Source organism: Mirounga leonina, unplaced genomic scaffold (genome assembly GCF_011800145.1).
Source record: "Mirounga leonina isolate KUSES-001 unplaced genomic scaffold, KU_Mleo_1.0 Mir_127, whole genome shotgun sequence".
In the NCBI taxonomy this organism is placed as follows: domain Eukaryota; kingdom Metazoa; phylum Chordata; class Mammalia; order Carnivora; family Phocidae; genus Mirounga; species Mirounga leonina.
Window position 1 is genome coordinate 35,226,174 of NW_023270316.1, and position 72,089 is coordinate 35,298,262.

Consider the following 72,089-nt stretch of genomic DNA (forward strand, 5'->3'; position numbering starts at 1 on the left):
ATTGGATGCTGCTCAATTCATGAACTGCTACATAAAGCCAATAAGATCTTTAAAATTTACTCAGTTGAATTGTATTCTTTAAAAGGGACACATTTCAGATTCCAATATTTTAATGTTTCATGCCCATGTAACAAATTCTGTATCAATTAGGATTGTGATAGACTGAGAGTAAGAGACCCAGAAAGTAGTTGCTTAAGCATCACATGAATTTACTTCTCTCTATGATATTCTAAGTAGTCCAGGGCTGGTGGGTAAGAACCCACTGCCTTCAGGAAGCTTGGTCTCTATCTCTATTGTGTACCATTCCAATGAATGGTACTTATCCCTAAGTTCCCTTGTGGGCTCAAGGAGTCTGCTGCAGTTCTGATCATCATGTCTACATGACAAACCACGAGAGGGAAACTACTGAATGGAGCTGACAAACGGGGAAGCACCCTTCCCCCATACACACCTTTGTTGTTCCTCTGACTTGAATCATCTTGCTTAATAACTTTACTAGTTATTCCACCCAACACTTATGTACCATTGTTCAGAACATAGTCATCTGATTGACAAAGCTCCAAGAAATTTAGGAATTTTGTCCTTTATTCTAGGTAGCAAGATGTCCAACTGAAAATTGAGTTTCTCCTATTAGGGAAGAAGAAAAGAGTGGTGGTTGTGGTAGGCAACTCATAGAGAAAAATTAGAGGGGGAAGGAGAGATAAGAAAGAAGGAATATATTTATTAGGAATTCTCTAGTACAAAGATATTGCTCTTTTCTTCTCTGGCAAACCATTAGGAAATTATTGCTGGTACTCTTTCTAGGAGATCAATGTACTATGGTGTAATATCCATTACACCATAGCTAGGGCAACCTTCTAGTTTATCCAAACAGGATACTTTAACATTGAAAGAGGATAGTATTTATATCTGGAATAATGGGTATAAACTGGGATCCTCTTGGGTAAATAAAAATACATGAGCACTGATAGCTTAGTTATGAGCAACCCGACTACCTCCTATTATTTACCTTCTCAGTAGCCTGTGACTGGGGCTAGAGTTACTCTAGCAGTCATAATCATCATCATCAATATTAGTAGATCAAAGCATGGTCACAGATATCTTGCTTGCTGTTTTCAAAAAAAAATTAAAAACAAATTCAATAAACAATTTTAGAAATAAGCTTACTTAAGCCAAGAGTTAAACCAATTGCTTAAATTCATGCTAGTGAAGGTAGAGCTATCATTTGAATCTAGGTGCATCTGATGCCAAGTTTTCCTTTTGATTCATCACACCACATTGTTAAGAGCATTCCCTCCTTGGAGAGGGGGGTATCTTTGTGAGTTAGTACCATGCCCCCTCATGAGAATGTATATGTGCATGTATAGTTTCAAATACTTCCAGTTAGTGTGAGAGTGGTAATTCAGTAATCACTGTCCTATTCTGGACTGTAGTTGACCTAGTCATGTAGTATTTATTTGGGTTTGTCCAAAGTTGGTAAGTTTGTGGACTATTTGCTGTTACACTTTTTTTTTCTCTGCTATAACAGACATAACTACTCAATCTTGACATTTCCTCCTGCTTGACTTAGACTCATAATCCTTCTCAATGCAACATTTCAAATGGTCACTTCAAGAATGGGCATAAAGGAAGTGACAGTAAAATTGTGGAAGGCAGCTACTAGTTTTCCTTCTCCCATGGAAATATTGAAAAAACAAACAGAAACTGTCAGAAGCAAATTTGTCAGGACTCTGGAAAATAGTCAAAACATTTATACCAGTCAAGCAAATGCTGAGTCAAGAAAAAGGTAAATTTAAAGAGATAGGAAAGTTTTTTGGTGTTTTCATTTGCCTTTGTTCCGCCCTTTGCCATGGCTGTGGAGATCTTTGCATTTCCAGGGGAAACCCACTTATTTCAGAGGGAACAAAGCAGAACTATTTGCAAATTATTGTGTACATCTGTTCTAACGTGTCTGAGGGCTGCCTGAAGGACTGATGGAAAGCACTTATCTTGTGTCTCTGTCACCATACTGGGAACTCTAGTGGTGGGCATTGCTCAGAAACACTACAAACCAGATTAACAATTTTCATATGCATGAGGAAAAGGGTTACAATAAAAACAAACAATAGAGCACCTGAGGCCCAGGAGCATAAACTGAGGAGTTTCTTTGGGAAATGAGGACACTCAAAAGCAGCATCTATATTGGGGAATTGAGAAAGGCATGCACAGGCCCTGGCCAAGACACGTGCTCAGAGAAAACTTGAGAATACTCCAACCTTTCACTTTGGGCTGATCTATAGGTTCAGTGCAAGCCACTAAGTATGGAATGAGTGACCTAGCACAGAGCCAATATGAAAAGACTGACTCCTTTTTAATTGCTGGTTCTTAATATTCATGGATATCAGTGTCAAAACATTAGCTGAATACAAGCTGGGAAGCAGAGATTTTGCTGGCTGTACATGACAAGGAATGCAGTCTTTGTGGGAATAATTTGAGGTCACTGGACAGGGAGACTACTATTGTCTTAAACACCTGAAAAGTCAGCTGAACCTGGGGAAGGCAGAAAATCTGATTTCCAGAGTTATCGTAGTTTAAGTTTTAAATGTCCAGTTTTCAATAAACATACATCAAGGCATAGAAAGAAACAGGAAATATGTAAGGAACAAAGTAAATTGACAGAAAACAAAGAAGGTCAGACTTACTAGGTGAAAACTTTAAAACAACTCAAAGAGCTAAATAGCTCAAGTAATAGCTCAAATAGTTAAAGGAATTCATAGATAAAGAACTACAAGAAATCAGGAAAATGATGTGTGAATAAAATTAGAGTATCAACCAAGAGATTGAAATTATAAACATGAAACAAACAAATTCTGGGGATAAGAAGTACAGTAACTGAAATGAAGAATTCACTAGAGGCATTTGACAGCAAATTCGAGCAGGTAGAAGAATCAATGAACTCATAGATAGAAGAGTTGAAATTACTGAGTCAGGGGCAGAAAGAAAGAAGGATGAGCAAAAGTGAACAGAACCTGAAAGACATGTGGGATACCATCAAATGAATAAACATATACATTATGGGAGTACCAGAATGAGATGAAGCAAAAAAGAGGTAGAAAGAATATTTGAAGAAATAATTGTCAAACAGTACCCCCCTAAATTGATGAAAGACATGAATCTACACATCCAAATTCAATAAACTATGATAAACTTGGACAGTGCTCAGAAAAAAATTTAAAACTGTGAATGCCTACACTTAAAAGAATTAAATCAATAAGCTAATTTTATACTTTGAGGAAGGAGAAAAAGAAGAGTGAACTAAATCTAAAGCTAGCAGAAGAAAGAAAATTAAAAAAAAAAAAAAGGTTAGAGTGGAGGTGACTAAAATAGAGACCAGAAAACCAATAGAATCAATGAAACCAGAAGTTGATTCCTTAAAAAGATCAACAAAACTAAAAATTTTTTAGGTAGATGAACTAAGAGAGAAATCACAAATAAATAAAATCAGAAGTGAAAGTTGGGACATTACTACTGACCCTACAGAAATAAAAAGGTTGTAAGAGAACACAATGAACATTTATATGCCAATAAATTAGGTAAGTAGATAAAATATACAAATTCCTAAAAACACAAAACTTACCTAAACTGACTCAAGATGAAAGGAACAGGCTAAATAGTCAGAAATAGACCCACATGGAAATGTTTGATTGACACTTTTTAAGTAGACTCCATACCCAACATGGGGCTTGAACTCCCAACCTGAGATTAAGAATCACATGCTTTATGACCGAGCCAGCCAGTTGCCCCAGTTTGATTGATTTTAAACTAAAGTGTCAAGTTGATTCCAAGGGGAAAGGATAGTACTTTAATCCCATGGTGCACTGGAAAAACTGAGTATTAATTTGAAAATTAAGCCGTTAATTCATAGCACTCACAAAAAATTAATTAAAAATTGATTATAGAACTAACATGAGTTAAAACTAAAACAAAGAATAAAAAGAACAACAACAAAAAAACACCTTTAGGAGAAAATACAGGAGAAAATCTACAGAATCTTAGAGTAGAATTTTTAAGAATTTGATTTTTAAAAATGTTAAGAATTAAAATCTTTTTTAATAAAATGATTTTTAAAATATCAGCTAATTTAATTTATGTGGGTACATGACTGTATGCATTTACTGTTTTTGATTGATGTTGAGAAAAATCTATCTAAATAAATCAGTGTTTCAGACTCACTGTACATATTGATAAGGAACTAGTCCATATTTGTAAATCCATGAAATGAGAAAGAAAGGGAAAAGAAAGAAAAAGTGGCAATCATTATAATATTTAGTATGATATATTTTTAAAATAATAACTTGGTGTACATGTGACTGCCAAAATTGTTTTTGAAACAACATTTATTATCTATGAAGTTAACAAAGTATCAGCTTGTCAATACAGATCAGAAAATTATAATTTTAAAAATAGAGATGATGCAAGTTAGAATAACATGTATATAATGTGCTTCAAAATTAGAAGAAAATAGAGGGTGGGAGCTGGGGAAAAAAAAGGAAATCTGGAATAAAAATGTTTGAATCAATCATTTAAGGAAGTGATATGTATAATGTTATATTTAGAGTGAATATAATAAGAGATATATGCAGGTTTAATATTGACCCAAATAGAAGAATTTGGAAGTGACAGCAGCAAATATTTGTTATGAATTTCTCAAAATGGAACAGAAATACGTGCTTGCCTCAAACTTGACTTTTCTTGCAAACTTTGGATAGGAGAATTCTTGGTCAAAAACATGAAACTTTCTAAGAAATAGAAAGGCAAATTTGGTATGAAGTTAGTATGGGTCTCTCACTGACAAAGATGCTTAGCAAGTGGAAATTGTCCTAGCAATGTTTTCATTCGGCCACGTGATTAAAGTGGAACCCCAATACTATTTAAGACTTAGGTTAACAATTTGTTAGAAACAGGTATGGGAAGCCTTAGAAAACATGGGCACTGTAAAGGATTTGCAAATACTTTAGGTTTGTTTTACTTTCTGAAAACACAGTGCCCCTCCGCTGCAATCTCAAAGAAATGCTCGTAAATTGGTTTTGCTTTGTTGCAGAGTGCACATTTTAAAGGCATTCTTTTCATTTTCCCTGTGTCTAGTCCTGAATCCGAACATTCAATGCCTTCCTGATTTTATGGCCTAGTTTTGTCGACTCTTGTCTCTGGGGTCTCACTATGATTCCGAAAATGCCGAGTAACTTGGATGCTTGAGATGGAAAAAGCTTTGTTTAAGCTTTATTTAACCTACTCAGCTCACCAGAGTTGGATAGGCATTTCTCAAACACTCTTTTCAATAAACTCAATAAAAAAAGGGTTATATAGCCCTCAAGCAATTAGTGGTAGCTTTATGCCAGGCTGCATAAGAATCAGAGAGGGAACTCTAATATGGCTCTGTCAGGACTTTTTCACATGCCCCTGCCCACTGCTGTAACAAATATTTGTAAGGCTTGGGTTTATTTCGGTTTAGCTTTCTTTTTGTTTTGTAAGCCTTGGCTGCAAAAATCACTATTCTGCCAATTTCATTCTATTGTCTCTTCTCTAATATTTTTTTTCTTGCCATTTCTAATAGCTAGAGCTCACAATTTTTGTGTAATACAGAAGAAATCTGAGATGTTTCTTACTGTTGCTCAAGACACACTTTCCATCCTGGATGACATTAGTCATCCAGGGATCTGAATTCGGCCACTACATAAGAAATTCAATGGCATAGTTTGATCTTAATAAGCTTGGTTTTAAGAATTAGCTGATATTAAACTGCATGTAGAATCTCTGGGAAGAACAGCAGCATTCCTTGTATGACTATCTCAGTGAAGGATCATAGAATAACCAGAGATTCAGAGGCCTGGATCCCTCACATGTGTAAGCCTCTCGTATTTTCCAAACCACAAGTTTCTGGCCTATGTACTGAAACATGTTCCTAAAAATGTAGATCAGAATCCCCTTGGACAATCTCTTCAGATCATGGGGGAAGGAGGTGGGGGGAGTGGGGGAGGTGGGACTTTAAAGATGAGAGGTTTCCTCATGGTGAGGAGAAAAAGGTTATTTTAAGTGGTATTTACAGAGTTTTTGTCAAGTGAATAACTTTTTTAAAATGAGCACATCCTAATGAATGTGCTTGAGTATTAGTATGATCTTCAATGAACTCAAACTAGGCAAAGAAAACACGTCTGCAGAAAGTTAAAAGGAGTTTCTTAGAGGGAGCAGAGAGTGAAAGAGGAAGAAGAAAAGAGGAAACAGGTGGAAACAGGTGAGGGAAATATACATCAAGGAGAAATTCCTGGAAGTGGTAGAAACTAAAGGACTTGTCAGAAGTTTGCCTAATACTCATCATTTATGTGTTTACTTCATGATAATAGAATTCATTCTCTAAAAATATTCAGTAAAGGTTGGATGAGTGATACTCTTCTTCTCAAATAATTATGGAAAAAAGGTTGTTTTTCATAACTGAATCCTTGTAGAAAGAGGAGAATGTCTTCCAAAGGCAAAATGGAAATCAGATCAAGTTTAGCAAAAGTAGGAAATAGAAAAAGAGATGGACATAAGATTGCATGTGCTTAGACATTCATAAACATCATTGGTACCAGAAAATGGACAGAGAATAATAAAATTTATTTAAAAATTTAAAAAGAGGATTATAAAATTAATCAAAACCTTTGTTTAGTATTACATTAGTCAACATAATGTGTATTAGTTGTTTTAACAAAGAACTTCACATTTTATTTGCTTGATACTATAGAAATCTCTACTTTTACTTTCACCGCAGTTCAATATGGTTTGGAAGGATCTATTGGGTGGCTCTCCTATAGTGACTTGAGGGTCCTTCCACTAGTGTCTGGGCCATCTCAGCATCCTGAGCTTTCAGCCAGGTGAATGGGAGATCGAGAGACTAGAAAATTACATGGGACATTTTATGAATAGGACTGGAAGGGCATAGATCGGGTTCTATTTACTCCATTGGACAGAACCCAGTCATATGGCCCTAAACTAACTGTAAGTGAGGCTGGGAAATCTTGTCTTGTCCACGCCAGTCCTGGTGTGCATCTTGCCTGACTTGGTCACAGGTATGTTCATATCCATTGCCATAATTGGTTGGAGAAAAAAAAGGGGGGGTACCATTTGGAAAGAGACCAAAAAAGCTCCAATTGTTATAATTCCTTTAAAATCACAGTTTAAGTTTTGTGCTTCTAATCTTTAGATTGGGATCAACAGAACTTAAAGTCCAAGTTTTAGTTGATCCCTAGAAAAACCCATTTTCACATCTTAATACAGGTATCAATTTATTTAAAAAAAACAGAGCAGAGGGTAGCTTATTGGCATACATTTTTTCTTAGAGAGTTGTTCATTGAAAATACTATTTCCAACTTGCTGAAATACTATGGGCCTCAGTTACTGAACTCTGCCGTTGTATCCCAGAGTAGCCATAGACAGTTTGAAACAAATGACATGGCTGTGTTCCAACAAGCTTTATTTACAGAACAAGCATCTAGTCTGAAGGTCATAGTTTTCCAATCTCTAGTTTAAATAATTGTTGATTTAAAGAATAACACACAGAAGTAGCTTACTTTGTAACCGTATGTATGTTACCAATGACATGCAACTCAAATTTCTAAAAATCATATCAAAATGTTAGAAGTCCTTTAGAGGTTGCATAATCTCTTTTGTAAGTGATAAATTCTTTATTTAGTAAATAATCACCCTTGGATTTTTTTGATGGGAATGTATATTATCTCATATTGCATATGTTTGCTGTGAGGCACACTATTACTTGAACTTCTATTTAATGGTACCAGTGTTTGAATTCTTTGTTAAAGCCATACATTTTAAAAACTATTTATTTATTTGAGAGAAAGAGAGAGCGAGAGAGCAAACACGAGTAGGGGGGAGGGGCAGAGGGAGAGGGAGAAGCAGACTCCCCGCTGAGCAGGGAGCCTGAGGGGGCTCAATCCTAGGACCCTGGGATCATGACCTGAGCAGATGCTTAACTGACTGAGCCACCCAGACATCCCAAAGCCATATATTTTATAAATGCGATAAATAGTTTGTGGTCTCAGTGTATAACTTAATTTGTATTAAACCCAGGGCATGCTTGTAAAACAAATTCAAGTTTTTTCTCAAAGAAAAAAATATGTAGATAATTTAGGAAGCCCTAAAAGGCAGGGATAAATGGTATCTCTACTACAAGCATTGCTCTGAATATCAGTGGGGCTAGTTGTAAGTCAGAAAATAGTTGGGACACTATTGCCATGTAGAAACTGGCCTAAATGTCAATCCCTCAATAGGCTCAGACTCACTAGCACAGCAGAAGTTAAGGCACGAGATGGGACCCACCACTAGTAGAGGACCGTATTTCCTTCTTTGCTTTCTTCCAGACCAGCTGATTTTGGACTACATTTATCTTTTATATAGGTCCTCACAAAAAGCCACAAGTAATAAATAACAAATACCAATATTCTGAATTTTCCTGCCATTTCCCATAACATTGAAGATTCAAGGGCTATTTAATATTCTGTGGTGTATCAGGAGACTGTTTAATCACGTGTTTACTGCTTCATGATGACCTCCAGCTTTCCAGCCTGTGATGGCTCAGTTCTCCATTCTGTATCCTCTACTCTGCCAATTCCTTATTTTAGGAACTCTTAATTGTACCCACCTACTTCCCATTCTCAAATTACATATCGGTTAATATGCTTTTGGTTGCAATAACAGAAAACTTGTATAAAAATGCTTAAAAACTGGACCGATTTTCTACATATCAAAAATTCCAGAGAGGGGTGATCTCAAGGCTTTCTTAGTTAACTTCTCTAAAATTAATGTCACTGTCTTCTTAAGGTACTTGAATGTCCATAGCAAATCTGTGTAGCACAGCCTCAGATTATAATATCAAAAAAGAATTAAAGATTTCCCCCCCTTTGGACACTTCTTTTTTTTGTCAGATTTCTACCCAGGTGACTTACTGTGAAATTTTAGTGGCAAAAATTGAGTCATTTGTCCATCCCCTAGATCAAAGAGGGGACAAGGGAAATGAGTATTTGACACTTTTAGTTTCTAAATGAAAAGGTAAGATCTAGGAGTAAAGAAGAGGGGTTGGGCTGTGAATTGATTTTGGGTAAATAGATAATAGTGCCTGTCACAACTCTTAAGTGGAGAGCCAGCAAGTGGTATTTTGGTTTCTGGTAGGAATCTATAAACAGGCAAAATTTCACCCAATAGCTGACTCAAATCTCTTATATTGCCTGTAGCTGAGTGCTGAGATGAATGCCCATTACCTGCTGTGTAGAAGGGACTGAACACCATCTTTGGCAGTCACTTAGCTGGTTGTAGATCCCCCTGTCCATGGTACTGGCAAAATATACTCCTGCAGAGCTGTGCTTTATAACATGGCTCTACTGGTTTTGTTGATTTATTGATCATGATTTTAAGAAAAAGTCTAAAAACCTTTACCAAGAATAAGCATGCTTCCGTTGGACCATGGGAGACCATGATTTAAGTCAGTGAAGTGGAATTTGTCATTCTTGGATCCTCTTATTAGCAAAAAAGAGGCTTATGTCAAGTCCCAACACATGCCCGTAAGTTAGGGGTTAGGGGTTTGTATGCAAGCACAGAAATTTACCTCATCCAGCTTAAGCAAGGTCTTAGTAGATCTTAATTTATTGAGAGTGAAATCTGGGGTTCACAAAAATTAACAAAAGACTGAAAAACTAGGTTTAGAAAGTGAGCAGGAAAAAAAGAAGGCTGGAAACAGGAACCATAGCAAACTCCACTTAAATTCTACTGACTTCATCGAAAGAAGAGGCTGCAATAATTATGGCATCTCAACATCATGTTCTCATGTCAATCACTTAAGATTCAAATTTGCAGGAGATAGAGTATGATAGACTGAGCCTAAACTAACTTAGTGAGCTCTGATGGGCCAGGAGAGGGATAGTGAAGATGTAACTCCTCCAGCTTTCAGACTGAGGGTGGCCACTCTTCCTACCAGGATTATACACAATTGAGGATTGCCTAGAGGGGAGAATTTTTTCTGTCTGTTTCAGTCAAAGTTTTATCCTCAATATTAATGAGGCTGTGAGGACTTGTGACTGAAAGGTGGAGCTCTGGAAAGCAAAGTGTTGGGGAGACAGGAGAAATAGTGAATAGATAGGAAACATAAATATATTCATATTATAACATGTGAAATGTACACCAGGACCAGTGTGGATTATGAGAAAAGGACCTACTGCCTTCCAGTCTAATTCCTTTATTCTATGAAAGGAGAAACAGTTTCAGGCACTGTACAAGCACTTGGTTGCATGCATGTTAGTCCACTTAAAGTTAGTATTGTTTAAGGCATTCTATGTGAAAGATTTTTTAAATGTCAATTTAAAATTTACAAGTAGAAAATTGAGACTCAGAGAGGTTTGATGATAGGTCTAATGCTATTAGACCTATTAAGAGGCAGATAGTGAACTAAAGCTCTTAGTTATAGATTCTGGACTATACTTTTGCCAGAATCTATACAATGCACTTCAAAATCATCATCAATGCACTATTTTCAAAGAGAGCGAGAGGATAGTGTATTTTTCTCACACACAAAAGAAAACTATTTGTGGCAAGATGAATGGATCAAATATTTTATTAGATTCATTTAAGGGCCACAATTCAAAGAAAACTAAAAGCACAAATGTTTTATTTTACAAATGAACTCTAAGAACAAAATATTGAATCTAGAACAATTTTGTTCATAAGTAATTCAGGTTTTTTTAACACATAAGATTAATTCTGGGTAATAAAGTTCAATAAATACTATGCAATTAATAGAATTAGTACAGCTGGGACATGGGTACAAAATGTTACAGCAGATGGAGGATATGTATACTTCAAACAGAGCACAATTGGCAAGCAGAATAGTTAGTAAAAGCAACAGAAAAATATATAAACAGTCATATTAAGATGGAAAGCAAACCAAACAGGCTTATTGATGTGATAATGAACACTGGACTGGAACAAAGATAAAGTGTTTGTTCAAAGGAAAGAATACCAAGAAAAGAGTAGAGTTATTATTATTTTTTTTAAACAGAGACTTTAAAGAGAAAAGAAAAACTGAATATTCATAAAGGATACTTGACAAACAACCTCAAATGATAGGCCTGATTTCAATAATAAAGTAGTAGATTAAAATACATGAAGTAATACAAATGTAATATACATTTATATATCTCATACTTGGTATTTTAGATTAGATATGAAAATTCTTATTTAAAGCTCTTTAAAATCCAAATGGGTATGGGCTATGGTGAGCGCTGTGAATTGTATAAGACTGTTCAATCACAGATCTGTACCTCTGAAACAAATAATACATTATATGTTAAAAAAAATAGTAGTAAGGGAAAAATGAAGGGGGGAGTCGGAGGGGGAGACGAACCATGAGAGACTATGGACTCTGAGAAACAAGCAGGGTTCTAATGGAGAGGGGAGTGGGGAGATGGGTTAGCCTGGTGATGGGTATTAAAGAGGGCATGTATTGAATGGAGCACTGGGTGTTACACGCAAACAATGAGTCGTGGAACACTACATCAAAAACTAATGTTGTAATGTATGGTGATTAACATAACATAATAAAATTAAATTAAAAAAATCCAAATGAGGATTTTCCTATAAATGTCAACTCAAGGACAGTAAAGTTTAAATATAAAAAATAAAGTAATGTGAAATACAGAGTAGTTTTAAAGCACAGGTTTGTGATCCATCTTCTTTCAGAAGAAAAAGGATTTTTTAGATGGATTATTTACCAAACACTGCTAACAACACTACAAGGCAGGCAGTACATAATTTACCTTGTTTTAAAGGTGAAAAACTGAAGGACAGAGAGGTTAAGCAATTTGTCCAAGGTCACAAGGGTCCTAGGGTAAGAATCCAATACATTTTTCTAAGCTGTACATCTTATAACGGGTCCTACTGTTTTTGCTCGATAGAGGAAAACTCTAGACAAGGATTGAAGGGTATCCATAAGCAGTTATATAATTCTTGATAAATCTCTTATACATCCAGATTTTCAGGATTTCTTCAATATAATATGAGTATGTTGAATGAAATGGCTCTAATTATTAGAAGTTCTCTAACAAGATATTAAATATTTTAGAAAAGCAGAAGAACCAATAGTCAAAATTTCAGATGTCAATGATTTATTGACAAATATAAAACTAATACATGAAATCATTATTATTAGATTTAAGAGATCATTTGCTTAACTTCAGGCAAATAACTATAAAGAGTTCTATGAAATACATGATTTATTTTCAAAAATATAAATTTTAAATTTGGTTCAAAGGAAATTAAAAAACCTGAGCAAATTTATTACTCAAGAAATGGATACATTTTAAGTAGCTATCTACAAATGTACACTAGACCCAAACATTTTTGTAAATTAACCATATAAACTTTAAAGAACAGAACCTCATATTAAAAAATTTTAAATATATGGAGAATATAGGAAGAAAGATTCTCTAAAGATTTTTTACAAGCACAGCATGCTACTGACATCCACAGCTAGCAATCCTAACAACACAAAACAGGCCTATCTCAATTATAGATATATAAGCTAGAATCTTTTAGAAGAAGCTTAACATGTATAAAAAAGATTTTTACCAGGGACAGAAGTGTAGTTCAAAATTAGAAAAATCTATCAACCTACAATTTAACATGTCAATATGAGAAAGAAACAAGATCATGTCTATAGATGCCAATAAGACATTTGATAAAATTGAAGATCAATATATGATTATTGAGTGAATCTTAAAAGACTAGATTGTTGCCTCTATAACATGACATAAAACTCTTTTCCTAGGGCGCCTGGGTGGCTCAGTTGGTTGAGCGACTGCCTTCGGCTCAGGTCATGATCCTGGAGTCCCGGGATCGAGTCCCGCATCGGGCTCCCTGCTTGGCGGGGAGTCTGCTTCTCCCTCTGACCCTCCCCCCTCTCATGTGCTCTCTCTCATTCTCTCTCTCTCAAATAAATAAATAAAATCTTTAAAAAAAAAACAAAACTCTTTTCCTATTTCTCATAGGAAGAGTTAGCTTGAAATCTTCCATCTGAAGTCAAGACCATGACTAAGGCCAACTGTAATCATTATTATTTAAAATTATTCTGTGGGGCACCTGTGTGGCTCAGTCCTTAAGCTTCTGTCTTTGGCTCAGGTCATGATACCAGGGTCCTGGGATCGAGCCCCACATCGGGCTCCCTGCTTTGCGGGAAGCCTGCTTCTCTCTCTCCCACTCCCCCTGCTTGTGTTCCTGCTCTCGCTATCTCTCTCTCTCTGTCAAATAAATAAATAAAAAATCTTTAAAAAATAAAATAAAACAAAATAAAATTATTCTGACAGTAGGAATCAATATAATTAGTCCATAAAGAATAACACAACATATAAAGATTTTAAAGGAGCAGGCAATATTTTGTTGATAATGATATTTTATGCTTTTAATTAAAGACAGAAAGACAGAGAAATAAGTATGGTGGCTGGTGAAAAAGCAATCATATATACCCCCCAAATAAAATAAAATGTAAGTGAAGAAGAGTTTTTACTCACAGGAGCAAAGACATATGTACAACATCTCAGAAAAACAAAAACTACAACAAGAAATGTGTAAGTGCAATTTAAATAAAAACTTTTTAAAATTCTACCAAGGGACTTTAATACAGAAGATTTTAATAAACACTCAATATTGTGAAGCTATTAATCTCTCTAATTAATACAATATTGATTACAATCCAGTAGCATCTCTTGAAAAACAATCTATTTAAAAAGTATATGTAAAAATAAACATTACAGAAGAATTGTGAGAATTGTAACATATAACTAATACTCTAGCTATTAAAATATATGTTAAAGCTACACCAATTATAGATTGGTATTTTTTTAACATTAATTGACAGTTTGTTGCCCCTTCAATCTGTGATGTAAGTAACCATCATATTTGTTTTTTCCCAAACTTTGTTATCTGCAGTCTGGTATCTTTTGTCTATACAACAAATAAATCTGTTTGCTGGAAGCGTTAGAGAAAGCCTAACATTACCTTCCATTTTACAGGTGTCATACAGTTTGTTAGCCTTCTGTTGTCTCCTTCATCAGAAAATTTAACTTATTCTTTATGTTCCACATATGAGTGAAACCATATGATAACTGTCTTTCTCTGCTTGACTTACTTCACTTAGCATAATCCCCTCCAGTTCCATCCATGTCGATGCAAATGGTGGGTATTCATCCTTTCTGATGGCTGAGTAATATTTCATTGTTTACACATACCACATCTTCTTTATCCATTCATCTGTTGAAGGGCATCTCAGCTCCTTCCACAACTTGGCTATTGTGGACATTGCTGCTATGAACATTGGGGTGAAGGTGGCCCTTCTTTTCACTGCATCTGTATCTTTGGGGTAAATACCCAATAGTGCAATTGCTGGGTCATAGGGTAGCTCTGTTTTTAATTTCTTGAGGAACATCCATACTGTTTTCCAGAGTGGCTGTAACAGCTTGCATTCCCACCAACAATGTAAGACGGTTCCCTTTTTTCCACATCCTCTTCAACATTTGTTGTTTCCTGCCTTGTTAATTTTTGCCATTCTAACTGGTGTAAGGTGGTATCTCAATGTGGTTTTGATTTGAATTTCCCTGATGGCTAATGACCAGTGATGGGTATTAAGGAGGACATGTATTGTAATGAGCACTGGGTGTTATATGCAAATAATGAATCATGGAACACTACATCAAAAACTAATGATGAACTGTATGGTGACTAACATAATTAAAAAAAAAAAGAAAAAGAAAATTTAACTTATTTGGGTTAAATGTTTTGCTTAAAATCACTTTCCAATTATTCTTCCCAGTAGTAACATTCTCATCACTATGACTACTTTTCAGTTGTTTCAGAAACTCTTTAATCACCAACAGCATGTATTTTCACCAGGAAATCTTTACATATTACTAAACGTACCCTCTGTATTACTTTATAGTCTTAATAAGTGGTTTTATATATGGGTATGAGAAGGAGTAAAGAAGACAGCCATCTCAGCCAAACATAATGTTGCTTAGAACTTTATTCATGAACCTCTATTACATTAAGAATCTGTCAACAATTCAGGTCACTAAACTAAGAAGATAGTAGTTCTTCCTTCAGAAGCCAGTGCCCTTTGGTTCTGTCTCTGGTCTTCCAACATTAATTGAGACTCAGCTACTTTCTCTCCCTTTATCCATCTCCATGTATCTTGGTGTTCATTCCTATTATACCAGCTGGTTAACTCTCTTGTCTTGATGACAACTCCATTTGAGAGATAATGGTTCCATTAATCTTCACAGTTCCTATTAGAGAGAATCTTTTTATAAAACACTTCCAACTAGATTGACTCCTTTGGGTCAGGTTCTATACCAGTGGGAAGTGTCTGTGAGAGAGGGACTATCGGATCTGGCGGGCTTACTCTCTTCAGGAAACATGAGAATTTCTATTCTCCGGGAAGAAGATTGAATACATCAGTTGTTGGAATGACACCCAAGAAAATCAAGATCTGCAGTAATTTCTATAAACGATCTCTTAGACTTTCATTCTTCCTAAATATACTGATCAAAAATACCATATTTTATTTTGGGAATCCTTGCTAACACCCCATATGCTGCATAAAAGATTAGCTATTTTATGACTTAGACTTTGTTCTTTGTCATCTTTGAATGATGCTGATTCTTGTTTTCATAGATTAAGTAATTTTTGTGTCCATAAATGGATTAATTCTATAAGGGTAAATAATATTTAAATTTTTATCACTTGTTAATGTGATAATTTTCTATAGTTAAAGATACAATTAATTTTATCTAAATTAATACCATAAAATGTGTACTTTATACATAGAGGGAACAATTTGGTAGCACATATCAATATGTAAAATGTATTCATCTATCAGATTATCAATTCTAAATCTAGAAAATCTTTTTAAAGAAGTACCTGCACACACATATATAAATACACCTGACTCCTTGTGTAAAATAGCAGACTAGAAAACAAATTCAGTATCTGTAAGTGAAAAATGGGTAATTGTAACCATACGGTAGAAATTTATGTAGATGCTAAACTGAGTAAATTAGATTTATAAGTATTGATGTAAAAATATCTCCAGTACAGAGATCTCTACATACATTTAGGTCTATGAAGATAATGGTCTCTTCTACACCATACTATTAAAATGATTGCTTTTGAGGTGGGGAGTATTAAAGTGTTAGAGAGAAGAAGGAATTTGCTGAGAAATTTTTAGAGATTTTTATTTTTATTTTACAAACTTATGGATTATTACATTTATTTTAATGAGAAGATATTTACCAAATATGTATCTAGATTTTTATTTTTTTCATTAAATTGTAACATGCATACATAAAAATGCACGAACTATAAGTTTTCAGCTTGTTGAATTTGTACAAAGCATGAATATGCTCACCTATTCAGTACCTGGATCAAGAAATGGAACATTGCTAGCACCCCAGAAGCCTCTCTCTTGTCCCATCCTAGACAATACCTCCCAAATGCTAACCGCTGTCCTGATCTTTAATACCACTGATTACTTTTGCCTGATTTTGAACTTCCATAAGTGAGATGTTTCAGTATGTGTGCTTGATTTAGCTCTTTGTGTTATTACATATTTGAGTTTTTAGCAAAAATTTATTTAATCTTCATGTTGTATAATATTCAGTTCTGTGAAAATACTTTGCATTATCCATTCAGATGCTAAAGGACATTTGGGTTGTTTCAGTTTTTGGCTATTACAAAGAGAGCTGCTGTGAACATTCTGCATATTTCTTTTCCTGAACATATGCACATATTTCTGTTGGCTATGTACCTAAGAGTGCAATTTCTTTGTTATGAGGTATGCATTTGCTCAGCTTTTAAAGATCTTAGTAAACAGTTTTTAAAGTAGTTTTCAAATTTTAACACCCGTTGACTGTGTATGGGAGTATAGTTGGTACACATTCTTTCCAATACTTGGTATATTTTTTGTCTTTTTCATTTTAGCAATTCAAGTGTTTATGTAATGATATTTCATTGTGGGTTCAACTTCCATTTCCCCTATGATGAAACAAAGACCAGCACTTTTTGTTCATTTAGATAACTACTCCTTGAAGTGTGTGTTCAAGTCCTTTGGCCCACATTCTGTTGTGAGACCTCTCTTTCTCTTTTTTTCCCCCCATCTATAATGAGGATATAGTAAAATTATATACATTTAAGGTATACAATATGATGGTTTGATATATGTATGTATTTTGAAATGATTACCACAATCAAATTAATTAACACAGCGATCATCTCACAAAGTGAACCTTTTGTGTGTATACCTGTGTGTGTGGTGAGTACACTTAAGAGTGACTCTTTTAGGAATTCTTAATCTCAGGAAACAAACTGAGGGTTGCTGGAGTGGGGGATGGGCTGGGAGGGATGGGGTGACTGGGTGATAGACACTGGGGAGGGTATGTGCTCTGGTAAGCGCTGTGAATTGTGCAAGACTGTTGAGTCTCAGATCTCTACCTCTGAAACAAATAATGCAATATATGTTAAGAAAAAAAAAAAAAAAGAAGCAGCAGCAGCTAGCAGGAGGGGAAGAATGAAGGGGGGGAAATCGGAGGGGGAGACGAACCATGAGGACAATGGACCCTGAAAAACAAACTGAGGGTTCTAGAGGGGAGGGGGGGAGGATGGGTTAGCCTGGTGATGGGTATTAAGGAGGGCACGTTCTGCATGGAGCACTGGGTGTTATGCACAAACAATGAATCATGGAATACTACATCTAAAACTAATGATGTAATGCATGGGGATTAACATAACTAAAAAATTAAAAAAAGAGTGACTCTTTTAGCAAATTTCAAGTATAAAATACATTATTCTTAAAAAAATACATTATTCTTAACTATAATCACCCTGATGTACATTATATTCCCAGAATTTAGTCATCTTATAACTGGCCGTTTATACTCTTGGACTAAAATCTCCCCATTCCCCCCAACCCTCAAGCCCCTGCTAACCCCTGTGGTACTCTCTTGTTCTATAAGTTCAACTTACTTAGATTACGTATATAAATGAGATCATGTAGTACTTGCTTTCTGTCTGGCGTAACTCATTAATATAATGCCCTGCAGGTTCATACATCTCATTACAAATGGCAGGATTCCATTCTTTCTCATGGCTGAACAATATTTCACCCTATGTGTGTATATATATGTATATTCCTATATATGCATATGCATATATATGTATATGTGTGTAGATATATATGTGCAGTGTATATGTACACACCTGTATACTCTATGTATTTATACAGTGCACAACCGTTTCCTTCTCTCCACATTCTTGCCAGCATTTGTTATCTTTTGTCTTTTTGATAATAACCATCCTAACAGGTACCAGGTGGTATGCCACTTGGTTGTGATTTGCATTTTTCTGATTAGTCATACTGAGCACCTTTTCATGTACCTGTTGATCTTTGTATGTCTCTTTGGAAATATGTCTTATTCTGTTTCTTTGCCTATTTTTAAACTGGGTTATTTGTGTGTTTTGCTATTGAGTTGTATGAATTGGTTATATATTCTGGATGTTAACATAGTATATGCAAACACCTATATCTGATATATATGGTTTGCAAATATTTTCTCCCATTTCATAGGTTGCCTTTTCATTTATTATTTCTTTTGCTATGCAGAAGCTTTTTGGTTTGATATAGTCCCACTTGTTTACTTTGGCTTTTGTTACCTGAGCTTTTGGGATTATATACAAAAAATCATTGCCAAGGTCAATGTCAGGGAGCTTTTTCCTCTGTTTTCCTCTAGGGGTTTTACTGTTTCAGGTCATGTGTTTAAATCTTTAATCCATTTTGAGTGGTATTTTATATGGTATGAGACAAGAGTATAATTTTATTCTTTTGCTGGAAATATCCAGTTTTCCCAGCACCATTTATTGAAGAGACTGTCCTTTTCCTATTGTGTTTTCTTGGCTTCCTTGTCAGAGAATAGTTGACCATATATGTGTGGGCTTATTTCCGGGCTCTCTATTCCACTCCATTGGTCTATGTGTCTATTTTCATGCCAGTGCCACACTATTTTAATTACTATAGCTTTGAAATATAGTTTGAAATCAGGATGCCTAATGCCTCCAGCTTTGTTTGTTCTCACGATTGCTGTGGCTATTTGGGGTCTTTGTGGTTTCATACAAATTTTAGGGTTGCTTTTTCTATTTCTGTGAAAAATGCCACTGGAATTTTGATAAAAATTTCATGGAATCTGTAGTTTTCTTTGGGTAGTGTGCACTTTTAATCATTTTGATTCTTCCAAACTATAAACACAGACATCTTTGCCCTTATTGGTGTCCTTCAATTTCTTTCATCAATGTGTCATAATTTTCAGTGTACAGATTTTTCACTTCCTTGGTTAAATTTATTCCTAAGTATTTTATTCTTTTTGATGCTATTATAAATGGGATTGTTTTCTTAATTTCTTTTTCAGATAGTTTTTTGTTAGTGTTAGGAATGAAACTGATTTTTGTATGTTGAGTTTGTATCCTGAAACTTCACTGAATTCATTATGCCTTTCTTTTTCTTATTGATTTATAGGATTAATTTGTATATCAGATGTAAATGTTCGGTCAGATATATGTAATACAAGTATTTTTTCCTTTTCTGCAGCTTGCTTTTTTTCATAAATCTAATGTTTCCAATAGTGTCTTTTATGAACAAAATTTTTTAATATTGATGAAGTTAATTTTGTCAATGTTTTACTTCTTTATGATCAGCACATTTTGTATATTATTTAAGAAATCATTTTTAAGCCCATGGCCTTGGAATTATAGTATTATTTTTACCACTGTATTGTGTTACCTTTGCTGTTCAAATCTATAAACCACTTGGGATTGACTTTTATGAATGATGTGAGGTCAAGATTCGCCTTTTTTTCCAATATGGATGCTCAGTTAACAGAGTCTCACTTATTAAAAAGTCTGTGATTTCTTCATAACATTACATTTTTCACATATGAGCTAAATCAAGTGACCACAAATATATGGATCTATTTCTACATTATTTATTCTGTTACACTGGTCTATTTGTTTATCGTGGTGCAGTACCAAGCTGTCTTGATGGCTGTAGCTTTAAAACAGGTCCTCAGGTCTGGTAAACTTATGCTTAATGCTTACAATTTCTTGATCTTGGAGTGAGTAGCATGGGCAATATGGAAGCTATCTTTATACATTCAGTGAAACTTGGGAGAATGAGGCACTAGAATGTATGCTTTTAACTTCCAGTATTTTGTTTCAAAGGAAGAAGACTTATGTAAGTGGCTGAGTGTGTTCCCCAAATTATCTGACTGTCTACAGGCTTGTTTTCTGCAGGGAAAAGACATTTGGAAAAATATAGCCATGATTTAGTTGCCTAGATAATATGAAATTTTCCTCATTAAAAATAAAAGTGCATTTTTTTTTTGTGCTATGTAACCAGCCAAATAATTATATTTCCCAACTTCCCTTAAAGACAGAACTTGTTCTTTGATACATTTCTAGAAAAAATTTTGCCCCCTTCTTCTTATACACTTCCCTTCTTGCTTAAAGTATTGTCATGATGTCTGGAATATTGAGCAATCATGTATTTGCAATGGCTTAGGCTACACTTGGAGAATACAGACATGAGAATGAATATTATGAGCTAAAAGAAGTGACACAGAAAGATGGAAATATGGATGTGGTTGACACAAATTAATTAGGCATTCTTGGACACTACTCTAGACTTATTGTCATATGAGAAGCAGCTAACACTACTTGTTGATCTAACATGGTCTTATATCCCATTTCATGCAGCCAATGAAGTCACAATAGGGGCAACTGTCTATTATTCACTACAGAGCTCCTTCTCCCACCCATAAGGATTATCTCAGGAAGTGTACTTATTGGGGAATGCATAGTTATTTTATTAGTGTTAAATAAGTATCTCAGTGTATTGGTGTTTCACTTTTATGTGAAGTGGCTCATCATTGTTTAGTTACTGCTAGTAATTAAAATACCCAAGTTTCAAAGAGTAGTTTTGTACATGAGGAAGGATTCAAGGTTATTTATAAAATATGATTGCTTTAAAGGATTTACATTCCTCTAAACTTTTTTTTTTAAAAGATTTTATTTATTTGAGACAGAGAATGAGAGACAGAGAGCATGAGAGGGAGGAGGGTCAGAGGGAGAAGCAGACTCCCTGCCGAGCAGGGAGCCCGATGCGGGACTCGATCCCGGGACTCCAGGATCATGACCTGAGCGAAGGCAGTCGCTTAACCAACTGAGCCACCCAGGCGCCCCCCTCTAAACTTTTATGAGTAAGAGATAAAAGGTGGTTTTAGAATTAGCAAGCAATTTGTTTATGTAAACCTGGTCATTTAGGCAAACTAATGCATATTTGCCTTTGACAAACAGACAAAAAAATAAAGCAAATCATAAAGCATCAGTAATAACAAAAACAGGTAAAATCACTGTCCTAATAGAATTTTAAATTTAAAATAAAATTTAAAAGGTAGCAAAATACCAATATTGAAATGAAGTACAAACAACCAGTAGCTCAATTTTCTCCATCATTTCTTTGGATTTAATATTATAGCAAGCCAATAGAACAATTCCATTGAAGGAAAACCTTAAAATCATGCTGATTCATTCAGTCTTCAATATTTTAAAATTAGTAAAAGAAATTTATGCATACATGCTTGGGAAAATCCAAATACTATACAGAGAAAATAATCTACAGATAAATATATTAAAAAGGTAATTGAGATGCTGGTGAGTCCTATGAAGATAATAAAGTAAAATAATGTGATAGAAAATGTGTGGGAGGGGCTATTTTTGATAGGGAATGTCTGAATTATAATTGGGCTAAGAGCTTATATTAATTTAGGATAAATGTACAGCTCCTATAACAAAGTCCCAACTGAAGTTTAAACCATTTTTTCTCAGTCATGTAACAGTCTTTGGATTTGCAGTCCATGTGGTTGGGGTCCATTTTTTTCCTATATTTTGGCTTTTTTCCATCCTCACACTCCCACCCCCAGGACCTTGTCTTAATCCTCATGTCAATAAGCATTCAATATTAGATGTAAAAGGTTCATATTTCAGGCAAAGAGAAAGAGAAAAGGAGAAAGGAAACACATATTTTATTGCTAGAACATCACCTAAAAGTAAATCAAATCATGTTTATTTATACCCCATTGGCCAGCACATAGTCACATCTGGTACAAATGAAACTGATAAAGGATTTCTTCACTTTTGCCAGATACAGCATTTGAGTTCCATTCCTAAGGAAAGACTGGATGGATGACTAGCAGACTTTTACCTGAAATGAAGAGAAAGATCAAACTCTGTTAAAATTTTGGAAGATGGTTTTTAGACCATCATTTCCTCAAATATTTTCTCATTCTGCACCAATTACTTTGGCTTTTCTTTCTAGAATGCTAATGAAATGATTACCATACCTTGTGATATTGTCCCATAGGTGCCTGAGCTCTGCTTATATTTGCAATCTTTTTTTTCTTTTATTGTTAAGATTTGAAAATTTCTACTGATCTATCTTTAAGTTCACTGAATTTCTTCTATACCATTTCCACATCTACTATGGCGGCCATGCAGTGAAGCTTTGATCTCATATGTTGTATTTTTCAGTTATATTTATTTCCACTTGCCGCCTGATTTTATAATACACTTTCTATTTCTCTGCTGAAAATTTCTATTAATTTTTAGAGTGATCAACTTTGGCTCATGGAACTTGGTGATGAATTGCTTTAAATCTGTCAGATGATGTTAACATCTGAGTCATCTTGGAATTAACATTTTTATTATTATTTTTTCCCAATGTTGGGCAGATTTTCCCAGTTCTTTCAATGTCAAGTGATTTTGGATTTCTTGGATATTTTTCATGTTATGTTGTAAAAATCTGAGTCCTGTTAAAATTATTTGAAGATTTACTGTACATTTTCTTTTCTCTTGTTTGAGCAGGCAGTAGACACAGGTTCAGATCAAAAGTTTCAATTTGCCTACTGTAGGCGGTGCTTCCGAAGTCAGTTCAGGTTTCAAAGCCTGTACTCTGCTGTTTTAGTTTCCTTGTGCCTGTTCATTCAAGGCTTTGTCTAGGACTTAGGTGTTGGTGTCAACAATAATCCAGTTCTCAAAGCTTTTATCATGCTTATTGGTGTCAATTCTACTAGTGCACAGATTGAGGTGAGCCCAGATATTTGTCAGTTCAGATAGAGTTTTTAGATATCCCCTTCTCCATCGCTCACCTTCCCAGTCTTTCAGCCACTTTTTGGCTCCCTGTGACCCCTTTTCCCAGTCTTCTGGTTTGTAAGCCAGAGTTTGTCATGGTTTAACCTTTTGTGCTGATGCACGGGTTTGCATTACTGTGGCCACCCTCAGACAAAGCTAAGGGAGAAAAGAGACAGAATAACGTGGATCTCCCCCACACTCTTTAGGACATTGGGGTCCCTTTCTTGGTTCCAGGAGTAGGGGTTTTACCTGAGATTTTATAAACCCTTTCTTGGGACAGGTGTGATACAGAAAAGGAGAAAAGATCTTCCTCCCAATCCATTCTCCGGCTGATAGATGTCCTGTTGTCCTGTCTTCTGTCTTGAAAAACATAATTTTCTTTCCAGTTTTCATTGTCCACTTCTTATACTCTCGGGTAAAAGCCAGGAGATAAAGGAGAGAGGGGGGAAAAAAAAGTCCTGGCATTTTCTTTCTTTTTCAGATTTGACCTCCCTCCCAAATCATCTGCTATTATTTACTTTCCATAGTCATGTAGTCATTCTTTGTAGTCTGTCCAGAGGTTTTATTGTGATCAAAGGGGAAGATAGGCCCTGATAAGTTTATTCCATCTTAGTCATCCTTGAAACTCTTGTTAATTTTTAAAATTTTATCATTGATGATTTATTCGTCATGCTACCTTTTGGTTTACATTTTTGGCATATAATTTGCCAAGTAGATTTTTCTGGGCTTCAGTGAGGAAAAGGGAAAAGGTTGTAGAGAAGAAAATTATGGGGAAATTTAATATAGATTTCACTAACTTTAGGTCTACTATACGTTTAAGTTATTTTATACCCACTTTGCAGGTACAGCGTGTGAAATAGGCAATTACTAGGGTTTCACTGATTTGTGCTATCTGGTTGTGGCTAGTAAAACGATGGCATGGTACCTGTATATCTCGCATTCCTCATTATTCTCACTTCGATGCTGAGCTGACATAAGTAATATGTTTTTTTCAACTTTGACTACTCAAAATTTATTTTCTAGAATTAAAAATAACCTCATAACTTTGTAGGAGAAACAGCAGTGATAAAAGCATATTAGATTCTGACATTTAATTAAGTATTTACCCAACTTGACCATCTTTACACTTACTTCAAACTCATGTAACTTTCTAATATATCTTTGAAATATGATTATGTTGGGGTGCCTGGGTGGCTCAGTCGTTAAGCATCTGCCTTCAGCTCAGGTCATGGTCCCAGGGTCCTGGGATCGAGCCCCGCATCGGGCTCCCTGCTCGGCAGGAAGCCTGCTTCTCCCTCTCCCGCTCCCCCTGCTTGTGTTCCCTCTCTCGCTGTGTCTCTCTCTGTCAAGTAAAATCTTTAAAAAAAAAAAAGAAATATGATTATGTTTCATAGCACAAAAACTACATAGCACCACACAAAATAGACAATAGAAAAGTAGGATAATGTAATATATACCATGGAGAAGATTTTTAATAGTAAATTAAAGTCATATTGCAAAATTTTTCTGATGCATATTAACATTCTGAAAGATGCTTTCAAAACCACCTTGCTTTATTCTACCTCCCTTTGGTAATTATGTGTGAAATATTTTGATACAATGAGGAGGAACATTGTCTAAACAATTACTTTTTCCTGTTAGTAAACTTTGTATGACTCTATTACTCATAGTCTAAATTTGGACAAAGCAATGGATATAGCAGACATTCAATATTATTCTGGATGGATATAACCCAATCTATATAGCAGTATATTTCCTGGAATTGTTTTCAAGAAAAATCCTGCACTTTGCCATGAACAGTAGTTCTCATGTACAAAGTTAACCTCAGAACTGACAGGTCAGGCATTCCTATCCTCTCATGTCATGAATACTGGTCAAAATCAGAGCTTGAATTAAGTTCAAGAGACTTCTTGTGAAAAAAAAAAAAAGACATGTTTAAGGATTCACTTGAATTTATGACAATTATGCTGATGATTATTGAACAAAAGAATTCAACTTAATAAATTCTGTTAAATGCCATCTCTGCATAAGGACCTGCACAGACTACAGAGATAAGAGATATATAGAAATAGCAAAATTGGGGCACCTGGGTGGCTCAGTCATTAAACGTCTGCCTTCAGCTCAGATCATGATCCCAGGGTCCTGGAATCGAGCCCCCCATCAGGCTGCCTGCTCAGCGGGAAGCCTGCTTCTCCCTCTCCCACTTCCCCTGCTTGTGTTCCCTCTCTCACTGTGTCTCTCTCTGTCAAATAAATAAATAAAATCTTAAAAAAAAAAGAAATGGCAAAATTGATATCCTTGTACTCAAGAAACTTATAATTTTAAAGGGGTATTTTAAGAAGTTAGGAGAATATTTTTGATCACTAGTGGCTATATAAGAAAATTACTATTTATTGAGAACTTACTATATGCCTAGTTCTCTTTTCTGCACTTTAAGTTGTTATGCTGTTTTATATGAAGTATTTTCCCTACAGTAGAAAGATATAGAGTTTAGTCATTTTCCAAAAACCTTCAAAAGCTTTAGTAATTTTCCAAAAGAGATTCAGTATATTCAAATTCTTGTCTGAAGCCTATGAAATACTATGAAGCCTCAAACAGTATTTTGGGGAACCTTGCCATTATAGTTGTAAACAAAATGCCACAAGAATTGAGGGGGGAAAAACCCAAATCTACTTGTTTGATCTCAAGTAGTTCATAGAAGTGGTGGTACTTGATTATGGTAGGATTTCTTTAGAGTGCAGGAGAGGGCGCTATGTATAGAAAGTTGAAAATAACCTAGAACCTGGAAGTTGGAAAGCTAAAGATTTATTCAAGGAACTGCTAATGTTGGAGTTGTAGTGTTCACAGTGAGGTAGTAATATAGAAAGAGTAGAAAAAAAGTAAGTTTAAGTTGAGGAGTTTGTCATTCATCAGGTAGGTGATATCCACTATAGTTCATTGACAGGAAGAGTGAAGTCATCATGGTTTATCAAGATAAATCATAATTTCTTAGGTAAAATATAAGATGGAAAAGGAAGAGACTGGAGGAAACAAATCTAGATAGAACACTATTATATAAGAGTTGAGGCAGGAGGATATTAACAAGCAGACAGATGTGAGGCATATTAGGGGAGGTAGAATCTATGGGACTATAAAACTTGCCCATTATTTTTTGTAGATAGAATAGGGGGAGACATTAATTAAATAATAAAATTTGGGCTGTTAGAATTGAAAGAGCAGAGGTGGCCATGAGGGAAAAAGGAAAAAAAAAGATAAATGGCTGAGAAGATGATATTTTGTATTGGATATATTCAATTTGAGGTGAGAATGGGGTACTGATGTGATTTTATCTATTAAGATGATATTTTGTATGGGATATATTCAACTTGAGGTGAGAATGGGGTACATATGTGCTTTTATCTATTAAAACACTGGAGATTGTTTTGGGTTTGGGCTGAAGATCTAGGCAGGTCTGAGGCATTTCATTATGTAATATCTACAGAAAAATGATCACTGAAACTCTCACAGTGGGTGGAATGATCCAAAAATCAAATGTATAGGAAATAAAAAATTTCAAAGTACTGTACATTTAGAATTCTACAAAACAAACAAAAAATCAACAGAAAAGAAAATCAAAAGCTGTATTTCACACATTCACACATATAAGCAGAATTCAAAAACAGAAAAATAATTGTAGTTCCCTCTTTTTAATGCTTATGTGTTATGACATATTATCTCACTTAATCTCACCAACATCCCTCTGAAGTGGGGCTATGGTTATCCCTTTATAGAGGAGAAACTGGGAGCTCAGATGGGCTAAGAAACCTCTCTGGTCACACAGCCAGTGGATGGCTGAGTCAAGATTCACACCAAGCATCTAGATTTTTGTACTTTTGATTTTGATGTTTTGCTATTTCTTGGTTATGGGAAATAACTTGTTTTAATAAAAATATTTTATTTTACAAATATGCGTAGTTGAAGATTTATAGTCGTCCTTGTTCGTAAGTCCTTAGTTTACTCTTATTATCCTTATAAACAGAAGTGGCCGAAAGGGAGAGAGAAGGATTAAAAGTCAAATAGGAGAGATTTCTAAATGGAGTGTAATCTCTTTAGGGTGATACAACATCACTAACATAAATATAGATATTTATATGCTATTAATTCCAGTTTCCAAGAGTGAGTCCTGTACAACTGATATAATTTGAATTTGTTATGCTTCTAAACAGTGCATGTAATAAATTTCCTAGTTTTAAATTATTCATGTCATACACACAATACATCCAAAGAAGTGTGGATCCTCCTAAGAGGTAATTGTTTTTTGGGTAGCAAACAAACTTTTTATCTTGGTATGAAGGCTTTTGCCATGCTTTAAGAAATTATTAATGAGGAGAATAGGATATCTAGGTATTGAGATAAATGTTGAGAAAACCACAATGCTCTCTGTTATACATCGAGAGAGATTCATGTAAAAATTTTAGGGCATCAATAAGAGGATATCAGGAGCTTCCTGGGAAGGTAAAGGGCTACAGAAGAAGAGAGTCAAGAGACATCAGAACTACAGTCCCAAAGGAAGTAGTTGGAGATTTTGCTAAGGAAGTGCTGTGTGCTCCACATCATAAACCCCTTGTTCCATCATGGTTATCGAAGATTCAGTAACTTTTAAATAGCTCCTTATGCTTTGATGATAGTAAAGTTTGGTTTTGGTCGGACCTAAAGTAAAGGACTGTGGAGTTACTACATAAGAGTCATACACCTAAAGAACAGAATAGCAGGAAAGCTAGGTGTGGGCTCTGGAGCCAGACAACTTAGGTTTGAGTCTTGCCTGTGCAGCACACTAGCTATGTAATCGTAGATAAAGTAGGTTTTTTGTAAAGATTAAATTAGATTATCCATGTAAGGGGCTTAGAATAGTGCCTACTGTGTGGAAAGGATTCAGTGATTTTTCACTTCCTGTGATGAACTTTGAATAACTATTAAAGAATATTTGCTTAAAGTGGTGTTCACTTATTCATTTGCCTGTGGCAGGTCATTGGGGTAATTCTTTATTCTGATGAACTCTGACTTATTCTTACCTTGTAAATTTTATTTAGATATTCCAGTATTTTCAGCATGGAAATGTATTATCTTGAAGTTTTAACCTTTGTTACACATCCTTCTAGTTTTAATGTTATCTCTGTCCTTGTTACAGTTCTCTCTTATTTAGATTTACAAAAGTTTGTCTATTTTTTTGATCTTTTCAAAGAACCGCTTTTGGTTATATCTGTGAAACTTATTTCCTTATTATTTTTTGCTCCATTATTTTTTAAAATACAAGCTACTATTTTTTTTAAAGATTTATTTATTTATTTCAGAGAGAGAGAGAGAGCAGGAGGAGGGGCAGAGGGAGAGGGAGATAAGCAGACTCCCCACTGAGTGGGGGGCCCAGACTCAGGGCTTGATCCCAGGACCCTGAGACCATGACCCTAGCTGAAATCAAGAGTCAAGTTGCTCAACCACCTGAGCCACCCAGGTGCCCTGATTACTTTTTGTTTTTATCTCTAGTTCTAAAAGTTGCTTTTGCTTCTGTTATTCTTCTAAGGTTTGGAAGTGTAGATGGATTCCTTTGTTTTCAGTCCATCTTAATTTTAAATTAATACATTTATATCTTAATATATTACAAACAATACTTTGGTGACATAATATAGGGTTTTTTAAATATATAGGTATTAGTACATACACTTAAAATACTTAACAATTTCAATTTTTCTTTCATTTTTACTCAATAATTATTTAATGATTCCTTAAAAAACAATACAGTCAACATGAGTGGATTGGGGAGGAGAGAAATGGTATCCTTCTTTACTATTGTGTGTAGTTTTGTGCCTTTTCTATTAATCCTGTACAATATTTAGTGCATCCTTCAATGTAAAGAGTTATGTTTTTAGCTCTCAACTATTTTCTTCTATTACGTCCTTGATTATTTCTACTCTCTTTTATCCACTTTTAGAACTTTTTATTTATTTTTATTTTATTTATTTATTTTAGAGAGAGAGAGAGAGAGAGAGAGTGGGTGGGGGGAGGGGCAGAAGGAGAAGGAGAGAGAGAATCTTAAGCAGACTTCCCGCTAAGCATGTAGCTCAACTCAGGGCTTGATCTCACAACCCTGAGATCATGACTTGAGCCAAAATCAAGAGTCAGGTACTTAACTGACTGAGCCACCCAGACACCCCTAAAATATTTTTGAAAATACAAATAAAAAATAAAAAGTTCCTCAGGATGCCTGGGTAATTGCTGGGTTGTATAATAAGAATTATTTTTTAAAAGACTTATTTATTTGTTTTAGAGAGAGAGAGAGTGAGCATGAGTGGGAAGAGGGGCAGAGAGAGTCTCAAGCAGACTCCCCGCTGAGCATGGAGCCCAACGTGGGGCCCAACACCCGGCTCGATCCCATGACCCCAAGATCATGATTTGAGCTGAAATCAAGAGTCAGGTACTTAACCCACTGAGCTACCCAGGTGCCTCTGTATAATAAGAGTTCTCTTGGAACTTTTATGAGGTAAATATTAGAGTAAATAGTCCCTCATGCTGTCCTTCTATTCATCTTTCAGAATCATTCTGCGCTTATGCAGAATTTAGACACACCATCATGCATGACTGCCAAGAACACACACTCTGGGGGCAGATTAACCTGGAGATTAGTGGCTACCTAAAGTATGGTCTTACCTTTTTATCTCCAAGCACTAGGTCCACTGCTATAGTTTTACTATAAATATTGCTATTGCTAATGTTTAGGTCAATCTGGGAAAGAAGGAGAGCCGGGCCCACCTAGCTGCATCAAATGCATCTCCCTGGTTTGTCACCTCCAAAACCAGTGACACTGCTGATTAACTTAAGGTCTGATCTGCCCCAATATATTTTCATCTCTGTCATATTTCAGCCTGCGTGTGTTTAGGGTCCAAGTATCCTCCAGTTTTATTTCTCTATATTTGTACCCATGTATTTTCTAACCCTCAGAATTCTTCAGTATTTGTGTACCACCGAAAATGCACGAATTTTTCAAACAGATGAATTCTTCTTTAAAATATATTTTCTGTTATCTTGTGAATTTTTGGAGTAGAAGGAAGACTTTGACCCTCTTAACTAATCTCAATAGATTTTTGGGAGTGTCCTGAAAATCAGTTTTTCAGTTTATGTTTGGTCTACCCATGCTCCATGCCTAAGCTTCTATGATCTATTGCAACTAAATGGCTCTAGTGGAGGTTCACCCTTGGATATGGGGACTTTCCAGTTCCCATTTCACCCATAGACATCAGCGTTCCAGCAGCATTCCGAAGAAGCTGGTCTCTATTCTTGAAGATCCATACAGACCTTCTCACTCTTTGGTTTCAAGGAATCAATTACTTGCCCAAAACACTCTCCTGTCCTTCAACAGCTGCTGTTCTTCTTCATAGACATTAATATAGCTGCTTGAAATGTATTTACATTAGCCACAGCCTGACAGGCATTAAGCCATGTTTCTTACAACTCTACATTACAGAATAATATTTTCTCTCTTATGGTAATCTTAAGAAAAAATACAAACAGCTCTTCCATATTGAAAAATATATATCAGCTATTTTCAAAGTAATCAACTGCTATTTAATCTTAATAAAAAATTACATTCCACTTAGCTGATAATTTTGAAAAGTAAAATAAAGGGACTAGTATTATTTAGAGGTTTTTTTCCTGCCAAGAACTTTAAAATATTTTATTCTTTAATCTTCAAAATAATTCTATGAAGCAAGCATACTCTCATTTTACCAAAAAAAAAAAAAATGATTGAGTTTCAAATATAAGTAGCTTGTCAAAACACCAAGAAAGGCTACATGATGGATCAGGGATATACAGTCTACTGGACAACAGAGTCTATTCATTCAATTTCACATAAGCAACTAATAAATGAACACTTTAAACAAAACATCTCTTGCTGTTTTTGAAGATTTACATGGATGTCATATATTACAATATAAAAATATGTATGACTACAAAATAGACTCAACAAGAAATGATTAGAGAATATGATATTTCTCCATTGGGGGAGGGGGTTATTCAAAATGTACACATAAACCTTTAGCCTGAGACTAAAAAGAAAAAAAAAATGTTAATATTCCAATACTTCATTCCTTTAATTTAGTTGTCTTTAATGATGAAACTCTAATATACTTAGTTCATTTTTCTTTAAACATTGAAATATATCAAAAGATTAGTAGTTTAAAAATAATGATACATCTAGAGTCTTCTATGACTCCCACTATAAAAATAAATTTCAGAATATAGGGGCTACAAGTACAATGCCTGTAAAATTAATTTGTATTATTAGGCAAGTTATGTTTTCGCTAAAGCACTGAGTGATGTTAATACGTGCAAAATAGTATCATAATATTTATAGCAAACAGAGTTGAGCTTTGGTACAAAGAGGGAAATGAGATTCCCAGATCAATTTCAAACTATTGTATTGTTTGAGTCATTTCAAATGCCTCCTCTGGGACTTTTCAGATTGTGGGGTTCAGGGTAATTATGCCTTCAATACACATGGATGTTTTCAGGATATAATCATTAGTAAACATGGTTTATGTGATTTATCATTAGTTAAGGAAAATATTCATTGGAAAATCAAATAATGAAAATGCCATGTTTCTCTATAACTTAATAAAGTCAGTACAAATTAGATAATTTGGTGGCAATTACATATGCGGATTAACACTGAAGAAAGTCAACGCGGGCTATTATTTTAAAAATTGCCATAACTTGAATGGAGTCAAAATGTACTTACTGAATGTGTTTACCCTTCAGATCAATTGTGGTGGTATATTCCTTGAAAAATAATTTGTTTTTAAAAATTGTATCCTTCAATAACTGAGCAGAAATGATTATGATGTCTTCTACTCATGCAGTATGTGGTTTTCAATTTAGATGATAGAAATAAAGACTTGATTTATAGTAATCCAAAGGAGAGAAGAAATATTTGCCCCATAGGGCAGAAGGTGGGAATATTTATTTAAAGATGTCATTGAGAGCACCGTTGTGTTGGATGATGTAAATGATTTATACTTTTGGCTAAAAATAAGATCCCTCTATCACATCTTCAACCAATTAATTACTTAATGTTCCAAAAGTTTGAAATAAAGTGGGAAATCTGAGTATATTTTTAACCAAGGAGTTTTTGTTTTTGCAATAGCCTACTTTAAACTTGTTGAACTTGGTAAGCTTATTTAACTTATTTGAAACCAGCATTCACTGTGGCATGAGCTCGAAAGTATTGAGGGAATTCTGTTGAGGTCAAATCAACCACCAGTTCAACCTAAACTTAAGAAAGTGAAAGCATTCTCAAAAATAATATTGCCAGAGACTAAACTGTTAACTTCCATTTTAGCTGGCAGCTCCAGCATTTTATTGTTCTCAGGGTACTAAAGTACAATTGTGTAACTGCTTTCCCTCTGGAACCTCTATAAAAATAGATGCATATCTTAAAAAGCTGTCTAAGGAAGTAGGGTTTTAAGTAAACAATATAATAACTTGTCTTAAGGCTAATCAGAGTTTTCAAATATCAGAGAAACAAGAGAAGCAGTTGGATTGAGTTTTTAGTTACTACTTCTTTAAATGAAATAACTATAGCCTAAATCTTTTGAAATGTAAAATAATATAGCTTATTTGAAATTCTCATAATTATCAAAGGTTAGCGTTTTGTGTATTTCTCTCTATTCTCCATTAAAGTGTCTCCAACACACACTTTAAGCTAATGGACAACACATTTATGAATGCATGGAATCACACGTAAGTTAGTAAATACAGAAAGCATTTCGAGAAAAATTGAAATATAATAGATATGTAGATAATGACACATTTCAACTGAGAGTGTGCAATAGTTATCTTCCAAGCAAAGCGTAAAGCTTGATTGAACAAAAGATAAAGTTAATACTTTCTAATAAGAACAGACTATTATAGATCAGTGAAACTGCAAAACAGAATTCTAAGACGAGGACCAAGCCACATTATCTAAATTAACATTTTTCCAGCATGAATAAGAAGGGCCACTGTAGGAAAGCAAGAGCTAAATAGTATTGCCTGCATTTAGTCAACCTGAAGTAATTATTAATTTATGGTTGTCTGTGATTTTAATGAAAATGAAGGCTGTGAGAAAAGAATTGAGAGAGATAATGTGCCGTGAAATTGAGTTTCATTTATTTAGGGGGCCACCTTTTCCTTTTTTGTTGTTGTTAAAGGAAAGAAAGTTAATGCAAGATGTCCACATTAAAATTTCACTAGGATTATGTAACCGCCGCGTTAAACGGTAATCATTATATTCGAGGCAGAGTTAATGCAAAAGAAATTGAAGCCTGGATTTAGGGCCGATTGGCAAGGCCAGGAGGAAAAAATCACCGATGGGCTGAAATTAATGTCAGAGTTATAATTATTGTCTTTACAGATATGATGAGTCCAATAGCTATTTCGTCAGACGTTTTATCCTTCTTGTCATCATTTGAAAGTGCCCCTTTTGGTGATGGCCTTGTTGGAAGGAATGTATTTCAAGAGTAAGGAGGAGGCCACAGGAGGCAAAACAATCATCAAAATGCAACCTCTTTCTTTGACCTCAAACAAAGTGTTTCTAAATAGTCTTAAGAGTGACAAGCCTTCCAGAGAATAACAGGCATGTCTAGTGTAATAGTGTGGAAAGAACAACAGTTCATGAATTGAATTTTGTATCTTCACGCTACAAAAATAACAATTCTGTTTCCAGAAACATTTACAAACAAGAAGTCGAGTCATCGGTCTAAATTCCTTTCACTAATTACAGTAGTAAAAGTAGTGTTCAATGACTGTTCAACATTTCTTTTCTCTTATGAAAGGAAAATTCATTTTATGATATTTTAATTTCCAATTTTAGGAAATAGAAGAATCTAAAATTTGGACAATGTCAGTATTTATTCCAATCTTGGATGTGAAAATGTTCTTTGCTTTAGAAAAACTTAGGTGAATCCCATGGAATGGAATGTATTAAAAACACTCAATTTTTCTTGAAAATATTGTTTTAAAATATATTTTATCATATATATGTTATGTCCTATGCTTTCTAGGTTGGACATAAATTTATCTATTAAGAATATATCGTCATTGTGGGAAAAACAGAAAATACCTGTCCTTTAAACACTAGAAATTTAGTAGGGTCACTATGCCTGCCTGTCTTTCTTTCCTCCCTCCTTTCCTTCCCACATTCCCGGCTGCCTGCCTTCCTTTCTTTCTCCTTCCACGAATCAGCAAGCATTTACTGGACATTTATTAAGTGTTTGACATTGTGCTGGAGCGTTGGGAATACACATTTAAATAAGCATACCGGGGCGCCTGTGTGGCTCAGTCTTAAGTGTCTGCCTTTGGCTCAGGTCATGATCCTGTGTCCTGGGATGAGCCATAGTTGGGTTCTCAGCTCAGCGGTGAGTCTGCTTCTCTCTCACCCTCTTCCCCCACCCCTCCCACTCATGTTCTCTCTCTCTCTCTAATAAATAATCTAATAAATAAGCAAAATCTTTAAAAATAAATAAGTAAATAAGTATTACCTCCATGATTAAGGAGCCTATATGTACAAAGGATTCCATGCTGCATATGGTAGGTTTCTGCAAAGAAGAAAGCTCTAAGTAAAATTGAGAGAATGTCTGGAATGGGAGGGAAGGATTCCTGTTTATTTTAGCATTTGAAAAGCACCTCCATGGGTCAGAAGGAAAATAGAGTAATTGAGAAAGTTGACAGGAAACAATGGAGAGCAAATGTTTACTACTAAATGGGAGAACTGGAATCCAGAATACCATCTTCCAGAAGTTACCAGAGACCTAAAATATTGGGAGTAATGCTTAGAAGAGTGTATTAAGAAGGCTACAGTAGCAACTGAAGGCTAAAATGGGAGAAATGTTTATAAGTCTCACCATTTGGTGCCTAGGAATAAATTCAGCCAGATTTAAGACAATAGGGCAAGGTGGAGGTGGGTAGAGATGGGGTAAAGTTCCTCTCCTTGTGGAAGAGAAGATATTAGCCATTTTTGTTTGTTTTATGTAGGTTATCTACTGGGACTGAAGTGTAGAGAAAGCAGTGTGGAAGTAAAAGCAACAGATACATTTTACTCCATGAAGCAAAGACAACTCTGAGTCCCCAAGTGGTCTAGTAGGACTCAAATAGAAATTCTGGATGGTTCTGATCTCAAAGATCCAAAGAACTTACATGCCTGCATGGTTTTCTAACGTAGGAAAGAGACTTAGGTTGTATTAACATGTCTTTCCTGCACAATTCCCCATGTATTTGCGCATGAGAACAACTCTCCATATGAAACTGATACATAAAATCCTGTGTGGACTTGGGATATTTAGCCAATGACTAAATTATCACTCCCAACTGCTACTCCAAAATTTCAGGCATTAGGATTTCCTGAAGTAAGAACTTCCCAACCCAGAGAGGAAGTGTCATACTTGATATAATATAATGTAATAAGGAGATAATAGCTCTTTTTTTAATTTTTTTTATTTTTTTATTTTTAAGATTTTATTTATTTATTTGACAGAGAGAGACATAGTGAGAGCAGGAACACAAGCAGGGGGAGTGGGAGAGGGAGAAGCAGGCTTCCCGCGGAGCAGGGAGCCCGATGTGGGACTCGATCCCAGGACCCTGGGATCATGACCTGAGCCGAAGGCAGACGCTTAACGACTGAGCCACCCAGGCGCCCCAGCTCTTTTTTTTAGATTGAAGTATAGTTGGCACACAATATTACATTAGTTTTACAACATAGTGATCAGGTGCTACACCCCAAGTGTAGCAGTGTATTGATACAAGTGTATCACTGACTGTATTCCCTATGCTGTACCTTTTATAAATGCGACATTCATTCCAGAACTGGAAGCCTGTACCTCCCACTTCCTTTACCCATTTACCATCCTCCCACCCCCTTCCTCTCTAGCAGCCATTAGTTTGTTCTCTGTATTTATGGGTCTGTTTCTACTTTTCACTTGTTTTGTTTGTTTGTTTTATTTTTTAGGTTCTACATATAAGTGAAATCATATGGTATTTGTCTTTCTCTGCCTGACTTATTTCACTTACCATAATATCCTCTAGGTCCATCCATGTTGTGGCAAAGGGTAAAATCTCATCCTTTTTTTATGGATGAGCAATGTTCCAGTGTGTGTGTGTGTGCGTGTGTGTGTGTGTGTGTGTGTGTAGCACATCTTCTTTATCCATTCATCTATCATGGACACCTGGTGGCTTCCATATCTTGGCTATTGTAAATAATACTGCAATTAACATAGGCATGCATATGTCTTTTTGAATTAGTGCTTTCATTTGGGGGGGGGTAAATACCCAGTAATGGCATTATTAGCTCCTATGGTAATTCTGTTTTCAATTTTTTGAGGAACCTCCATACTGTTTTTGCACAGTGGCTGCACCTGTTTGCATTCCCACCAAGAGATCACGAGGGTTCCCTTTTCTCTACATTCTTGCCGACACTTATTATTTCTTGTCCTTTTGATACTTGCCATTCTGATAGATGTGAGGTGATATCTCATTGTGGTTTTGATTTGCAGTTTTCTGATGATGAATGATGTTGGGCAGATGATAGCCTGTTTGAATGGAAATATTCCTTTGCCTTCTTAGATAAAACAAGGAGAAATAGAACCTCTTTTAAAATGGAAAAATGGTTTTGTAATACCACCTGAGCCGATCTTAACTGTAATGTGCATTGACTAAAATACAAATCAAACATACAAATAAAAAATAAAAACTTTGTAACAGTCATTTAGAAAAACTGACAACTTGTTCATAAACTTCTCTTATTTTCTCCTTTGCTTCATCATCACCTCATAACTTAGCTTATTGCTAAAAGAGACAGCTCATGATTTCCTGAAAAGAATGTACTTTGAGCCTTCTCTTTCTGCACATTCTTGAACTGAGTGCCCTTTCTCCATCTCCTACTCATCTTGATAATGTCCCTGGTGAAGACTTTCTTAGTACCCACTCTTAAACTAGGAGCTCTCGCTGTACTTTCTTCCTCCTGGAAATGCAACACTATCACTTCTTGTTCAGGTTAGTGGTATCTATGGTCCTACAGGGTTTCATACATGCTTCCTTCTTTAGAGTATCAGAACATTTTATCATTTAAAAGACATGTGATAAATGATGATTGGATGCTAAAACTAAGGAAGCCAGGCCATAAAATGAATTTTGAGGCTCATGATTTCTCCTGCTTAGATAATGCATAGATTTTGGAACAGTCGTGGACTCACCTTAAAATAAAATTGAGTTGTCCTCATTCGTATAAAGATCTAAATATATTTGTTCATCTATGAGGGCGTCATAGGGAAGGGTAAACATTTCTAAGAAGGAGACACTGAGCAAAATATGAGGGTGTCCACTATTATTTCTATTGTTCCACTAAGTTTCATCAAGAACACAATAGAAAATAAAAAGAAAATATTTCTCAATAAGAAATAATTATGAAAAAAGTTTTATTCAAGATGGGTTGAATCATTATTGAAAAGATAGAACTGATTTGTACTAGCACCATGCATTTCCTTCAGAATATTTTCTTACTGAAGAGAAAGAAATAATGAGTCTATGTTGTTATGTTTTCAGTAGGTCAGTCATATCCTAGTGCAGTTTAATTTTTATGTTTATACAATGATGAATGAGAAGGAATTTCTCATGCTGTTAGATATTTGAACCTGAGAGAAGATCTATTTCATATTCTTGAGTCAAAGTGCAAAAATCTGATGTATCTGCAGAGACCAAAAAAAAAAAAATGTAGTCCACAGCAATAATTTTGTTTTTCATTCTTGTATTCCATTATGAATACTTTCAAATGAATTTCCCCTCTGGATTTGCCTACCTGCTAGAGTTCAAACACCTCTTTAAGCAAAGTGGCAATAAAAAGCTTTAATAAATGCAAGCCTTGCTGAGTGAGGAATCATTAGTGTAGAGGTGCAGAAAAACACACTTTCTTATTTGTAGGAAAGTGTTAGGAAAGCAGAGTGTGGAAGTAAGAGTCATCAAAATGCAAATATAATAAGCTATTTAAATAAACAAATCTCACAGTAATATGGTGCACTAAATCCTGTTTTGCCTTGTCTCCCCCAAAGTAGAATTTTCATTTCTTTTCCTACCCCAATCTAAATTTTTGTTCACTTTAGGCCCTTTTGGAAAACTTCCACCTTAGCAGGGTTCACATGTGAATAACTGTGAACTGCAGAGTTTGACTCTCTAGTGTTGATAATTTCTTACTTCCACAGATGTCTGTTTAAAAAGGGAGCAGGGATTTCACTGGTACTCGACCTTCTCAACAGTACACCCATCTTACAGGAGCCCAGGGGCGAAGAAAAACGTGATACTTGAAATGAGAGAATTTAAAGACAATGAGTTTACTAGCTGCCCCAGGTAGGGGGCTGAGAAATAGAAGTGCAAGGGTAGCTCCAAGTCATTCTAGATACAATAAAACACAACCAATTTTCCTAATCAAATAAGTAGCAATATTTTGTTGCCTTGGTAATATTAAATCAATTAATTATTAATTTTATGTAAATGGTAGTTACACAGGAAATGAGGCTTAAATCACAGCCCACATACCTGGCCATCTGAAATTCTATTAGGAAGTCCTGTTTTCTGAAGACCTCGTTACGCTGATGTGGTAAGTGATACCAGTGATGGTTGTGAGACCACCATAATACGCAAATACGATTGATCTCTTCGAAGCAAGGAATAGGAAGATCTGAAAGTAAATAATAGAATTGACAAACAGCTCCAAAGGGGCTTAAAAGATCTTATTTGCCACTGAGATATAAGTGGGTGTATATACTAGGAGCTAATTTAAGAAAAGAACCGAAGTAGAAACACAGATCTGAGAAGAAATAGTACTTATACATTTAATTTATGGAAATACATGTATTGTTTTTCTTAGAGCTGAATGATAATTGTTATTGCTCAGTTGGCAATTTGTATTATTCTTTACTTTTCTGGGTAGATATTTAGAGATGAAACAGGGAGATGATTGAAGTTTGAAAGAGACACAATTCTCAGTTTTCATGATTTTCAAGGTGGTATGTTTTTATTCCCTCTCACTAGATTAGTATGCAACATTATGAAGGCCAAAATCAGGAATTTGATTATCATACAATTTTAATATTTTGCTGGTTAATGATTGATTATACCTATTTATGTCTAAAATATTATAGTTATTGTTCAAGAGTGATTAGACCATGGGGCGCTTTTAGATAAATACATTCTAGCATCTTTTTCTGAAAAGTGGAGCTTTTATTTCCTGCATTATGGGACAGTACCACCATTTGCATATATATAATTTATTATAATAAGTATCATCCATTAAGTACTTATAGTTTGTCAGGCACTGGGCAAAACACTTTTGATTCTCAGAATATCTTCTGGTATAGATACTATAATTATTTTTTTTCAATTTACAGAAGAAGAAACTGAGGTTAAGAAAATTTGAACATTTGTATAATGCAAACTTACTCAGGAAAAGAGCTGGAGTATGAACTTAAAGTGTTTGAGGTGAAATCTAACTTCTTAACTACAATTCTATAGCTATGGCTACCAAAAACACATCTAAAATTTTTTTAAAAGTTCTGTCAAAAGGTATTTCAGGGAACATTAGTTCTAAAGTATTAAAAATGAAAAAAAAACATGTTCATGACACTATCTCCTAGAAATTGAATTCAGCTGCAAGCATGAGATTTGAAAAAATAATGACTTAAACAAGATAGAACATTGTTGTTTTGTTTTGTTGTCTTCCCTTTCATAAAGTAAGCACAGAGGTAGAAAATCCAGGACATACATGGAAGCTGTTCTGGATGAGCCTCATGAATGTTCTCAGCTCCTTCAGTCTTTTCTCTCCAGCATACTTGAAGCCCAGCATGCTTCGTGCTTAAAACTTTCATGCTCAACTTGTGGGTCTAAGATGACTGCTGAAGCCTAAGCAATTATATTCATAATCCAGGCAGTAGGAAGGACCAAAAACAAAAATAGGAGTAGATCAGCTAAAGCTACCTACGAATTGAGTCAGATCCCTTTATCAGCAGTTATCTTGGAGGCCCCAGTTAAAACCTCCACCAACATGATACAAGCAAGAAGTTGGTCACAAGGCTACTCCATCTACAGTGATGGGGTGTCAAATGAAATTTTTCATGTGGGCATGTTGCTATGTACTCACCCCCCAAAGAAGTATGTTGGTAAAAAGGAAAAGTGAATTTTTTTAAAATTTAAATTCAATTAGCCAAATATAGTACATCGTTAGTTTTTGATGTAGTGTTCAATGATTCATTAGTTGCGTCTAATACCCAGTGCTCATCTATCTCATAAGTAACTAACACTGTTCCCAGTGACTAAACTTATAGAAACTATTTTTTAAATTATATATAAATATGTACATATGTATGTATATATATATATATATATATATATTGCATGCCTTTTTTTCTCCTTAAGCATGATCCAACAAATTTTAATTTTCTCATATTTCAAATATAATGTAAAGAAAAGATTATAATGAGACCACTTTTAATAAAAAAAAAAATCTCTGAGGGCTAGTCTACGTCCAGATAAAAGCATCTTTCCTCAAAAGCTACTTGTTCTTAGTTTCTCCAGCAAAACCCTGTTCTGTCTGACAAGTCAGGAGGACATAATTAGGTAAGTGTTCTTCCAAAGTGGGATTACATAAAAAGGGACATGCTAGCTTTTTATTTTTGTTATTACTATTACGATTACTATTACTATTATTATTATGAATTTGGTAAGAGAGCACTAAATTCAAATAGAATAAGTGCATTCAATTCATAGTATAGTTAACACCTTATTCTTTGACTTAATAAAGCTGTCCTTGTAATTTTATCGATGTGTACAAAGTTAACTACTTTGTGTCACTCTTCCTTCTTTGGTGTTAGAAGTTAACCCTGGACAGCTTAAGTAAACAGAAAAACTTACAGGAAAGTTATGAACATGAGTGAAGGGAAAATTTGAAAAGTACTGAAATCAGGACAGCTCTACGGTTCCCAAGTCCTCAGTCGCAGAAACCAAGGGACAATTCCTTAAGATTAAAGCAGCCCCAGGATCTCCAGTCTTCTCATCCCGTGTGGAAGTTTCTGTTCCAGGCAGAGAGATGGTAGCTGGTGTATTGAGCATCACTTATTGATGGGACAGGCACTTGGCAGAAGGGCCAGACTGCTACCAATGGGAGACAGAGAGTTCTCCAATACAAATTCACAGTGTTTTTACGCCAAGTGGCATCAACGACTCATGCTCAGTATCCCTTGTGAGGGTTTTGTCTTTCTTTGAGGGGGCATGCTAAGAGTTCAGTGACTCACAAAGGTGAATATCAGGAATATTTGGAAACACACAATAATACTTGGGCCCATTGTAAAACAGTAGGCTGTCCTTACAACTTCCTTTAATGTTTAAATGCCAGGTGCTGTGGAAGCGTTTTATATTTGTCTTATTCTGTCAAGATGAAGGTCATATTTTTATGATCATTGATGTCACCCTCATTCCTTGTATATTTTCAGGCACTCTGGCCAAAAATGAAAAGCACTTCCCTTTGTTTTCCTATGGGATCACATACACCACCACAGTGGCAAAGGATCCAAATGACTTTTTTCTACTATTAGTCTGGCACCAGAAACTATTTTATCTCCACAGAAGCAACTGCAATCGAAATTGCTTTTTGATCCATAGATACATTTATTTTCCTGTTTTCTTCTTGCTGTTGTTTTTGTTTCTCTCCAAACGCAAATATAATACAGATTTTAGAGTTCACCTCTGAAAAGAGGGGAGGCAAATATGCTTTTGGTATAAATTGAGTTAACATTCACATTTATGAGTCAGTTCTTTAATTTGAAGTTTCTATTTCAGACAGGAATGATAAGCCGAAACCAACAATGTGACTACCATTGTACTTTTCATTTCTTTATGTAATTCTTATTTTATGTCAATACACATAACCTGACATTTTCAGCTGCATCTCCTATTTTTTTCAACCACTTTATTTTTTTTGAAGATTTTATTTATTTATTAGAGAGAGAGAGAGAGAGAGAGAGCCACAGCAAGGGGAGTGGCAGAGGGAGAAACAGACTCCCCGCTGAGCAGGGAGCCCGACACGGGGCTCAATCCCAGGACCGTGGGATCACGACCTGACCCGAAGGCACACGCTTAACCAACTGAGCCACCCAGGCATCCTTCAACCACTTTAGATAAGTTTTTCATAGATAAAGTTTTGATAACTTTATGACCTATTATTACAAAACTTACGGAATTCGCAAGAAAAACCTGAAAGCTAAAACAACTTTCAGTGACTTAGCTTTGCTGGTAAAGAGCGGTAGCTATTGACGTTGGCCCTGGAACAGGTTTAAGAACCAGTGGTTATTAAGAAACAGAACTGAGGGAATATATGAAATGTATTCGTAAGTATAGGCACATATGAACAAGGCCTGCAAATACTTATAAATATTTGTCATTATTAATATCTTTTTATATTAATATGTTTTTATCAGGATATTAATTCCACTAGTATGATTGCTGTAGGTCCTCATAGGATGACTAATCAAGAGCTCTTCTACATGTAGATTTTCTTTTTGCTTACACAGATTAAAAAGTAAATCCTAAGCTATCAAGAAAATGAGCTGAAATAAAGATACTCTGCCCAAATTCTTTTTGATTGTCTTTTCTTTAAAAATCTCTTAATTCATATGAATAGAATGACTTTTGTGGCTATTTATAAAAATAGAGACAGCAAATTCCTTTCAAAGTCTACAGATAGGTGATTATATAAAACAATACTAAACTTAAACAAAGATGGGATACCTGGCTCACAGTTTGAGTGAGGGCATAACAATTTTGTTAGACATTATCATCAATAGTACTTCCAAAATAAGAAATTAGAATTTTGTACGAAATGTCACAGTTTATAAGAACAATAACACACAAGAAAATTGTATACATGTGATCACCCTTATTGATATATAAGTGAGATTAGTTCAAAAAGCCACTTAGTTGATCCATGGGCTCTGAGAAGCTGCAAAGCAGAGCATGAAAACGTTACTGTGCTAGACAGACATTGGCTTGGGTGATGTGAGTATAAGCTATGGTAAGAAGAGGGCAGTGATTTGCACATGACCACGGAAAGAATAAGTGTCCTTTTTCAGGCAAGTTGCTAACATAACTATTATTACACACTTAGTTTGGAAGAACAATTTCTGGGGAAGTAAAATCACACTCATTCCCTGAGATGGACCTATTTCTTCAGAACTGCTCTTGTCTATCATTCTCTTACTTGATTTTCCTAAGATTCGGTGTCAACTGTTGACTATCTTCATAATACGCAATGACAGTTCTGTTCTGTGTGTGCGTGTGCGTGTGCGTGAGAGCACACGTGTGCGGGCATACGGCTGTTTACATTTAAGCCTGAGTAAAGTCTCCCATATCAAGGCAGCAGAGCCACATTTTACTTTTGTCAGAAGTGATGCAGGACCTTGATGAGCATGTTGAAAACGGTGTAGATATAGAAGCTCCCTGTGTAGATTAATTCAGTGCACAGCTGGGGCTGGGAAGGCAAGCCCATTCTCGGGAATGAAGAATGGCTGATCGGGGTGGAGCTGCCCGCCTCCCTCTCCACAATGTACTAATCCTCAATTTGGCGCTGCTTTAAAAGAAAAGAAATCTAAATTGAGGCCAGCTGATTTCTTACTGAATCAGCCAGCTGGATGTGGAGCCAATTTCCGCAGCTTCCACGCTGTGGTAGCCAGGAAATATTTTAATTGAAAGAACTCGATGTTGACAAATACCGAAGACAGCCTATTTATAACTTTTAACCAATATTTATGGAATTCCCTGATTTAATAACGTTTCTCCTTAAACTCGATTGCAAAATAGAAAAATTGTCAGGCGAGAACCAAAGCTAAATGATGTGGAAGGGTAATAAGGAAAACCAGAGAAAAGGAACGAGAAAAAAGAACTAGTAAATGTTGTATACAGATCAACAGGCACATGTCAGTGAGGCCAATGATATAATATATTCAGCCAAAATAATTTCAAGTTGTAATATTTTTAAATATTATAATTTAGGAGGTTTGACATGATAAAATCAGTGATTCTATGTTTTTAAACCCATCCAGGCTTACGAGGTATGTCTAAATTCTGCATATTCAGCGGGGAATTTTATTTTGCTAGCCAGACTGAGTGATTTGGCTTAGTTATTCCTTTTTTGAGATAAAGCAACTTGTGCTTAAAATGACCTTAAAATACAAAATCCAATACAAACTTTCTCTCTTCTTTAACATGGACACAGTGATTTGAAAGGGCCAACCTTGATTATAATCTTTGAAATAGATGCCCTCTTTTCTTAAAGATCGTGGGAGAGTTTATTTACTTTATTCTACAATTAAAGCTATGTCGTTTTGGAGTTGTCTTTTTATCAACAAATGTTTAATACTTGAAGACAGTGCTTTGCCTTTAAAAGTCACTCCTTTTCCTCTAACTCTGTTTTCTTCTTAGGTAACTCAACTTTCTACAACATTTAATGTGATGCATATAGCCATTTTTTTCTTATAATCAAAGATATTATTGTTATAAAGTTACTTTTACACAGCCAAAGAGGAATGAAGCATTGGAAAGTAAAAATGGTTTGGAACATGGCTCGTTCCATAGTGAAATGGTAGTAACGTCCAAAATTGATGATTTGTGCAGTTCCAGATACCTGCGAATCACAAATATAATCCCATAATGATATTGGGTATTGGGAAGATGCTATTATTAAATTTACGTGGTTGGGGAATCTACCGTTGTGTTTTCCATTACTGTTACTGATGATGGAGAACTAGCAAGTGCGGCATTGCTGGGAGCTCTGGCCCGTCTGCTGGAAGGCAGCTCTCCCTAGTGGACACTTTGCTATTGCCATGCCCAGTCTATGCCTCAAGAGTAAAGAACATGCCCATGAACTGTCTGCGAAGAGATTGATCTATCTGGATAAATAAATATAAAGATGTGAGGTATACCATATATACATTTTAAGAATATTTTTATCTCAAATGATAAATTGGTTCTGGGGTGGGGATGTTAAAAATCCAACGTCATCTACCTCTTCCAAAATAAGAAAGTATGTTTGAGCACTTTCAGCCTCCAAATCAGTTATTATTTATAGAAGTAAATAGTAAGAAGTGATAAGAGACATATTTTAGTTCATTCATGGGAGAGATAAGAGGAATTTTGAATTCATGGAATCTGGTATAAAAACATTCACAAATAAAACCTCAGTGTAAGTTTTAAAAAAATTTGGCAGAGAACTGTTGCGAATTATCTAATCATAGAGGAATGTGCCTGCCATAGAATTTCATAAGTAATCATATTGGGGAGATAGATGCACCTCATTACTCACTTTCCATTTTTATGAAAGGTTCATCCACATGTGCAATGATGCATTTATAGGTTTACACCCTCTTTGGAAAAAAAAAAAAGGCATTTTGCATTTAAATTGCCCTTCCTCTTCCTAAAGTAGCTCTGAGAAGCATAGGAGCCTTGAAATAACAATATATAATAAAAAGAGAACAATATTGAACATAGTTTGAAACAGTATGTTTTAATTTCATATAACTCAGTAAGTTTATTAGATTATTTGCTTTTGAGAGCATGAGTTGTGGAGTAATAATTATGGGGAAAATATCTCTTTTATAATACTTGTGGCACAGTGATGGATAATAGTATAGTCATTGGGGGTGCAGTCAGTTATGGAGAAGGCCAGTTAGGCACATGGTTTTTGTCCATTGCTAGATCTTTACATGATCTCATTTAAAAAGTAAGGAGAAATTAAAAAGACATTAAGAAAAATAGAACTACCCCATGTGCACCCCTCTACACCCTTCTGTTTTTCTCCATTCCTGGAATCCCTTCATTTTTGTTCTGAGGAGACATATTTAAAGTTATTACCTGGCTTTGTTCCCATGTTGTTGTCAAGGGAAGTAGAGATGGTTCTTAAATTTTGTTTTCTTTTTTTCTTTCTTTCTTTCTTTCTTTTCTTTCTTCTTCTTTCTTTCTTTCTTTCTGCGGAGGAGGAGGGGGGTCTCCATCAGCCCCAGAGACTACCAAATACTGTTCAAATAGTAACCCATATGTGCTTATTGACTGGGTACTATCTAAATCTATGAATAACACCATGTAAGGAGAGGAGAAATTCCCTTTCTTGGGCTGCCTCAGCATCTATATAGGTTTTTTTGGTCTTGGCTTCAATTAAAGAACAGATTAGAAGAATATGGTCAGCATTAAAGCTGTAGCCTCTCCTTCAAAGTAATACAGGAGCCTCAAATTAGCGTATCATTAAAAAACCCCGGGAAACATAAAATTCATATTATAAAAATGCTCATTTCTGTATTTAAAATCCTGGGCCAGCAAATTTCTACTCAGAAAGGAAATGAGAGAGGCAGAGAGAGAGGCACAGAGAGGTTGATTGGGAGGGAAGAGAGAAAGATTTAAGAAAGAGGACGCTGTTGTCACTCACTTGTCTGCAGTGGGTTAGCTGAAACCTAAACCCTCCCCAGACTTCTGAGGTTGCCATGCTCATATGGAGAAACTGAAAAGGAAAACAGAGGAGACATGTTATCGACGACGTAGACTAACTAAGGTGACTGGGGTGTTGGCATTTCTTAAAAAGAGAATTTTTTTCCCTTTCTTCCTCTGCATGGGCTAAAAGAGCACACTTTGGAGAATAGCTGCCTGAAACCAGCACGTGTTATCTAAAGGAGCGGGAGGATAGGTAATGCGTAATGCACTGGATAGGCAAGTTAGAAATATACTCGTTCTTGTCCTTGTAAAGGCTTCTCCCTCTTGTTTTCATGTTAAACTCTCACTTTCAGAGGCCAGATTAACATGAAAACAGAAAAAAGGAAAGAATCATGAGATGGTCCCCGTGCTTATGAAGGCTTGGGTTTCTCTTTCTCTTATAGTCATTTAGGATGATGTTTAAAAAGTTGCTTTTGTATCATTACATTAAATTTCTATTATTGATGCATATTTCCTGATTTAATCTTTAATGACTTTGAATATGAGAAGAAATGTAGCAGTTGAGCTTATTTTATATTCATTATACATGCGGATTAGCTATTATGGAATAATTTATTGCTATTGTCAGAAAATTTAGGATTATTGAATAGTTTCTGGATATTATATTTTCTAGCCACATTCATGTATTTGCCCAACTTTTTAAAAAAAATATTTAATTTTAAATATAAGAATATAGCATATTCAAAGCAACTACTTATATGACTATGATTATATTCTTCATATTTGATGATGTTTTTAACCTGCTGTCTAAATGTTATTCAAGGTTAGCATTTCATTAAGTGATATCACTGCCTCCTTTTAAAGTGCTAGTTTTAGTAGTGATTTCTATATATCCATGTTGCTGTGTCCATGTTCTATATATCCATGTGATTCAGAGAGATTATAGCATTTTTTTCAGAAATTTATGTTTTATTTCATATGCAATACTATTTACAACAGGAGGCACATGATGATTTTTAATAGTATTGTCATTATGTGGGCCCAATTATCTGCGCTAAGTATGGCAGTTATAGAAGGAAAGCATTGTCCACTCACAGAGGAATAACTCTTGTTCTCATAAACCATCTTCACCATAAACTATGCTGATACATTTTTACTCCTATAAAAAATCCCTTGCTGCTTCCTGCATCAATTGTATCCTTTCTCAAACAGTGGCAAGCAACATGCTATTATATAAGATAATGCATCCCAATGAGGGCAAATGCTTATAAGTATTTCTTAATATAGGTGATTAGTGTAAGCAAGTATTGTTTTTACATACGAATATAAAATTTCATGTGACATTATCCAAAGATAATATAGTGTTTCTATTTCACATATTTTTTTTAAAAAAAATCTTGAAATCTTTCAATACTCCAAGAAAATTTTGAGAAAAGAAAATTTAAATAACTCTCAAGACTATAGAATTATTTAGTGAATAACTGTTTTGACTACTGGTGACACTGGCCCTTTAAAGACCAATAACACATAATCAGCCATTCCTTGACCATTCAAATAGAAATCTAAGGACGTTTTCAGTTGAATAGTTGCATTGCAATGTGAAATGGGGTGTATCAACAGAAATAACCCTTTTCATTTTACCTAATCCCAGGAAATAAAAGCTTTAGCTAATAATAACCCATCCTTACATTAGAAATGTAATTCTAGTAACGGAAAAATCTGAAATAGCTTACCACATACCATTCATCATGGAATGTCAACCAGCCATCAGTTCAAGAATAGAATTGAGGTGCCAAGCTAGTAGATATGAAGGTAGTTTATTTTCAGGCCCTCTTCCTATGAAAAGAGAACAACAGTGGAGAGAACTTCTTAGTCCACCCCGTTTACAATTTTAGCATTGATTTTGGAGTCAGAAGCATTCAAAATATGCTTGATTTCTTCCAGTTAACATTTAAAAGTACCTTATCTGATGCATGTATACAAAACTAGGCAAATGAAGCTATATTAAAAGGAGCTTTAACACACATACATAAAAAAGTGTTAAATATTATCAGCTAATTTTGAATAAAGTGATAACTAGTATATAACCTGAGGAAACAAATTTGCTGAGGAAGCAAAAAGAGCTCTCTTTCATCTCGTTCATAAAAGACTCATAGATTAGCACACTGAATAGTAAAGTATTTATTTGATTTTTTATTTAAGTATTATTCTGCAGTTTTATGGTGATCTGTATTTCAGCAATTGATATACATCATTGGAATATATATAAACCTATATATAGAATATAACTATTGCTATTATTTAATTATGCTTTTTTTAAAAAAATAAGTATGTTGACATTATATCCATTCAGTTTCTGTCAGACAGTAAGTTAATACAAATTTGTGGAAGTAATGAAGGGGTATAATAAGAGATTTTACCAAGGATTTTCACTTTAAAATGAGTGTTAAAGATTAAAATTTTATATACATAACACCAATCCAAAGTAAATATCAAGAACGTGAATAATTAAGACATTACTTGCAGTTCAGTATTGTGCAATCCGTATTGTTTCTCAATCACCTCCCACCAGTGTGTTGATTTTTACAATAACGTTCTTGCTTTCTTTAAAGTAATTTTAGCATTTATGAATGTATCCTAAAATGATATGGTTTAGTTTGCTTGTTTTCAGGACTTGTAAAAATGTAATCACACTGTAATTGGATTTTGTGTTTTGCTTTTCCCTTTCAAAATTATATTTGTAAGACTCATCAACACTTTTGGGTGTAGCTCTAGTTGATTCATTTACATTGTTATGTATTTCACTGTATGCCACAATTTATTTGTCTATGCCACTACTGATGGCCTAAATTTAGGTTGTTTCCAATTTAAGGCAATTGTAAACAATGCTTTTTTGAGTGTTATAAGTGCATATAAGATGTATTTATTGTGGTTACCTATTTGGAAATGCATTTAATTAGTGGGTCAAGCATACACATTTCTTCAATAGTATGAAATAATATATATGGATTTTAAAGTGTTTATGACAATGTAAATTCTTACTAGCTTTGAGTTCTCAGGTTAACAAATGCATAAACCTGTGTAACCCAAACCTCTTCTAGGTACAAACACTTATCATTACCCCAGAAAGTTCCCTATTGCCTCTTCCCAGTTACCTTCCCCCCACCCCCAGAAGCAGCCATTGCTGTAATTTTTCTTCGCCATAGACTAATTGTGCCTGCTCTAGAATTTCATATAAGTGGGGGTGCCTGGGTGGCTCAGTCGGTTAAGCGTCTGCCTTTGGCTCAGGTCATGTTGTCAGCGTCCTGGAATGGAGCAGGGAACCTGCTTCTCCCTCTACCTCTGCAGCTCCCCCCTGCTTGTGCTCTCTCTCTCTGTCAAATAAATAAATAAAATCTTAAAAAAAAAAGAAATTCATGTAAGTGGAATCCTATTGTATATATTGTTTTAGGTAAAGTGTTTTTTTTTTTTCTTTTACATGGTGTATCATTTGGAGATTCATCCATGTTATTGTATGTATTAGGAGACTGGTTATATTTATTGCTTGGTGGTTATTCCATTTTGTGAATATACAATATTTATATTTGGTTATCTAGTTCTCTTCCCAAGAAGTATCAGGGCTCTCTTCAGTTTGAGGATATTATGAATAAAGTTGCTATGAACATTCTTGGTCAAGTGTTTTTTGTTTGTATGTTTGTTTGCTTACTTGCTCATTTTTTATGTGTGCTGCATTTAATTTTCTTAGATTGAAACCTAGGTGTGGAATGGATGAGCCATAGGGAGTATATATTTATTTTTTTCTTAAATAGCTGCCAGTCATTTTGCATAGTATTAGTTCATTTTTACTCTTATTGAGAGTGCATGGAAAGTTACATCACTCCATGTTCTTGCCAACGTTTGGTGTTTTCATTTTTTTTTAATTCTAGCCATGCTTATTGATATGTTGTGGTAACTCCTTATGGTTTGAATTTGCAATTCTCTGGTGAGTAATCATTTGACCATTTCTTCATACAATTTTTGGCTATTGTACATTTCCTTTTCTGAAGTGTCTATTCACATGTTTTACCAGTTTTTTTGGGGGGGGAGGTTGTCTGTCTTCTTATAACAATAATAATAATTGTTGTAGAGTTTCTTTATATATCTAGGATAGAAATACTGTGACTTAATGTTTTGATTTTCTAAATGATGTCATCATGATGAGCAGAAGGTTTTATTTTTTTTACATCTTTTTAAACTGAGGTTAGGTTTACATAACATAAAATTATCCATTTTAAAGGGTACAATTGGGTGGCATTCAGTATATTCACAATGTTATGCTTCTATCTAGTTCCAAAACATTTTCATCACTCCCAAAAGAAAATCCCATGCCCATTTAGCAGTTACCCCCTCTTTCTCACCCTCTGTAGCTCCTGGCAGCCAAAAATCTGCCCTTTGTCTCCATGGATTTATCTCTTCTGGATATTTAATATAAAAGGAATAATGCAGTATTTTTCCTCTTTGTGCTTGGCTTCTTTTACTTAGCATAATGTCTTTGAGTTTCATCCATGTTGTTGCATGTATCAATACTTCAATCTTTTCTTTGACTAATAGTCCATTGTATTATATATACTACATTTTATTTAACCCTTCATCTGTTGATGCATACTTGGGCTTTTTCTGCCTCTTAGTTATTGTGAATGGAAACTTTTAATTTTGATTTAGCCTAATTTATTCTTTTTTCTTTAATGATTATTGTGTTCCTTTTTTTTTTCTAAAATTCCTTAGAGTACCCCCAGTAGATAAAATATTTTCATGGTTTCTTTATTGTTTTAGCTTTTAAATCTAGGTCTAGAACTCATCTCAAACGTTTTTTATGTGGTGTTACATAAAGATCGAAGATCTCTCTTCCCCCTTCACTTCTTTCCCTCTACATCACCCTATTTCCATCCTCTCCCCTTCCCCCACCTCTCCTCCTCTTCCTTCTTTCACATTTATTTCTCCCCCCCCCCTTCTGTTACTCCTCCTCCTTGCTTCTTGTCTTTCTTATTTTTCTTCTCTTTCTTCTTCCCTGTATGGGTATCTAGTTCCAGATCCGCCTTTAGAAAACACTTCTTTCCCAATGGGTTTCTTTCCTTTGGTTCCTTTGTCAAAAATCAAATGTAATCCTATATCTGGACTCTCAATTCCATTCCAGTGATCTATTGGTCAATTTTTATGCCAATGTTATACAATCTCAATTAATGTAGTGTCACAGTAAGATGGGCAGTGTAATAGCCCAACTTTACTATTTTATTAAAGATGGCTCTCTCTATTCTATGTTCTTTTAATTGCTTATGAATTTTAGAATCAGCTGGTCTATTTCTCCAAACATGTCTGCTCAGATTATGATTGAGATAAAATCAAATTTATATAACAATTGGTGGAGAATTTATTTCTTTTTTTTATAGACTTTATTTATTTGAGAGAGAGCACAGGAAAGCAGAAGGGCAGAGGGAGAGGGAGAAGCCAACTCCCCGCTGAGCAAGGAGCTCAACAATCCCAGAACCTTGAGATCATGACCTGAGCTGAAGGCAGATGCTTATCAGCCTGAGCACCCTGAGGCACCCCAAGAATTTATTTCTTAATAATATAAAGTCTTCTAATTCATGAGTATGGTATATATCTACATTTATTTAGTCTTTTTTTATTACCCTCAACAAAGTATTGTAGTTTTTATGTAGAGTGCTTTCATGTCTTTTGTTAAATTATTTCTAATTATTTATATTTTTGACATAACTTAATATAATTTTAAAATTTTGTGTATTGCATTTTTGATTGTACAAAACTGGATTTCATAATCTTCAGTCCTACAATTTTGCTAAATACTCTTATTAGTATTAATAATTCTTCTGTAGATGTCTTAGGATTTTCTATGTATGCATTCATGTTATTTCCAAATGGAGAAAGTTTGACTTCTCCCTTTCATCTTCATGGTTCTTACTTCTCTCCCTTATTGTAATGGCTAGATCCTTTGTTATAATATTGAATAGAAGAGTTGAGATAGCATTATTTCAGTGTTTCTAGTCTGAGGAGAGGAGCGTTCGATATTACATAATTGTGACATTTACCCCAGATTTTTGTAGATACTGTTTATATCAAATTGATGAAGATCCTTTATAATCCTAGATTACTGAGAACTTTTATCATGAAAGCATTTTATCAAGACGCTTTTTTATCTATTTAAATGATTACATGGATTTTCTGATTTGTTGATATGATGATTTATATTGATTAGATTTCAAAAAATAACCCAACCTTTTATTATAGGAGTAAATCCCACTCGGCCATCATGTATTATTCCTTTTACATATTGCTGGATTCAATTTGTTGATATTTTGTTAAAGATTTTCGCTTCATTGTTCATGAGAGATGATCATCTATGTATATATTTTTACAATATTACTTTTAGATTTAAGCCTTAAGATTATGGTGGCCTCTGGACACCTGGGTGGCTCAGTCGGTTAAACATCTGCCTTTGGCTCGGGTTATGTTCCCGGAGTCCTGGGATCGAGCCCCATGTCAGGCTTCCTGCTCTGCTTCTTCCTCTCCCTCTGCTCCTTCCCTTGCTCATGCTTGCTCGCTGTCTCTCTCTCACTCACTTTCTCTCAAATAAATAAATAAAAAATCTTAAAAAACAAGATTATGGTGGCCTCATACAATATGTTCTGGGCAGAAAAACTATAATATTCATATTTTTTTGTGAATCTTTGCTATAATTCTCAAGTATAACAATCTAGTTTTGGAGATTTCTTTATAAAAAGGATTTGATAAACAACTAAATCTACTTAATGTATCAGATATTATTATATATTTTCCCTCATGTGATATTTTATTCTTCTCAATCACTGCTTTCAAACTCTCTTCTTAACATTGGTTTTTAAAAGTTTGATTAGAATATATTAAGTATAGTTTTCTTTGTATTTACCCGGCTTGGGTGTCACTGAGCTTAATCAGTTTATAATTTCATGAAATTTAGGAATTTTCATCATGATTTTAAAATTTTTTCTGCTCTTCTCTCTCTCTCCTCCTTCTGTGACTTTAATTACATATGTTTTTTAGACAGTTTATGCCCCATTGAGGTTCTGTTCATTTTTTCTCAATACATTTCCTTTCTATACTAAAGAATAGATAATTTCCTTTGACTTATTTTAGGTTAATTGGGCATTTGTTTTTATTTTCTGCATGATGTTAAGTCCATTAGTTAATATTTAATTTTAAATATTTTATTTAAAATTTGGTTTGTTTTTAGTGATCTATTTGTAGGCTGAGGATCTTGTATATTCATTAATTATTGTCAAATTTTCCCTTATGCTATTATATGTAGTAAATAGATAATTTTTTTTTAATTTTTATTTTTATTCTTATGTTAATCCCCATACATTACATCATTAGTTTTAGATGAAGTGTTCCATGATTCATTGTTTGTGCATAACACCCAGTGCTCCATGCAGAATGTGCCCTCCTCAATACCCACCACCAGGCTAACCCATCCTCCCAACCCCCTCCCCTCTAGAACCCTCAGCTTGTTTTTCAGAGTCCATTATCTCTCATGGTTCATCTAACCCTCCGATTTCCCCCGCTTCATTCTTCCCCTCCTGCTAGCTTCTTCTTCTTCTTTTTTTTTTCTTAACATATATTGCATTATTTGTTTCAGAGGTGCAGATCTGAGATTCAACAGTCTTGCACAACTCACAGTGCTTACCAGAGCACATACCCTCCCCAGTGTCTATCACCCAGTCACCCCATCCCTCCCACCCCACCCCCCACTCCAGCAACCCTCAGTTTGTTTCCTGCAATTAAGAATTCCTCATATCAGTGAGATCATTTGATACCTGTCTTTCTCTGTTTGACTTATTTCACTCAACATAATACCCCCAAGTTCCATCCACGTCGTTGCAAATGGCAAGATCTCATTCCTTTTGATGGCTGCATAATATTCCATTGTATACATATACCACTTCTTCTTTATCCATTCATCTGTCGATGGACATCTTGGCTCTTTCCACAGTTTGGCTATTGTGGACATTGCTGCTATAAACATCGGGGTGCACATAAAAAACCTAGTATCTGGGTCATCTTTGGGTTTTTTTTCTACTTTTTTTCTTGCCTTCAGATCACATTTTTCCATTTCTTCAAGTCTTCAGTAATTTTTTTTAAAGATTTTTATTTATTTATTATTGAGAGAGAGAGAGAATGATAGAGAGAGAGCATGAGAGGGAGGAGGGTCAGAGGGAGAAGCAGGCTCCCCGCCGAGCAGGGAGCCCGATGTGGGACTCGATCCCAGGACTCCAGGATCATGACCTGAGCCGAAGGCAGTCGCTTAACCAACTGAGCCACCCAGGCGCCCCAAGTCTTCAGTAATTTTTAAAATGTATTTTGGGCACTCTGAATGATACACTGTAGAAAATCTAATAAAATAAGATAAAAACAGAGAAGGAGGCAAACCATAAGAAACTCTTAACTATAAGAAACAGACTGAGGGTTGCTGGAAGGGAAGTAGGTGGGGGGATAGAGTAATCGGGTGACCAGCACTAACGAGGGCACCAGATGTAATGAGCATTGGGTGTTATATGCAACTGATGAATCACTAAATTCTAACCTGAAACTAATAATACACTATAAAAAAAAAAAAAAGAGTCATGGGATCAAACCTGAGTAATTCTAAGAGAAGAGGCCGAAGAAAATGATACACTGTAGAGAATGTAGAAATAATACACTGAAGAAAGAAAAACTTTCTCTAAGAAGTTTTGTGGTTTTGTAAAAACAGACACTTAACTTGGGTAGGCTCACATTCCAGAATCTGTCTTCCTAGTGGTAGGCACCACTGAGACTGCTCACTTCATATAGTTTTTCAGCAGTTACTTATTGCAGGAAAATTTGCAAATACATTTCAGTGTTCAACCCAGGGTTTGGGCTGGTAATGACATGCTAACTGAATTTCGGGTCTGACTCTACTTTTTGTCCAGGGCCTTCTTGCTGGGCCAAACTAAAAACCATTTGATTAGTAAAGGCTTAATGAAGTGAAATTATCCTGAATTGGATAAATTTGGTATCAGTTAAAAGCTCCCCTGGCTCCTAAATTGTGTAAATAGATATTTATAGTCTACTCCAGGTTTCAGGTATAACTTGAGATGATCCCAAACAATTTTGTCATTGGAGAATATGTTAAATCATCCCAGGAGAAGAAGGATTTTGAGTAAATAGATATAAATGCACAAGTATATAAGGAAGTAGACAGGAAATCTGTAGTTGGCCCATATTAGTTCTCTAATAGTCTTTGTCATCATTTTTACTCATATCACTGTCCCAGAAATGTTCTAATTGCGACTTTTATTCCATCTCTTCTTTCAAAAGCTATTTTATATATAACTTCTTTAATTGTCACTATTATAAAAAACTGAAACATTTTTACAAATTAAATTAATATGAAAATGATACTGACATTAATCCCATAGTAGATGTGGATGACATGGGAGAAACTGATTTTCACTCTCTGCTTTGAAATTTAGTATGATAAATGACAAAACAAGAAACAAGTAAAGCCCAATGAGACTTAAAGTGTAGCTTTATGTATAAGAAGGGCTTTCCAATTATTGAGCCATTATTTTGGTTTATTTTGTATTTTTATTTTGTTTACTTCTCACTCCCTTTGGTTTACATTTCTTTATTCATAAATAGATAATATGTGATAGTGGGGAACATCTAGAAGTTGTATCCTTGGGTTTTTATTTCAGAAATTAAAAACTTCAGGTGTTGAAACTTCATTTTGGGGGAAAGGGATTTCATGTATAGCAATGAATGACTATATATAAAAAATGATAAAGGATAAAACAGGCAAGATTATTTTCATGCTGTTAGAAGTTAGGAGAGAGGACAGTGGCTGAAAGCTAGCTCAAAGAGGGTGTCCCATGAGTTGGTAATATTTGTTTTCTTGATATGATTGTTTATTAAATGAGCAAGTTCAGTTTGTGAATTCATAAATGGCAGAATTATATTTTTACTTACTATATGTATAAGTCAAGTGGCATATACACATGGAAATCTAGATCTATATGCTAAATTAGATAGTTGTATGTATTAGAAGCACTAAGAGAAATATAGATTAAGGAGATGGAGAAATATAGATTAAAGTTTATTATTAAAACTAAGAAGGAACAGAGTCTTGAGATCAAACCTGAGTAATTCTAAGAAAATAAGCAAAAGAAAATGAGTAATAAAGGAGACTGACAAAGGTAGGGCACATGGTAACTTAGAAGAATAATGTACCATGGAAGTCAAGATAAGAGTATTTACACGAATGAGAGAATTAACTATATAGAATATTCCTGAGTAGTCAGATGAAATGAGATATTAAAAATATTGTTCATTGATCATAGCATAAAAAAAGTCTATAGGAACTTTAGCCACAGCAGGTTTTCACAAAATGTTGGCAATCAAATCAAGATAAAATCTGTTGAAGAATAAATGAGAGAGAAGGAAGAGAAAGCAGTGTATATGGTCAACAACTGGTTGGATTTTATAAAAGAAGTAGAGCAGTGGTAAGAGATTTCTGTGGTATATACAAGATGATGTGTAAATGTTGGTGGTAAGGATCCATAAAAATGAGAAATTAAAAATAAAGAAGAATGAGGAGATAAAGAAGAATATCGTACCCTCAGGAGATGGGAAGTTCTGGCATCCAGAACAAATATAAAGGGTCTTACCTTTGTTAGGAAGAGGGATAGTTCTTATATTGGAAAAAAAAAAAAAAGAGGAAAGGCATAGAAAACTAGTGTGATCATATGTGGCCTTGTAGATGATTGGTGATAAGATGGGGAATTTTCCTTCTGCTGGCTTCTCAGTGAAAGAGAGAATGAGTGGGGGGACAGGGATAGGGGACTACTAGTGTAAAGAGAACTTAGACTGTATTAATGAGTCATAGTGGTGAATGAATCCTTAGGAGTAAATAGGTGGAATGGAAGTCAAGTCCTGGAAGATCTTCATGATGGTATCAAGGATAGGAGAAAACAATTATAATTATCTTCAATGAATTCAATATAAATAACATAGTCCATAGATGATAGCAGTAAGAAGGGGGATACTGTGAAAGGGCCTAATGAAGTTCAAAAGAACAGGAATTTTCACAAAACTGAAGGAGACGTAGTGGCCTGGGACAATGAATAGAAAAAATGACACGGATGCCACTTTCAGACCAAATGTAAAGAATACTTTCATTTAAGAAGCATACAGTGAAGCCAGTTTTATTTTTGCTAACACAAGGCAGTGCTCAGAGAAGAGTTTTAAAGTGGGGAAGAGTGTGAAGCACACAGATCCAGAGTTCAGGGAACACAGTAGGAATGTAGAAGAGGGAGGGAAGCGTGGAGAGCTTGGGTCAAAGAAACCGATGCACAAAGAATTACGGGATGGGTTATAAGTTAGTGATGATACGGAGGCCTTTGTTTTGGCAGCAAGCAGTGCAAATATGTCTGTGAGGCCCAATAAATTCAGTGGAGATAATGTCTTAGGACAATGACTTCCAAACATGGGGGTTTTATGTATGTATGTATATATGTATGTATGTATGTATGTGTAGTCAAGAGTTCTTCAATATTAGTATATGTGTCAGAGAAAGAGGATTGAGAATGGTAAACACTGAGCATGATCATTAGGAATTAAGTATTAACAGCTAGCTGTAACAGATCCAACCTTCATCTTCGAGACTGGTTTTGATGTGACTGTTGGGGCTGGCTGGTGATTGATGCTCTGTCTCTCTATATACAAGTGGATGTAGTTTTAGATTGCAAAAGGTTGGAGGCTTATTGGGACAATGTTGGTGCTAATTCAGGGGGAAAATTTTTTCCTTCCCGCAGGATGAAATATTGCAATCAAATAGGATAAAAATACCATGTTAACTCCCCCTCATTTCCCAGGGAACTTTGCAAAAACACTTTCAGCTGCTCTCCAATACTTTGGTTTCTTTTTAATGCAAAAGAATATATATGAGTACATAATATCTCCAGGATATAAAAAGAAAAGCATAAGATTTAGAATTATTTTCCTAAGACAGAAACAGAAATAAATGGGATAATCTACTATTTAAATCCCAAATGTCAGCAAGATCTGACTTTTTCTCCAGCACTCCTTCAGTGGTATATATCAGTCTGACAGTGAAAGGACATTCTAATTCCTGTGTCATACCCCGGGGAGTGACATTTGTGTAGAATGTCAAGTTCTAGGAACTTGCTGTTAATTACTATGCTTTCCAAGATATTCTTAATTTAATATGAATTAGTAGATTTGTGTCAGTATCTTCCTCCTTTACATGATACAATATCATTTCCAACGTATCCCAAGCTCTAGCCCACATCAAATTTCAAAGTGACCTTTTGTTGAACTGACAGATCTAAGATTAAATCAATTATGAATTGCAATGTATTATCAATCAAAATGTTACTTACCAGGCTGCTTTTCTGCTATGATCAAATACATCCCCAGAAGTGATAATCCTATATTTGAAAAAAGAGACAAATAATTTTATTCTATCAATGAATGCACATAAATTATTATTTTCACTAATATTAATGGGTAAATTACATGTATGTGTCAAGTATAGAAAAAAATCTTATAAAGAAGATATTAGATAAAGATTTATCATTAAACTTTTTAAAGAGGATTTAAAGATGAAATGAACTGGCAGAGTTTTAATACATAAATTATTAAAGATGATCATACCTAAGAAAAAAAGAGACAAATTAAAAAACAGACTCTTAAATACAGAGAACAAGCTGGTGATGGCCAGAGGGGAAGTGGGTGGGGGACGGGTGAAATAGATGAAGGGTATTAAGATTGTTCTGAAACAAATAATACATTATATGTTAAAAAAAAAAAAGAAGATAGTAGGAAGGGAAAAATGAAGGGGGGGAATCGGAGGGGGAGACAAACCATGAGAGACTATGGACTCTGAGAAACGAACTGAGGGGAGGGGGTGGGGGGATGGGTGAGCCTGGTGATGGGTATTAAAGAGGGCACATATTGAGTGGAGCACTGGATGTTATATGCAAACAATGAATCATGGAACACTACATCAAAAACTAATGATGTAATGTATGGTGATTAACATAACATAATAAAATAAAATTACAAAAAAAAAGAGTACACGTATTGTGATGAGCACAGAGAATTGTTGAATCATTACGTTGTACACCTGAAACTGATATAACATTGTATTTAATTATACTTCAATAAAATAAATAAATACGCAAATGAAAAGAATTAAAATTGAAGGCGCGCCTGGGTGGCTCAGTCGTTAGGCTTCTGCCTTACGCTCAGGTCATGATCCCAGGGTCCTGGGATCGAGCCCCGCATCGGGCTCCCTGCTCCGCGGGAAGCCTGCTTCTCCCTCTCCCACTCCCCCTGCTTGTGTTCCCTCTCTCACTGTGTCTCTTTCTTTCAAATAAATAAATAAAATATTTTAAAAAAATTAAAATTAAAAACAATTTAAAAAATTTACCTTAAGACATTTAGAGTTTTGAGAAAGACACTTTTAAATTTTATAACTATTCTAGTTAGAGTATATATGATGCTTTGTGTTACCCAATATCTCACAACTGGAGTGAAGCACAATCTGTATTCCTTTACCTGGAGACTTAATGTCTAAGCAACATGATCAGTCCCACAGGATGAATAGTTGCATAAATGTTGGGTTGAAAGTGTACATTATTATAAACAAAATTCAGAGAAACACCTTTTTCTATTTTTTTCCTTCTGTCCCAAGTATTTTCAAATCAATTATGCATTCTATATAATCAGTGGAGCATGAGGATTTAGAATGGGGGAAACACCCAAGGAAAACAAACCACTGCTCTTTACCCTGCTCTGTACATTGTCTTCAGGCTAGGCTTCAGATCTTGGTGATGGAAATGCTACCTAGATTTCATCCTCCACACTCTTTGTTGCCCAGTGCCTTTTTATAGTGACAAACTGTACAACCATTGGGTTACTGAAGAGTTATAAAGTAGGTGGACTTGGTAAAAATGTAATCTTTCCTTAAATTATGTAAATAGATACTTAAGGCTTAATTTAGATTTCAAGTTGAAGTTCCCACACCTAACCTGTTGGTGTCTCACTGAGAAGGAAGGTGACTTTCCATATTGTTTCCCTTTAGAGAATGATCTATTCAGGCTGTCATGGGTGTTAAGGTTTGAGGTAGGATAAAACTCTTCCCCAGTGTCTCCAAAAGCTTAGAAAGATATTATGTGTATTTGAAGTGCAGAGTTTTAGCAGCCTTAAATTTATTCCCCTGATGCCCTGGTGTTCCCAATTGGCGTATGGAAGTCTTTTTGTGGCTGGCAAATCAGGGCATAATAAAACATTTTTATATCTCTTGGATGTGTTAGCATGAAAGGAATCCAAGAATTGGGTAAAAATTGGAGAATGTCATTCAAAGGTCACTGAACCAGTAGAGCTAAGGTGAAGATCTAGAAGATTGGGAGAATTTGAGGTTGAAGCAGCGATAACAAGTCGTGCATTGAACATACGGGACAGAACAAGGATAGAAATAGGGGAATGGGTACTTACAAGAGGCAAGAGCAGAATGAACAGATTTGAGGAATGCATCCAATAAGTTGACAACCTATTCTATGAGCTGAAATGGGTACAGGAGCAGCTGTTTACTTTCTGTTCTATGGGGGTAAGACCATGTAGTCAAGAAGCCATGTTAAGTTAGACATTCAATTTTGTCCCCTTTCAGGCATTTCTGTCATTACTGGTGACTTCAGTTTCTCTTTGTCTACTAAACCCTTCTCCTTGCAGACACTTGAGGTGATTTTCAAAGCAACAAGCTCATTATTTTTTGTTCTGTTTTTCTTCTGTCAAACTCTGGTTTGATCCATTCAAAATATTAGTGATGGAAATCAATTTCCTCCCCTTGTGACTTTCAGTCAATTTCAAACCCACATCTCAACATGCAAAGTACCCTTGTAATCCTGTATCCATTTCCCCCTGTTTTTTCCCTCTAGTAACTTCTCTGATCAAATGTTTCCTTTTTTCCCCCCTTCTCATCTTTATTCTTTTTCCTCTTGAGTAAATCACTTTTTCTGCACATCTGTCAAATGCTCTGTCATTTCTCCTTTAGTTCTTTCCTGCCACAGAGCTTAGTCTTACACATCTGAAGACAAGGTTGAATCAGTTGAGACTGAAGAAGAATCAAAGAAACAAGACACCATACTTCCATGGACTTGTGTTTTCCATCCATTGTTTTTTACAGCTTTTTATTATTTTAAACATGAGTATATTAATATCCTCATTGCTATTACTCACAGAAGACAGCATCATCCATTTCTTTTAAATTTTTGGCTAATGGTTTGACATTAAAAGTATTCCTTTTACTTGTTTATTTCAGGGGGAAAAAAAAGCTTTATGAAGTACCAAGCAAAAGAAAAATCCTAAGCCAAACAGAAGTAATAGAGAAGAATTTTGTTGTTTGTTTGAGTATAATTGAATAGCATACTAGATTTGGAAGTTGTTTTTTTTTTTTTAAGATTATTCTATTAAAGCCTTTCTTACAAAAGAGTAAAATAAAAGCTAAGCTAATGTAAATGGTATGCCTAAGGTGGCTAGTAAGAGAACTTGTTTCTCCTCATTTTAAGCTCATTATTTCAGAAAATTAACAACAGAAATTGAATGTATATATGTATATTTTATGTATGTATATCTATAAAATATTAAGTTATAATATAAACAAAGTAATTTTTGAATAAAGAAATTTTATGAACTAATCCCACATACTAGAGGTAAACATGATATAGCTATATAAAGTGGGATGCTGTGTTTAAAAAATTATTTCAGGCAATATTAACTGAAAATTAATTTCATTTAATTGAGGTAAGATTATTGCCACAAGGCCTAAGACTGACTAAAAAAAATAATGATGAATGGCTATTTATTGAGCTGAGATGCTAGATATCTGGTAGAGTGAAGCAAGAATCAGTGTAAGATAGGTTTTATTTTAATATCTTTATTACACTTGAAAATTGTAGGAACAAAAATGACAAAGGATTTTCAAGGGTTGATTCATGAAAAAAGATTAAAATCGCATAGTACTTACAGCTTTGCCAAAAAAATGACTTGTGGGTAATGATAAATATTTACAATGACTAAGATTAATTATTTAAGGAGATAAAACTAAATAAAAATAAACTAATTTGTTTTCCAATTGTTTTTAGCATGCCAGGACATAATGTATCTTCCTTAGCTCCAAATTGTAGAGAACACCATTACTTTAAAATTGGAGATTATAAAACATAAGCATTTGTTGAGTTCTTGCTATGTGCTAGGTGTTGTTCTAAAATGGCTTACATTTATTAGCTCCATTAACATTTATTAACTTCTCAGATGGGTACTGTCATCTGTAATTACAGAAGACACTAAGGCATGAAATAGTAATATATAGTCATAGTAATAGGACTTTTTATTTTTTTTAATTTATTATTTTTTAAAGATTTTATAAAGAGAATGAGATAGAGAGAGAGAGAGAGCCTGAGACGGGGGAGGGTCAGAGGGAGAAGCAGACTCCCTGCCAAGCAGGGAGCCCGATGCGGGACTCGATCCCGGGACTCCAGGATCATGACCTGAGCCGAAGGCAGTCGCTCAACCAACTGAGCCACCCAGGCGCCCCTAATAGGACTTTTTAAGAGTGACACACCTCGAACGAGGTAGATTCAAGACTTAAAATGAGGCAGGTCTACTCCATTGTGAAGATTATTAACCTCTATATTGTCTCCGATTAGATTTCCAAATAACTATAAAGTAGCTGCAGCAAGTATTTGGTGTCAGATATGGGAGATTTAATACATTCCATTCAGATGATGTTTATTATTGAGCACATACTACATTCTAAGAATTGACAGGAGCAACAGAGATCTTGAGAGAAAAATAAAATTACAACTTGTGTATTTCCTTCTCTTTCTTTTCTTTCTCTTGAAGTCTAATACATTTGATTATTGTCCCCTTACTGAATTCATGATCTTACTACACCTCCCTCTAGCAAAATTTGGTCTCAATTAATTGCTATATGTATCTGAAATATTAAGTTGCACCAAACGGGAAATAACAAATAATAAATAACATTTTTATTTTAATTGCCCATAGTCACATTTCTCAAAAGATAATTCCTGAACCCAGTATTATCAACTGTGGAGAGAGAGTTTTGAGTCAGGATCTTTCTAAGCCTATATATGCTTATAACCTTACTAGAAAAAAAATATGACTTTCAATAAGTAAGTCCTTGCTTGGGACAGGTCTAAAATTGCTTGAACAACTCAGGCATAATCCCAGTTGGGTTCCTTTCTAAACCACCTTGGTTATTTGATTTGATACACTTATGCACCCCAAGTCCTGAGGAGAAGGGAATTATGAAATTCTTACAGAATATTATTTTTAATTGAATGTGCCCTCTTAAAAGAGCATTTTAATTGAGATTTAATAACTCCATAAAAGATAAATCTAGCCACCATGTAATAAACAGTAATTAATTAGTTAATATCAATTAAATGCTAAAAATATTAATTTACATTTAACGTCTAACTACTGTAATTTGCTATAGCTATCTTATTAAATGCTAATTAAATTCCTAAATATTCTTACAAATTTAATGCATTAATAACAAGAACGTAAGTACATATTTACTGTATCTGCACTTCTGAGTTCATTACATGGCAACGAGATTTATCTCTTTTAAAGTAATTAGATATACTAAGCAAACCTCAGTAACTTTTCCTAACACATACCATAACTGTTTTATTAATTTCAAATTAAATGCTCATTTAAGGTGTTTAATCAACAGCTGCCCCAAACAATTTTCTACAGGCAGAGCAAAGGTTATTATATGTTTAATTAAACTTTAGTTTTTAAACTTGAGCTGAAGCTCTCTAAATGTGACTTTTGGTTTCTCACTATAATCAATATTACCTTTTTGATAATAATATTTATTAACATTTTCTGTATATTCTATATTTTTTCCTTTGTCCTACCCTTGTACCTTTATTCTCCATTGACTAAGTCTATATTTTCCCCCCTCTGTTTAATACAAGCCAGCAAAGTTTTTTCTTTCTTTTTCTGCCATTAAAAATCAGGCTTTTTGCTAGCATCCTCTTCAGGTATCTTTTATTTCCATTAATTACCACTTCATTGTTAAGAAACATCCCTGTCAGGAAAATTTAAAAAAAAAGAAAAGAAGAAGAAGAAAGAAAGAAAGAATGAGAGGAAGAATAGAAAGAAGAAATGGGTCCTGTGACATTTGTTAGCAAAAGTGAGTCCAGTTGGAAAGGCTACAAAAAGCAATAAGGCTCTGCCAAGGTTCAAGCCTCAGGATGATTTTTGAAAGACTAAGAGAAAATACAGTCCTTGCATGTATCAAATGATTTAGAATCTTCAGTCCTTCCAGATATGATGGGGGATGTCATAAAGACAGGAGGCTGCTGAGCAGCAAGGAAAGCACATTAGCTATTAACCTTCCCCCAGCCGATCAACTTTATTTTGCAATCTTCCCTCAGAACCATTAGAATACCCTGAAGAAATAACTTTCCAATTAAAAAGGATCTCAGAGAACAAAGCCATTTTATCTCTGACTCCTGGTGTTCTTTATTCCAATAATTTAAATTGGAATTGATTTTTCAATTTAGCCGTTGACTTGCTATGGACACACAGCTGAAAAGGCCGAATGGAATTGCATGGCTGAAATATTTGTCTTTGTGATGCACTTCTCATAAATTCACAGGAGCCCCCCCTTTTTTTTAATGCATTTTCTTCTGCTGCCTTTGCCTTAGACAACAGCTTTTTAGCACAGCATGGGCAAACTGAGAAAACACATCCACCATGACCTCAGGGGCTCATCCTCCATTCCTCATAGATTTATCTAATTGTTACATCTCCTGGAAAATAAGTAAATTCAGTCCATCCAAAATGATAGGGATTCTTGAAGCCCAAATATTTTTTTCTAATTCAAATAAGAGATTTAATTTCTTAAAAGAAGAAAATAGCTTCTCAGTGTATTTTACCTCAAAAATATGTTGTAATGGAGATTGAACTCTCCTATAATTGCTTTAATTATTAGTAGCTAAAAATAATGGATTTTCGATTAGCACTTAACTAATTTTGAATTAAATACTCCAAATATTAAACTGTTCTTTATTACGCTTTTATATTTTATAATAAAAGGACTAGAAATATCCAATTATTAAGGCCCTTGATTAGCAGTCAGAACTTTCTTGTCTATTCATATTACTGATCATTTTCTTTCACTGTGACCTTAGACGAAATGCCATAGTCTTTGTCCTCGTCTCCTTCCTGTTTCCTCACCCTGACACTCCAGCAGGTGTCTCTACTTTCCTTTGTCTTATAGGCTCAAGTCCTGTTCTGAGATCAGTACTGATGTGAATAGCAGGTATGGAAGGAAATCCTGAGCTCAAAACATTGTTTCATTTTTTACTAAACACCATTTTGCTTATTACTCACACCCCTTGTGGTTTTGCTATGCATTGTCTTTTACATAACTGTCTAAATGCATGATCTCACATCTGTCCTTGACTATTGGCACGGCAATCTCTTTTATAATAATCCAGAGCAAAAAAAAAAAAAAAAAATAGAACCCCCAGAATCTAATGCCATGATAGCATGTTCTTTGCAGGTATTTTTCACTCACGACTCTATTCCTTATACCAAAACAGTGCTTGGTGCCTCCTTGGTACTCAAAAATCTGCTCAATGTATGAATTGCACTGTGGCTCCTCTCTGACTTTTCTTCCCTACAACCAGTTATGAGTTAATGCAGGGAGAGAAAATATTTATAGTAAATATAATAAATGCACTTTGTTACTGACTGTTGTAAAAGAGTAGCTATTAGTCACCAGTATTAAACACATACCTTCCATAGCTGTATGCTAAGGTTTGGAGGTTGGCTCCTCACCTCTGGGTATTGCATGGTTTACACCACTTTTAAATGTACCATGATTAAAATAACACCTCATGGCAGCATTAGTCACATGCCTAAAAGGGGCATGAGTTTCTCACCAACCAACACCAGAATGCAGAAGAAATGTTTTTACGGTATTTTTTTAAACAAATGTATTGTGTCCTGTTATGTGCTTGGCACTGTTCTATGCACTTGCAGTATCCCAACATAGAAGCAAAACAGAAAGCCCTATTCTTGTGGAGTTTACATATGGGTGGAAACACATCCAGTGCAAGCATAATTTAGAAAGTTATATAGTAGGTTAAGTCATTTAGAGATTAAAGAGGATGTAGTAGGTTAACATGTAAATAGAGCAGAGTAAGGGGCTACCAGAGTGTTGTAGGGGAGAGACTGCGATTTAAAGAAGGCTAGTCAGAAAGGACTCTTTGCAAAGGTATTTGAGCAAAGCCTTGGGGCAGATATGGAAGGGAGTCTTGTTGATAACCTGAGAAAAGAGCCTTCCAGGAGGAAGGAGCAGATTGCCAAAGAAAGGCTCTAACCAAGGAATGTGTTTGGTAGACTTGGCAGGAAGAAGCCAGTGTGTCTAGAGCAGAGTGAATGAGGCTGCGAGAAGTTTAGGTCAGAGATGAACTGACATCAGATCCGGAGGCACCCAGTGGCCACTACAAGAACTTTGGTTGGAGTCCACGAGAGAAATGAAGAGCCACTGACAGCTGCTTCCAGTCTGGAGCTCCTTTGATTGCAAGCAATGTTCTCTGGAGTAACACCTGATTTACACCACTGCCTTGCTTTTGGGGGGGAGTGGGGAATGGAAAAGATTGGAGGCATTTCTCAAAGGAGGACTTGAGTCTTCATTCTGATCATAAGTTTTCCAAAGATCACACTTCTTATTTTTCTGTTTCCTCTTGACCCTAAGCATCTACTTTGCCCAACTATGGTAGTCACCCACTAGTGACTACATCACTGAAATGTAGATGACTTAAGGACAGCAGTTGCTTCTTTTCATTTATCTATTTCCAGGGTGTGACACAGGATAAGGGCTCCACAAGTGTTTGATGAAATATTGAGTTTAACTGAGAATTAGCAGGGAAAAAAAAAAAAAAAAAAGAAAGGCAAATTGTGTAATTAAAGCACCACTGGCTAATTTTAACAACAACTCGGGGTCCCCTTGCTTGGATTGTCATGCTAGATTTTTGTTGGTAAAGCAATTTAGTAAGAAAATTTTCCTAGAAACTTCCTAATGTAGACAATGATTATATTCCAAAAACTGTTCAGCATTCTGTCAGAAATCCTCCTAATTTGAGATTTCGCTAACTTCTACAATTTCAGAATATTGGTCTGATGTCTGTTTGCATTGAAATTCATTCACTCACACACATAGAGAGAGAATCTCTATTTGCCTGGCTCTGAGAGAATTCTCCATTTAGTCGATGACACAGAGAATGTATATGAAATTTTCTTCATTCTTCTGACAATTCTGTGAACGCTCCAATCTTTGGAATATCTCCTCACTACAGATGACAGGAAAAGCAGGGAGAAATTTTTTTTTGCCTTCTGCATGTTTATATCTGGCATAGAATAAATGCACATCTCTGTGCACATACATACACACTTTGGAATAATTGTCTTTGATTTGCTTGTACTGAAAATCATTTTCCTGTCCAACATTCAATAATGTAGACCATCAGTGGATGGGGGGCTCCTTGCTCTCCATGATAACAGCAAGGCATAGCATGTCACTGTAATAACTTCCATGGTGTCACAGGTTCCAACCTTTATTGTATTTCACGAGGCATATTTAACTGTACACAAGATAGTTTTTAAAGAGTCATTTACAAGTTGAGTTTTATAAGTTTAAAGAGGATTGGCTAAGAGGACCACACTTGCACCTTACATTGACAATTATATACCTATTTTTTAGGATAATAATCTGACCATGAGGAGTTCAACTAGAAGGATATGAAAATGTGGGGTTTGCTATATATTCACTCTGTACTATAAAGGAGTAGCCTAAACCATTATGGTGAACTGAAGAGTCACCTAATTCTCTGATGAGCCCTTGCCTGGACCCTTTGTAGTTCAAGCTCTGTTATTCTTCATCTGTGTGTTTGATAGTATTCCTTCACATGAAGGTATCCCTGATGCAGCAAATCCCACACTCTCCTGACTTTTCCAGAGATGTATCTCCAGCAATCTTCTCATCTCTATCCTGAGTCATTGCACATTGTCCCTCTTTATTGGACTATCCCAAACAGAATTAAAACATACTGAAATTTCAAACACAAACCAAAATCCTTGACCCTGCACTCACCCCCAGCTACTATCCTATTTCTCTGCTCTTCCTTATGGCAAAGTTCCTCAAACATTTTGTCTATAATTTCCATAACTAATCTCCTTTGTCCTATTTTCCTTTTAAACCCATTCCAAGCAGCTTTTTGTCCAGCTACTCAATGGAAAATGCTCTTCATGGTAACCAGTGGTGGTGCTAAACCCAGTGGTCTAATTTATATTACTGACCATCAATCAAACTGTGTTTGACAGAGTTGATTGCTTCTTCCTCATTAATATATTTCTCACCCCCATGGCTTCCCAGCTATAACATACTCCTCATTCATTCTTCCTTACTAACCACTCTTCCCTGACCTTGGACATATGGCATGACTCAGAGCTTTCCTCTCCTTTATTTAGATATATTTCCTTGGTGATCTCATTATGTCTCACGGTTTGGAGTATTCTCCATACACCAATGTTCCCAACCTAGACTACTCCCCTGAACTCTAGAATTATATATCTAATTTCTTACATGCTATGGCTATGCATTTTGCTAGAAGATATCTCTATATTAACACAACCAAAATATAACACCTGATCTAAGGGTGAGGGGCCTCTTCCACAAACTCCCACATCTAAGGAAATGGTAACTCCATTCTTACAGTTGTCTGCATGAATGAATTTAGTCATCTTAGGGTTTTCCTTTTCACCCCACATTTGATCAATCAGGAAATCATGCTGTTTCAACCTTCAAAATATATGCAGAACTCAATCATTTATCACCACCTTGAATACTGCTCCTCTGATGCAAGTTATCAGCATCTCTCAACTGGACTGCTGCAATGATCTTTTAATTGGTGTCACTGTTCACCTCCTGTCCTCTATTACCTACTCTCTATAGAGCTTCTGGAGCAAACCTTTTAATATGTAAGGCAGACCAGGTTTCTCCTCTGCCCAAAACTGCCAAGAGTTTTCCATCTTGTTTAGAGTGAAAATCAAATCCTTACAATGCCCTCAGATTGCACTTGATTATACCATGCATAGCTCACATTAATAGGGTGAGAGAGATTGGGGAAATAATGAGGGAAAAACCCAACCTGCCACAATATGCATTCGGCTGTTCCCCTTGCCCAGTTCCCGCTACCCCAATCTAGCCTTCCTTTAAGCAGGTTTGACGTACATCACCTTTGGTGCCTTCAGCTATCATACGACCCAGCAATTGCACTACTGGGTATTTACCCCAAAGATACAAATGTAGTGATCCGAAGAGGGTACGTGCATCCCGATGTTTATAGCAGCAATGTTCACTCTGTCTTGAATGCGTTTCCCTCACCTGCCTTAATTCAGTGCCTCATTTCCTGAAGGACTTTTTTCAAGTGTCTCTTCCCAATTAATACCTTCTCTGACTACCCTATTCAAAGTGTGCCCCTTTCTCAAAATCTCCCGACCCATTTCCTCGCTTTTTATTTTCTTTATAACCTTTACCACAACTAACACAGTATATATTTTACTTATTTATTTCATAGTTATTTGTCTTGCCTCACTAAGTATAAAGTACACGAGGACAGAGATTGGTACTTTTTATCTTTGGGGTGAATATTTGTTGAAAGAGTACATATTGTACATCATTCGTTTTTGATGTAGTGTTCAATGAAAAGCCATTGCTTTAAATGCAGAGATACTTCTCCTGCAAAAATGCCCAAGTGTCGAATGTCAGTATATTGGACATGTTTTTGAAAATAGAACTGATATGTTCTTTAAAAATAAGATTATCTTATGTTTCCTTTTTAGACACACTATTGTAAACAAAGTTTGATAGTTGATGATGGATAAAAATAAAGTGAAAATACCAGTCTTGATAATGTATATGTAAATGGCTAGTGGACAGAAGTTGGGAAATGAAGAAGAAAGAAAAGGTTGAAGGAAGGGTAGGATTATAACCATTGTTAAGATATTTAACTTGAGTGAGATAAGAGATTTTATTTTGGAGGGAACAAAAAAAATGTTTAAGTCTTAAAAAAATCAATATTTAAAACAAAAATATTAATAAAGCTGTTAGAAATTAGAAGATGGTGGGGATAGTTTAAGTGATCTAAATCTTCCCTTAAGTCATAAATATGATGTAAACTTGATAAGTCAGTGAATAGTTATATAAGAATATTGCATAATATGACAAAAACCAAGAAGAACAATAAAACTAGGAGTTGTTAAAAAATGGGTTTAAGGATTGAAATGGCAGAGTGGCACAAAAGAATTTTCTTTTGCTTCTCATCATTATCTCTTCTCAACTTTTTGTTTTCTATGTGCATGCTATCATTTTAACAGATATCTTAAAGATAAAGAAAAAAAGCTGTGGAAAGCACATCATGACCTAAATCACACTCACAATATCGATTCAAAAAATAGGCATTGAGAAGAGGAAACCTAAGGGCAAATATACATCAAGAGCATAGAAACTCCTTTTAACATGTTGTTCTCCCTTTGAGCGATGTTTGTGCATTTTTGTTAAGGTGAGAATTTACCTCAATAATCAAATTTGTTTTAATTTTGAATTGTGTCTTTTTTCCCCCCCAGCTCTAAGTGTAGAGAGAAAAAAAAATCTCTACTTATTATTATGTTCACCAACTGCCAAGAAAAATATTGGATTTGGATCAGATATCTAGCAACAGAAAGCATTAGAGTTGCTCCAAAAAAAATAATGATTTGGCAGTATATTTTTAGTAGAAAAATAGGGAACAATTTGGAAAATAAACATTAAAATAGCAAAAGTTGAAAACAACAGCTGGATTGTTTGATCCTCGATGAACTTCTCCATTGAAGTCTGAGTCAATGATGGAAAAGAGAAGAATAAAGTAGGGCTGGGATATAAGATCAGGAGAGAAAGGAAGCCTTTATTTGCATGTTTCATCTGAGTGAACTTGAAGACTATTATGACATTTCCTACAGGTACTTAAAAGTAAATCTGAATTTAGAAGAAGAAAAGAAAATTTAGTGAATAAAACTCTTTGTATAAGGCTCAAAATTATGCAAAT